General features: G+C 30.2%; 1 protein-coding gene and 2 non-coding genes across 3 annotated transcripts; 2 read left to right on the forward strand and 1 right to left on the reverse strand.

Moving 5' to 3' along the window:
* Positions 1 to 36,814: 36,814 nt before the first annotated feature.
* On the forward strand, positions 36,815 to 36,886 carry Trnah-gug (transfer RNA histidin (anticodon GUG)). The gene has a single exon. It is a non-coding gene; the product is annotated as a tRNA-His (tRNA).
* A 3,740-nt stretch (positions 36,887 to 40,626) lies between these two features.
* Positions 40,627 to 55,548, forward strand: LOC129975652 (aspartate dehydrogenase domain-containing protein-like). Its single transcript, XM_056088753.1, has 7 exons — positions 40,627 to 40,798; positions 41,958 to 42,178; positions 43,914 to 44,057; positions 44,897 to 45,002; positions 46,420 to 46,540; positions 52,817 to 52,971; positions 55,390 to 55,548. The coding sequence occupies exons 1-7, from the start codon at positions 40,726 to 40,728 to the stop codon at positions 55,425 to 55,427; spliced, it is 858 nt and encodes a 285-aa protein (XP_055944728.1). The 5' UTR covers positions 40,627 to 40,725; the 3' UTR covers positions 55,428 to 55,548.
* Positions 50,238 to 50,309, reverse strand: Trnah-gug (transfer RNA histidin (anticodon GUG)). The gene has a single exon. It is a non-coding gene; the product is annotated as a tRNA-His (tRNA).
* Positions 55,549 to 60,948: the final 5,400 nt, after the last annotated feature.

Consider the following 60,948-nt stretch of genomic DNA (forward strand, 5'->3'; position numbering starts at 1 on the left):
CAAATTATGTTGATGTTATCGTGAATATCATCTTATTCACGAAGGATTTAGGAGAAATTCAGCACACGGCTAGTATTCCCAGCAAAGCAGCTGGTCTTAAAAGGCGAATAATATTGAAGAAAGTTCAACCATTTAACTGTTTATTTCTTTGGCCTTTAACATTTTCCTCACTTAAATATTTTTTTAATCTTCCTTGCGTGCTAATACTTAGAAATATCCATTCCACACACGTTCCAATACAAAATTTGTTTATTTCAAGCTCCTCAGCCAATCGATATTTTTCCTCGGATATTTTAAAGAAATCATTTATATCATATACTAAATGTGTTCATTCCAAGAAAGTTATATGATTCCATTTACTTCAGCTACTGATCCATTTCCTAAAAAATAATCAAATAAAAATTGGATCCTATTCCTCGTTAAACAAAAATTCGGTTTTCTTAATGATCTCTGCCAGCATCAGACTCTAAAGTAGTTTTGTTGACACCTTCATAACGAGAACCAGGCCAAAATATTGTGATGGAAGGAGGTGCAGCAGCTCGCATAGTTTTTCTTCTTTTTTTTTCTTTTTTTAAAAAAGGTTATTTTAAATAACAGCGCGTGCTCATCGGGATGGAAATGTCGTGACATCATTTCGTTTCACCAATGACCCAATTCCTACAGAAGTCGACTCCCCTCCGGAGGAATTTGTTATTTTCTCGCGGGCACAGTTACTCCCACCTCCCTAATGATGATGATGATCTTATGTAAGCGGGTGAAAGTGAAGTGAAATAACTCGCCGGTTGCAAGGGATGAGAAATTTGACGAGATTTCCAGATCGTGCGGAAATCGAGATGGCAAGTCGTGATAGTGGACGATAAAGATGTCCTAATCATGTTACAATGGAATGGGATGGTTTTTGAGAAATCTTGTTTTTGAACTAACCTGATAGCCATCAAAAATGCGCGAATGAAATGTGGGAAGTCCGTTTTTCCTGCAGGGTCATTCCGAAGTTCAACACGAGTCGAAATATTTCTGATTTGCTGTGGAACAGACAAATTCGAAATGTTTTAAGCCTAAATGAGCAGGCTTAGAAAATGGTATTACCTTCCCAACTCTATTTATGATTAATTCATTAATGAATTTCCTGGAGGTATATTAAAATATAATTGATTACCATTAAAATTTCGTTACCGAGATATCAAGTGATGATAGCAGTCAATGAAGATCATGTTACAACAGAATGGGATAGTTTTGTTTTTGAAGTGACCTGATAGCCATCAAAAATATGTGAATGAAATGTGAGAAATTCTTTTTGCGTGATGCCACTCAGAAATTCAATAAGAGTCAAAAATTCCTGATTTTCTGTTTCGGGGCAAATTTGAAATGTTTTGAGCTACGTTGAGCAGGTTTAGAAAATTATAATATTTTGCGCAACTATTTTTATAATTAATTCATTAATGAATTTGTTTGAAGTATATCAAAATCAAATTGATTAACATAAAAATTTTGTTATCGTGATTCCAGGTCATGATAGTGGACTATAAAGATGTCTTAATCACATTAAAAAAATGATAGGATTTTTGAGAAATTTTGTTTTTGAAGATGACCTGATAGCCATCAAAAATGTGTGAATGAAATGTGGGAAGTCCTTCTTTCTAAAGGGTTACTCCGAAGTACAATACGAGTCGAAAAATTCCTAGTTTGCTGTGGACCAGGCAAATTCGAAATGTTTTAAGCTTAAATGAGCAGGCTTAGAAAATGGTATTATCTTCCAGATTCTATTTATTAATATTTCATTAATGAATTTGCTAGAGGTATATCAAAATTAAATTGATTAACATAAAAATGTCGTTATCGAGGTATCAGGTCATAATAGAAGTCAATGAAGACCGTGTTACAATGGAATGGGCGGATTTTTTGAGAAATCTTGTTTTCGAATCTTGATAGCCGTCAAAAGTATATGAATATAAATATGAGAAATTTTACAAAATTCAATAAAAGTCGAAAAATTCCTAATTTGCTGTGAACCAGGCAAATTCGCAATAATTTAAGCTTAAATGAGCAGGCTTAGAATATGATATTGTCTTCCCAACTGTGTTTATAATATTCTGTATAAATTTATTCATTTTAATGTTCTTTTAATCATACTTATTTTACATTTTCGTTTAGGCTTGACCCAATTCCTTATCTTTTTTAATTCAGCTTTTTTTGCTTTTAAGGCTATGTCATATCTGATTTCTTTCTCTTATTGGATTACTATTTGTTTCAAACCGATTTCATAGTTATATTTTTTTTATTTGAGTATTCATGAGAATTTGGGATAGAGAAAAATCAAATTGTATGGAGAAAAAATTTTTTAATGTTCCTATATATTTGCATCTAAAGTGTACTACAAATAATATATATATTTGTAATTTCATAAATGCTGTGCCAGTGTAAATGAGATTTTCTGCTATAACTTTCATTAGTTAAATAATCCACTGAGTGTAGGATTTTCTACTGTAAGTGTCGTTGGTTAACCTATCACAACTATATTCAATATTGTTAACAAAATAACAACAATCTACACAGGTGCATTTTTGAGATAACCAGGTGCATTTGAGATACATAGGTGCATTTGAGATTTTAACACTACCAAATATCATTGGCTAGATTTCACATGTTTCATTAGTTTCGTTTAATTATTAGAATATTTATAAAAATCGTATCATTGTACATAGACATTGTTAACATTGTACATAGATGTGAGCACTGGTCAATCTGGAATCAAAACAAATAATTTTCACAGAGATTAAAAAATAATTCCTTAACAAGTTAAAAATGTTATCGAAATATGAAACTGAGTTAAACGGTTTATTAAAAGAAAGACTTTCACTGCACCAAACAAAATAACTAATTCAGAATAAATATTTGAAATTTTGGTGACATTCCAACCCATAAATTTGTCTGTATGACCGTTATAATGAATGTGAACGCAGCAAATTATATAAATCAAATTTAATGAATGCTCTTCATACTGAAATCGTAGATGTAGATCTATATTAATGAACTGCTTAATGAAAACTGCTTTAATGAAAAAAAAAATCTAAAATACAAACTCAGTCCTTTTCATATTAAGAAGTTAAAGATAATTGAGCAATACAGTACAACTATGGTTTTAGAAGTGCAGAAGAAAAGAATCTAAAGATTTTTTCAGAACTCTACTAATAATAAAAGTGAATGAGTGTGGTTGTGTGTGTTGGAGCTCTACACGTCAGCCCGTTTGACTTACGGCTACCAAATTTCATTCATTTGACGATGGGGATGTACATATCATGTGATTTCTTCTTGTAATATTAATTAGAATTATAATGAATTAAAAATGAAGTTGAAAAACGTCATTTTGCCAAGATAATTTTTGAAATGTTATTTAAAAAAATAAATTTTATTGAATTTCACAAATTTTGAAAATTATCTTTTTAATTATATTTATTTAATGGCCGTGTAAATTTTCTCTAAATTTTGGCAATTTTATAAAAAAAAAAATTTGTGTTTAATTTCCAAGAATATATTAGATTGTTGACCTGGTTCAAACCGTTTTCGTTGTTTCATCAAATCTTTAATCGTTTGCTTTTATTTTACTGCTTCATGCTAAGGAAAAAGGATTCTGTTTAATAGCAATGAAATTTACAAGATAAAAAAGAAAATGAATTTATAGTACCACAAAAGTAAAGAAAGATGAATTGGATATTTACGTTTTAATAGCGCTATGCTGATTTATATTTAAAAGATTGATGTACACAATGAACTGTATACAGTACTACGTCTGCACTGTCAGATAATTTGATAGAATCATGAATCTGAAATAATATCTAAAGGATTTAACTGCGATGAAATATAACCAGTATCCCGGGCAAACCATCCGGTCCTTAATGGCGACTTGTTATTAATAAATTAGCCCTGACTTATACAAATTGTTCACTCTAATTTTGGTCCTAAGGCTAATTTTTTTTTAGTTGCTTAAAGTAGGCATATACTTCCAATTGGAAAAATGATCTAAATGAAATAAAGAATTATATCCCATGCTAAGTGAACCAATAAATGCACTTCTAAAAAAGATAAGATGTCTAAATTGTAGCACAATCCCTCGGTCTTATTAGTCATATAAAAAAAGCAATTTTAAAATCTTGATGCATTGGTTTTTTCAATAGAGAATGTTCTAATATTCTTCGACTAAAACTGACCGAGTTATAAAGCTTTGAACATCATTATTTTAGGTTATTGTAGATATTTCATTGATGCCCTGGTGATATATCTGTCAATCAATAGCAGCCGTTGTTCAAGAAACTGTCAAATTTAATTTAACAGTTTCTTGAATAACAGTTAAATTAAATGTGAATTAATATTTTACTATTAGAACAGGTAGACTCTTGTAATAATTTAGCCTTCATAATTTTTTCAAGGATAGATTTATTGACTCAAACTTAATAAAATAGAATTTTTCATGTCATTTAAAGAATTTTTCTAATTTGATGTTTACCTCTATATCTTATGGTTTTGAAATTAACTATTGGAATATAACCTTGTATTTATCTTTACGAAACAATACCTCATCAATGCCTCATTTGCATTGTGAACAAAAATATTTCTGATTTCTCTTGCTAGTTTCACACCATAGAATAGAGGTTTTAAAACGAAAAGTTCAAGAAAGAAGCGCATGTTTCGTCCGATCCGTAATGAAATATTTTTATCCAATTGCACCAAACTCATTTTAATCCATTTTAATTTTCTATGAATTCTTTTTTAGAGGTTTTTGAAAACTTGATCAAAAATTGGTTGCTTGACATACTTTTTAAACCGCAAAAATCGCTTCTGGTTTTTCTATTATTTTTTCACATTTTCTAACCACACATTTTGATTAATATGCGGATTTTCGTAATATTAAAAAATGGGTATTATTGCAGGTGCAATTCAACAAGTGTTATCTTGTTTTATTTTGATTCAGTTGAAATGTTTTGCGGATTTAAACTAGTTTTATCTTGAGAATTTCAAAGATTCTGACATTTTCAAGCATATTGAATTAATTATTCTGAACAAGGGTCCCAAAGAATTAGGTTTCTTCTCAAGAAAGCTTAAGAAGAACGATTAAACTAAAAAAAAAAAAAAACTAAAGCTCAAGAACTGAGAGATTTAATAAGCTATACGAACTAAAGTTTCCTCTAAAGAAGAACTCTATAAGAACTAAAATTTCCTCTAAAGAATCATACGGAAAGACTGCGCTTCCATTAGAAAAATCTCAGGATCCATTCCCGAAGTGTTAACATGAATTAATATTTTATTAAAGAAAATATTCTACCAAAAAAGTGTTAAAACGCATTATGGTTTCACTAAAGAAGCATTAAAAAGGCCTTAAGAAGAACTAAGGTTCTACTCCATACTATTAAGAGAAACTAAGGTTCCAGAAAATACGCCTCAAAGCAGATCCAAGTTTCCATAAAAGAATTGTTAAGAAAACCAAGATTCAGTTTGGAAAGTTATAAAAAAAATTAAAATTCTTCTAAAGAAAGATTAAGGTTTCACTAAAGAGTTATTAAAAAGAACTAAGTTTCCACTAAAGAATCATTAAGAGGAATTGACGTACCATTATAGAAGAAATCACATGGATTAAGGTTGCACATGATAATCATTACGAAGAATTAACCTTCTAGTAAATAAGCATCAAAAAGAACTAATTGCTCACTAGATAATTTTTAAGAATTAAGATTTAATCAAGAAAGGTTTAAGAAAATCTGAGATTCTTCTAATCTGAGATTCAGAAAAATGTTGTACTCAATTATAATCAAGAATTAAGGTTCCAGCAAATAAACGTCAAAAATAATTAAGTTTTATACTAGAGAATTGTTAAGAAGAACTAAGATTCAAACTTGAAAAGGTATACAAAAATCTGAGATTCTTCTAACTAAGAATTAAGAAATATTATGATATCACTAAAGAGTTATTAAGCAGAATTTAAATTTTCACTAAATATTCATTAAGAAGAACAAAGGTTCTAGCAAATAAGTATCAAAAGGAACTAAATTTCCATAACAAAATTGTTAAGAAGAACTGATATTCAACTTTGAAAGATATAAAAAAATCTGAGATTCTTCTAAATAAGAATTTAGAAATATTATAGTTTCACTAAAGAGTTATTATGTAGAACTAAGGTTCAACTTTGAAAGGTATAAAAAAATCTGAGATTCTTCTAAATAAGAATTTAAAAATATTATAGTTTCACTAAAGAGTTATTATCTAGAATTAAGGTTGGACTCCATTCTCATTAAGAAGAACTTAGGTTCTAGTAAATAAGCGTAAAAAAGAACTAAGTTTCCACTGAAGAATAATTAAAAGCTACGATTCTATTAAAGAAGTTTTAAATTTCTTTAAAGAAGAATTAAGAAGTGTTATAGTTTCTGCAAATAATTATTAAGAAGAACAAAGATTTCAGTAAAGAATCATTAAGAAAAACTGACATTTCTCTTAAGAAAGGTTTACGGAATCGTTAGAAAAACGAAGGTTACCGCGAAACATCGTTAGAACGAACTAAGCATCCGCTAAAGAATCGTTAAGAACTAAGGCTGTGCCATAAAAGTATTGAGAAAAATTGAGTTACAGAATTAAGGTTCCTCTAAAGTAGAATTAAAAATTCTGACATATAAGGGAACTGCGAAAAATTCATTAAGAAATTAAACAATAAATAATAAATATTAATTATTTCTAGTTTTTTTTTCTTTAAATTTCTTCGTTAATACCAAGATACTACTATAGATACCAAGAAAATACCAAGATTCCATAGTACTAATGATATATTTAGCATTGTTCTGGATTAAGATCCTTTCATGTATAATACTTTTAACGTAGAAGCTACTTGTTTACAAAATATTATAATGTACAAAATCCTTTTGTCGTGTAAAACCTTTATAATCGTTTGTCATCTGAATTTTTAGCTAAAATCGGAATAACAGTTGAATCAGACGATTTTTTAAAAATCACTGACAACTAATTTTCCCCATAATTTATTCATATTTATCATACTGTAAATGTTGTTCGCAAATGCTCGTGTTAGAAAGGTTATCACCATCTGAGCAATTGACTGAAGTTCAATTTTAATCATTGTCAAATTGCTACTTTAAGACCCAAAAAAATATTATCAAAAGGCTATTTAAATAAAAAAGAAAAAAATTGATAAAATAATTTAAAATGTAAAAGAGACAAAATTTTTGTTGTATTCTAATTAATTAAAAATTTAATTAATTTTTGCTCCTTGAAGAATTAACAGTATTTTTTCTCGTACCTTATTTAATAAATGCTCGAAATCTGTTTGAATTCGTCTCTGTTGTTTAAGATAAAATGTAGAATATTCAAACAAACTATAATGACTTTTATCTCTGATAATCTATACTTATAATAAAGCTCAATGTGTGTGTGTGTGTGTTGGCGATCTACAGGTCAGGTCATTTGACATACAGCTATCAAATTTGGTACATGTATACCTTAGAGGTCGGGAATGTGCACCTGGGGTCCCTTTTTTTGAAATTTTAATTAGAATTTTAATTATTAATTAAAAACTAACTTTCCCGCCAAAAAAATCTTCCATTTTCCCCACCGCCAACTTTTCCGCCAAAAAAATCTTCCATTTTCGCCACCGCCAAATGAGTAAGGCTTCCGGTTTATTTTTCTCCCAACAGTAATGAGGCTAGGGTTAGTATTTTTCGGCGGATTATTTCAAACGATTCTGTTTATTTTCTTAATGCTTGATGCATTTAAAATTAAACATTGTTAATTAATCGATCCTTCAGATTCATTCTGAAGTACTTTTGAATTAAAATAAAACAGAATAAAGGAAATTAAAAATTTCTAATCTGCATCGCGTTACTCCAACTGGCGTAGAAAAATTTACGCATTTGCATTACCATAACTGGCGTTGAAAATTCACGCATGCGCTTTGTGTTCTGAATTCCGCATTGTGTTGACGAATTATTATAACGGATGCGGATTGGATTTAAATTTTTTTTAGGTTCGTTGCATGCTTTTGTAATTAAAATGTATTTATGTTAGTTATATATTTTTTGTATATGCTTATAGTTTTAAGTGCATCGTTTTTTAAGTAGTTTTTTTAAAACCTGTTTTAAATCGTCTATTTTAAACGATTCGTTTCATTTTCTTAGTGTTTCATGCATTTAAAAGTAAACATTGTTAATGAATCGATCTGCTCATGATGAATCTAAGAAAATTTTGTTGACAAATTCTTGAGATAATACGTAAATTGAAAAAGATATTCTTTGGTGCCCATAAAGTTTAAACGCTGAGTGACTCTATTTTCATTAATCAGATTATAAAAAAATTCTTTGTTTCAGTAAAAAATATTATTATATTAATTGCAGATTAATTCTTTCCACTTTAATTTAAAACATAAATTCTACGGTGCTAACAGAAAATTAGAGAGATACATATTACGTTATGACTGAAGGCATTTATAATATTATGAGTGAATTATATGACTATCAAAATTTGAAGTTTTAAAATATTTTGATGAAGAAGCTATTAAAGTAGGAATTGCATAAAATATTTAAATATAAAAATTTTAACGAACATTAAGATTGGCGAACCGGTTGGTCGACAAATTCTTGAGATATTACATAAATTAAGAAAGATATTTTTTAGTTCCCATAAGGTTTAAATGCTCAGTGACTCTGTTTTCGTTAATCATGTTATTAAAAAAATTAACATTTATTGACGAACACGAACACACTGATATTCACCGTTACTCTGATTAGATGTTATAAAATCTGAATAGATAAACATAAACGTGTAAACAACTGTGCGCCGGTTTCTATGGCAACACAGCTGGAAAGGGAAAAGAAGTTTCCGAAGAAAATTCACGCATGCGCATTGTTCTGATTGTTGTCATGACAACCACTTTCAACAGATGATTTAAATTATTTTTAGGTTAGTTACATGCTTTTGTAAGTAAATTGTATTTATGTTAGTTATATATTTTTTGTATATGCTTATAGTTTTAAGTACATCGTGTTTTAAGTAGTTTTTTTAAACCTGTTTTCAATGATTTAAATTATTTTTAGGTTAGTTGCATGCTTTTGTAAGTAAATTGTATTTATGTTAGTTATATATTTTTTTGTATATGCTTATAGTTTTAAGTACATCGTTTTTTAAGTAGTTTTTTTAAACCTGTTTTAGACCGATTATTTTAAACGATTCATTTTATTTTCTTAGTGTTTAATGCATTTAAAATGAAACATTGTTCATTAATCGATCTGTTCATGATGAATCTGAGAACATTTTGTTGACAAATTCTTGAGATATTACATAAATTAAGAAAGATATTCTTTAGTGCCCATAAAGTTTAAACTCTCAGTGACTCTATTATCAGTAATCATATTATTAAAAAAATGCTTTGTTTCAGTAAAAAATATTATTATATTAATTGCAGATGAATCATTTACACTTTAATTTAAAGCATAAATTCTACGAGGGGTAACAGAAAATTAGAGAGATACATATCACGTTATGACTGAAGGCCTTTATAATATTATGAGTGAATTATATGACTATCAAAATTTGAAGTTTTAAAATATTTTGCTGAAGAATCTATTAAAGTTGGAATTGCATAAAATATTTAATTATTAAAATTTTAACGAACATTAAGATTGGCGAACCGCCTGGTCGCCAAAGGCGGCTAGTAATAAATAAAAATGAGCATTTCATGTGTTAGAATTCTACAGGCCACACCATTTAACCTGTTGCTACAAAATGTGGCACATATATATCTTAGAGGGTGGAAATGTGCATCTTGGAGATACTTTTTAAAAATTTCAATTAGATTTTTAATTTATTAAAAAGTGAGTAAATTTTTGGTAACTAAACCAAATTTTTAATTTAAAATTAAATAAAATTTTGTCGGTCTTTTCCTAACACTTCTGAAAATAATAGAGAAATTATTTTTACTGTGTCGTAAAATTCAAAAAATTATCTTTTCAATGATCCCATATTTTTTGCCATATAATTGTTCTTCGTCTTTAAATTAATTTTTAAAATAATTTAAAGTGTCTTTTATTAAAATATATTTCAGTGTTAAAGCGTAGCCTAGTCCCTTCACCTAGTTTATAATAATTTCGGCGCAGAAACAGGTGAACAGAAAATTGAAATACGCATCAACTAAAAACGACAGCTATTAATTAATAGCGGTTTAAACATTAAAAAAAAAAAGATGCTTAGTGTATACTCGGAATTTTTCTTGATAACCTTGAATGAAAAGAATGAAATGAAAATAACAGGGATATTAGAATGATAGAATAGAAATGATGGTGTCGTTTTGTAAAATTACCGTTTTTGCTGAGCACATGAATGATTTATGCACAGTCTTTTGATATGACTGCTAATGAGATGGAGTTGGTGACAGTCAATTAATTTTCATTTAATTATTAGGTTTTAACACACTCCTCCCTCTTTCTTGTTTAGTGAATAGGTTTTCAGATAATCACTTTTCGCATGAATTGAAAAGAAGTGGAATTCTAATTTTTTTATTATTATTTCAATTCTTTTCATTCATTACCAAGATTTTTTGCTATACTCCTCGACCCACGAAGTGTTCATGCCATAGGTTAAGAATTTCTATTCCATAGGATGAGATTTGTCACTCGCTGCACATAAAAGAATAAACACCAGGGGTGAATTTGTCTCTGAGTAGATTAGGCAGCTTCCAAGGGCCGTTGGTATGAAGGAGAGCTGCAAGCAGATCAATTTAAAATTTCATTTTCCTAGTTTCCAAATACAGGGTGATCAAGTAATAACAGGAGGAGTTCGGAGCCCTATAGCGTGTTATGCATTGGACGAAATATAACAAAATTTGGCCACTATATAAATTAAAGTATACGGTTTCGATTTATCAAGAAAAAAAATTAGTACCGAAAAATGCCGATAGGTGAAATCCTGGAGCTGCGATCGAAAACTTTATTATGTAATTTGCTTATACGGGTACTTTGTGACATGACATCGAAGAAAAGAGGAAAGTTTGCGGGAATTTATGTCATTTTGCAAGAATTCGCCCGTCGATTGCACCTTATTAGTCAAGCTGTTTTGGTCAGCAGCGGGATGAAAATGCCACTGCTATTCTTCGTGAATACCGGCAGTTAAAACAGTTACGTAGAGGACCGATGACCATATCTAAATTACGAAGAATAGTTGGAAGATTTGAAACAACAGGAATTCTTGGTGTGCAACCAGGCCGAGGACTTAAAGTTATCAAGTAGGAACAAGTTGAAGAAGTTGCACCCGCCGTTATGTATCAGGCGATAGCTAATAAGCAGTACATGTTCAATATCACGACAAACAGATACTCCGTTCTCGACGATGCAGAAAATATTGTGTAAAATCCTGAAATTTTATTAGCATAAGATAACACCCATTAACTGATGACACTGATTTGAATCTTGGCAATTTCTGGTTGTGAGGCGCTTCTGGTTCACTTGAAAGGCGTTATGTATCAAGGACATGTTCCTGACATTCCTACTTTAAAAGATCAAATAACGTTACATGTCAGACTGCTACAATGCCGATATGCTGCGAGCCACCATCGGAAACCTCATGTACCACATGCTATTATTGGAACATCAAGTTGCTGGTTACTTTGAGCCAAATTTGCAAATTTCTATAATAAACATTTTTCATTAGTATTTGATGTGTTGGTTTTTACTGTTTGCATTGGCAGTTATGTATTATTTTTCCACGTATAAACGCTTGCAGCGCCAAGATTTCTTCTATCGGAATTTTTTGGTATTATTTTTTTTTTCTTGATAAATCAAAACCGCATACTTTAATGTGTATGGTGGCTAAATTTTGTTATATTTCGTCCATTACATAACACGCTACAGGGCTCCGAATACCTCCTGTTATTTCTTGATCACCCTGTAAATTAATTGATAAAAAATGCAAGTTTTATGAATCTCTACTAATAATAAAGATAAATGTAGATGAGTTTTCTTGGAGTATGATATGGAGAGTATGGAGATACTCTACAGAACAGACTATTTGATCCGGAATTATCACACTTGGCACATATTTATTTTGGAGGACGAAAATTTCCACTTAGAAGCTATTTTTAAAAATATTCAATTAGAATTTCATTAAGTAAAAATGAAGCTAAATTCTGAAATTTCCGCAAATATTATTGCACAAAAATAAATTTTATGTTGTTCTAATAATTAAAAAAAAATTCTTTTTAATTATACTAATTTAATGTCCGTGGAATTTTTTTCTGAGTTTTATCAATTCTTCAGAGTTTCCCCCCCCCCTAATTTCCAGTAACTGCTTAGATTGTTGCCCTGAAATTCAAACTGTTTTCATTGTTTCATCAAAATGTTTAATCGTGTGGTAATCTTCCATTTTTGAATTTTTCGCCGCAAGAGCCAACTCTGGCTTAATTGCGCCATACATATGTTTAAAAATAAAGTGAATGAATACTGTGGAAGAAGTCTATTTAATATCGGTGGAAACTTTCATGCTCGCAATGAACAAAGAATATGTAAGATTATTAAAATAACAGGATCCTAAATAAGCGTAACAATATGATATTTAAAACATATTAAATGCTCCAAATATTCCCTGGTGGACTACCTGGAAGTAACTCATTGTAAAATATTAAGATAATATGTCAAATATAACTCATCAGGTTTCTTTTCTGTTTCATTATGTTCGATTTGTTATTACTGTATTTATAAACATCGAAGATCTACTTAAATGTAATTAAATACAAATACAAATGCCATTTATTATGTGAGTTATAGTGAACTAATAAATGAATAACTAGCGGAAATGGTCTTCCCAAAACTTTCTCGCATACTCTCTCTAATAAAGATATTATCCCCAGCAATGCAAGGCAGAAAAAGTTTTTCATGGCATTGGCGTATTATAATTACGAAATATTGATCTTTGGCGTGAATTTAACATTTTTACTGAATCTATCTTGTGGTACTTAGCGAGTTTTTTGAAGATTAATCGTCGGTATGGCATTAATAGTATCCGAAAATGAAATTTGTGCTTTAGATGCATTTACCCTAACCAAATGAAACCAAAATTTGACACAGAATTGCAATTATAAGTCACAAAACCACATACGAAATTATATATATTTAAGTCATTGTGTTTTTGAGTTAACATGTTTTCGAGTTCCTGAAAGGACAGATTGACAAAGGCTCAAGTCTCGTGTAAGAGTCAACTCAAGATTTGATAGGTGTCTATACTAGAGATTTTAACTCTATGTATCTCGTGTAGGAATCAACTCAAAATTTGATAGGTGTCTATACTAGAGATTTTAACTCTATGTACTTTCACTATCTAGCTCTCTTTTTTCGTTGTTATGATGCTCTTATATCGAACAGTCAGGCAGACAGACTTCCTGTAAATGGAAGATTAAAATTTGATAGAAATTTACAAATTTAGAAATTTAGTGTAAAGATCATATATCAAACTTCATTCGTCCAGCTCAAAACGTTTTTGAGTTATATTTATCACACACAAATTGACAGAATACCAAAAAATATATTATTCGAACTCAGGGGGAACGGGGAATCAATTTTTTTATTTATTTATTTATTTTGATGACTACAATATTTTCTCTATATTTCGTATACAAGAAAGTATAAAATTTGCATTTTCGCAAAACGACTGGAAAAAATTAAAATGAATCATTAATGTATTGATTAAGGTGACAATGGGTTAAAATTTATAATCAGTTCTGTCAGTTTATTGGAAAACGGGTGCTGTCATTTTCACTCTAATGCCACAAAATAAAATCGTCACTGATTAACAGTTAAACTGAATTAAGATGCATAAAAGAATATAGGAAAAACAGCCCATCTTTTAAAAACTTCCTAATATTTGGAAACCAGAATTCCTTTTAGCAAAGCAAATGGCTTATACATAACGGATTTTCAACGCTTAAATCGGTCAAGCATATTCGACGAAGGACTACTCTGAAAGAATTGAATTCAGACAATGGGTAACTTAAATTGTTTTCACACCTTTATAAAAGGCTTATAAAGATGACAAAAAAAAAGTGCCACCTGTTGCGGTCGGCAGTAACATTATTGATTCCGTGACACACGGAAGGGGAGATGCAAAACTAAAATTTGGTCACGTCTGGTGGATATTACAATGCGAATTTTGAGGTCGAATGGCAGATAAAAAGTGCACCACCACACGCTTCCGAAAGTTGACGTTTGTAGGGTAGACTCTTTATTGTGCTCGGATATTTTACTGTCGCACGCAACTTTAAAAGTGTTTTGGATATGACAACGGAGAGTTGAAAACAAATACTTTGACTTCTGATACTGAATCGCAGATATTGAATGTTTATGAAGATTTATGGTGCGTTTAACCTGAACCGATCAAACACAGAAAAAGGTGGGAGCGAAATGATATGGGGCTGACTCTGAACTTCTGGAGCAAAACATAAATATGAATATATAGCTGTGTCAACTCGATAACGAATAGTCATGCTAAACTTAATAAACACTTTTTGATTCTTTCCTTTATGACAGATGCTAAATTTTCTGTATATCTGCATTATTAAGGTTAGTGACTTGTTTTGAAAAAATCTTATAAAATGCTTTTATTTTTAAATATTTGCATTAAATTTTTTTTAAAAACACTTATGAAAAAAAGATGTGTCAATAAAAAGATCAAAATGTTTTTAAAATTATAAAAAATGCGGCTTTTTTTTTTATCTAAAAACAAAGGAGTATAAAGCAAAACCCTTCGAGTTAAGAATTTATCAACTGTTCAAACTTTTGCAGATAAGAAATATATTACCTAGTTCTTTAACTAGAAAATAAGCTACATTTCTATACAACTTTTTATATTGGGGTTCAACTGATAAATAAAATGAAATTTTCACTTTCTTTTCACATTATAAAGCATTATAATAATTGTAAAATCTTTTGAAATAAATAGATCGCTTATTCTGTATTTTAAAATTCACGAAGCACCTTAAAAAATTACTGTACAAAGTTTGAATAAAAAATGTGCATCAGATGTTTTTATGAGGTTTTTATTTTGCAAGAAGATTTTATCAAAATTAAAAATTTCAGAAAATAACATTTAAAGATGTGTATAAAGAAGTAAAATATAAGTTATAAAATACAAAAAAAAAATCACTTGGGAATAAACTCTGAAGAAAAATTCAGACGATTTTATGAGAAAAGCCATGTAGAAATTAATATTATTAAATAAAAAATATTTACATTTTCACAAAAAAATGGACGTATCTTCTCACTTTAATTGATCAGTACTTAATATCTAATCAATTTGATGATTTATTATTTTCCCATGTACGAAGTGCACGAAGAAAAGTATTATAATCGTCAAAAAATTCGAAACCGATACTTTACGAATCTCCACATTTCAGAACTGTCTGAATCTTAAAAACACCTATTTTGGAATTATATCTGTTTCGTTGTCTGTGAACACAATAATTCATTAATGCTTGGACTTATAATTAGAGCTCTGAGCGGATGAAAGTTGGTGGACTTAACATCTAATTTGTATATTTCTATCAAATTTTCAATACGATCTATTCAAAGGACTCTTTCCGGTTATCCGAGTGCAATTGAACATGATGACTACAAAATGTAAAGAGCTAAGTATATTAATTTCTTACTCAGATTTGGCATTAATCGGTTTAAAAATTAGAAAAAAAAATCAGAATAAGGAGTTAACAATCTGTATACTTTTGTATGTAAGTCAACCATCTAACTCTCCGCCCCGCCACGAAGGCACACGGATTTAAACCATAAAAACTGAATGACCGGACCGCCGCAACAGCAACATTGGCGGGAACTGTGGTTGAGTCCTAAGGACCGTCACCGGCCACGGTACAACCCTCCCCGAGGAAGTACGTCCCGTCATCGATGGGAGGAGTCAGATCCCCCACCTATTAGTGTACCCTCCAGGGTGGTGAGATCCAACCACCATGCCGGAAGCATCTCATCCTCAATTCGAGGTGCCCCCCGGGGGGTTACTTTTGTATGTATGTAAATGCGATGATTTAACAACTTAAATGAAATTTGGTTCACATTTTTCCCATTGGTAGTGTAATTTCTTATCGAATTTTGAATGCAATTAATTTGAAAACAAATGACTTAAATAGTTGAAATCTGGCATGTGATGTTATGAATATAATTATTGTTTTATATCAAATCGGGGTTTCAATCGGTCAGAAAAAAGGCTTCATAATACATATTCGACCTACGGGTATTCATACATAGCCGCACACTAAGGATTAATCTCAAAAGCTCGCAAGCTAGAATTAGTAAAAATGCTAATTCGTTAACTATTGTTCGTTAATGCTAATTCGTTAACTATTGTTCGTTAATGATAATTCATTAACTATTGTTCGTTAATGCTAATTCGTTAACTATTGTTCTTTAATGATAATTCGTTAACTATTGTTCGTTAATGATAATTCGTTAACTATTGTTCGTTAATGATAATTCGTTAACTGTTGTTCGTTAATGTCATGCAAGGCATTCACTGTCTTAACCAAGATCAATAATTTAATGCAGTGGTGCAGAGAGAGTATGCAATAGAGTTTCGAGGGGACCGTTCCTTAGTTAAGAGAACTGGGACACACTCGACAAGGAAGCTTTGAGTTTTGATTTGTAAATAAAAGATGACTTTGTTGCAGTTAAATATTACATTTTATGTAAAGTTTAACATACATAAAAACAAGTAATATATATATAGAATTTTAAGTCAATTCCTACTTAGGTCAACAACAAAAAATTATTTTAGTTACTTTTTTATTAAATAATTACAATTAATATAAATGTGTATATACATATGACAGAATTACAATATTAAGTGGAAAAATAGAGCTTGGCGACCATTTGGCGAAAGGTTGACAGATTTGGCGACTTAGCTACCAAATAGAAATTACTGGACAAATTTAATTAATTAATTAATATTTGAAAAAAACTGTATTATCAAGTGTCATCCACTACAAGTTTAATAAAATGTATTTGAACTTGAGTGGATGAATAAAAAGTATTTTATTACGATTGAAAATTTGAGCAAGATATATATAGGGAGAGTATGAGCTAATTGTAGAAATTGAATGAAGCTGCTTCCTCTAGAAAAAGACATAAAAATATTTGTTTCTTACAATATTTTTTCCTAATAGCTAATCGAATATACACTCATGTCCAAAATTAAGGTCACAAAAATGTTTTTCAAAGTAATTCTAAATGGCTACCAATAAAATTTAAACAAATTATATTTTACATATTGTGAAGGACCACTAACACGATATTAACCTTTGTCGTGGGAAAAAAATGTTGTTTAGCATTAGTTTTTGGGGAACTACTGAAATTACGCCGTTTAGGCATCTGGGATTTTTGCCTGTATTTTCGTGAATATTGCATTAAAACAGAACATTTAACCTATTTCCAGTGAGAATGAGTTCTCATAATCGTTTAGACGATGTCTTGAGATGGGGAACCGTTGGCAGACTTGAAGCTTGGCAGTCTCAAGCGGAAGTGGCTCGATGGTTACAAGTGGCACCGAAAGTGTATCCAGGTTGTGGAATCAATTTTAAACAAGTGGTACTGTAACCAGGAAGGCCGGCCAAGGCCGTCACAGAGCAACGACGCCTGCACAGGATCGCTATTTGGCATTAAGCGCACGGCGGCATAGGCCGACAACGGCTCCTTAACTTACTCGTGACCTTGCTGCTGCGTCTGGAATAAGAATTTCCAGACAAAAAGTATACAGACGTCTATCAGAGAGTGCTCTTTATGCCCGACGACCAGTTGAGTGCGTCCCTTTGACTGCATCCAACAGAAATGCCCGGCTGTTGTGGTGCCTAACATATCAGTTTTGGGCGCATCAAGAATGGGGGCGTGTTCTTTTCAGTGATGAGTCGAGATTTACCACACAGAGCTACACTCGTCGAATCTTCATCTGGAGAGAGCGAGGAGCTCACTATTATCCCTCCTACGTAAAAGAAATCGACAGATTTGGTGGCAGAGGAATCCTTATCTGGGGTGGCATAATGTTGGGCAGTCATACACCACTGCACGTCTTCGATGCGGGTACTGTCAATGCACATCGCTATAGGAATGAGATCCTTGAAGCCTATGTGAGGTTGTTCCGGGATGCTTTTGGCCCAGATTTCATGTTGATGGATGAAAAAGCGCTCCACATAGAGCCCAGATCGTTGATGATTTTCTTGAGGAAGAGGATATTCGACGTATGGACTGGTCCTCGAGGACTCCAGATCACAATCCTATTGAACATGTTTGAGATGGTCACGGAAGACCCATTGCACAACATAACCCCCCTTCTAATACCCTCCAAGAGATAAAAGCCGGGCTTTGGGAAGAATGGTCTTTGTTGCCCCAATCATTTATTGAAACCCTCATAGACAGTACGAAAGCTCGTTGTGATGCCTATATAGCAGTGCACGGTGGTCACACTCCATATTAGATAGGCTTTCCCCGAGATAAATGTTTTATCTCTGATTCATAATGTAACACTTTTTGATATACCCTGTTTCTTAACTCCGAATTAAAATATTTTCCATGTTGTTATGTGCCTATGTTCTTTCTTCTATTATAGTGTACCTCTGTGCCAAATTTCGTGGCAACACAGTGAATAGTTTTTCATTTTTCGCAGATTTTATGTTTGTGACCTTAATTTTGGACATGAGTGTATGTTATTATACAATAATCATCAAGTTCACGATCTCAAATCAGTATATTAAGAAAAATAATTCTGAACAAACTCAATCCAAATTTAGCGTAATATCAGAGTGAAGGCTCAATAATGATAGTGAACTTATTACTTATTTTCATCTTAGTACACTAAGTTTTTAATTTAGAAAAACAACTAAATATTATTCAATTTGAAAAATCTTTAAAAAGTTATATCTTTCACAATAAATTCAACGTTAAGGATATAAAACTGTGTAGAAATAAAAAAATGTTATAAATATTGTAGTATAAAATTTCATATATTTGTAGTAAAAATAATTTTATCTTTGAGTGCCAAAATTTGAACAAGGGTATGTTTTGAGAGTAAAACAAATATTAATAATAATAAAATCTTTCTTTAAAAGAAGTTTCTTTTAACCATATTTTCAAAAGTTAATTTACGGGGTTTTAGCTGTTTAAGCCTTTATGCATTTTTCGTTTCCATATTCAGTGGAATATCCCCTGCTTTTGATATCTTGTACACAAAGTGTAGAGAAAGTATTGTAATCGTCAACAAAGCTCGAGAATAAGATAAATCTCCATGTTTTAGACCAACCGCAGTTCGAAAATCATATTTTTGGCAATGTGCCTCTCTGTGAAAACGATAATCAAAAATCATGAGTCAGGCAGATGAAATTTGGTATATAAATTTTAGACCAAATTTGTAGATTTCCGTCAAATTTTGAACAAAAAACATTATGATGAAGTCTCTATGTCTGGCTGCTTACGTGCAAGTCAACTCACTAATGGAAAGTGTACAGATCTAGATAGATAAAATTTGGTATGCAGATTTAGCATCTGAACTGCATTTCCGTATCAAAATTTGAACGAGCTCCTACAAAGAATTGGCCGTCTATAAGCCTATACTTTTTCATGCATGTAATAACGATAATTTAAAGACTTAAACTTATTCATGAGTTTACATAAAACGTAATTTAAAAGCTTTTAAACTTTATTCTTGAATTTAACTTACTAAACTTAACAACTGACGTAAGTGAAATTTGATTCACTGTTTCAGCATCTAAAGTGTTGATTTTTATCAAATTTTCAACCAAATTCATCAAAGTCCGTTTGTTGGTCTATGCATTCGCTTGCATGTAAACATAATAACTGAAATACAGAATTGTGTAAATGAATGAAATTTATTATGTGATCTTGTGACTACAATTGTAGTTCCATGTTAAATTTTAATTCCATTTGGTCGGAAAACCTATACGTATTTTATAGTTCTGTTAATTAGTGAAATATCCCCTGTTTATTGAGACCAAAATTATTTTTTCAGAATATAATTCGTCCCTATTCCCTTAAAATAGGAAATCTTTTATAAAAATATACTCAAATACAAGTTTAATTAAAGATCTTTCTTATATAATATTTTGATGCAAAAATTACTTTTGCATAAAATTTTATAAAACACAGCACCCTTTTTCAAGATATTGTCTCGAAATAAAAGGGAAATTTAAAAAATATTTATAGAGTATTAGAAAATTTTAATGTTATCCAACAACAACAAAAAAAAAATATCTAGAAATTTTCTTATTTCAAAATTATCTGCATTAAATTTTCTAAAAAATTAATAACGACTAAAACCAGTGGACTTGATCACCTCAAAACTTTATCATACACTCTCTAATAAACCTGTAATGCCAGAGAACTCCTGGCAATAACTACGAAACATTAACTTTCGAATTTAACATTTTTACTCAATCTATCGTGTAGTCCTTGGCGATTAATTCCAGGCACGCATTAATAGTATCCAAAAGTCGAATTTGCGTTTGACACGTTTTTCAATCGATTGGAACAAAAAAAAATTGACACAAAACTGTAATTATAGTTGAAAAATGCCATATCAAATTTGATACATTTAAGTCATTGCGTTTTTGGATTATCATATTTATATGCTTCTGAGCCGGCGTCCTGGCATAGGGGTAGCGCGTCTTCCCCGTGATCTGGGCCTCCCGGGTTCGAGTCCCGGTTTGGGCATGGTTGTTCTTCTGTTGTTCTATCTGTGAGATGTGTGAATGTGCCCTCCTGTAAAAAGGGGTTGTGCAAGCGAATGAATGATGCATGAGTGGCAAAGTCGTACTCTTGGCCCTAGTTGGCGCTGCTATAAAAAAAAATAAGAGACGTTCCCCCTCAGGCTTAAATCGCTGTCTTCGTAACAGCGGGCTTGTCAGTGGCAAGTGCCATAAGAAACAAACAAACAAACAAATATGTTTCTGAAAGTACAGACCGATAGATGGTCAATTCCTGGTTGGAATTGGCTCAAAATTCAACAGGTGACTACAATATAGATGTTAAATCTATTTACCGAATCCTGTCTACCTAGATCTCTTCGTTTTATAGTTAACTTATATTCGAACAGCCGGACAGACGGACTTCCTGTGAACAGATTTTACACAAAATTTGATATAAATCTATAAATTTGGTGTAAAGATAGTGTACCCTAGTGGTGTAAGGATAGTGTACTGTAGTGTTGAAAAGATAGTGTACCGTAGTGGTGTAAAATAGAGTAGCGTAGTGGTGTAAGGATAGTGTACTGTAGTGGTGTAAAGATAGTGTACCGTAGTGGTGTAAAATAGAGTAGCGTAGTGGTGTAAGGATAGTGTACTGTAGTGGTGTAAAGATAGTGTACCGTAGTGGTGTAAAATAGAGTAGCGTAGTGGTGTAAGGATAGTGTACTGTAGTGGTGTAAAGATAGTGTACCGTAGTGGTGTAAAGATAGTATACTGTAGTGACTTAAAGATAGTGTACCGTAGTGATGAAAAGATAGCGTACTGTAGTGGTGTAAAGATAGTGTACTGTAGTGGTGAAAAGATAGTACTCTGTAGTGGTGAAAAGATAGTGTACTGTAGTGGTGTAAAGATAGTGTACCGTAGTGGTGAAAAGATAGTGTACCGTAGTGGTGAAAAGATAGTGTACCGTAGTGGTGTAAAGATAGTGTATTCCAATCGTCTAGCTCAAAGCTTTTATTGAGTTATCTTTGTCAGATAAACATACGGACATTTTCAAAAAATGTGTTTTCATACTCAAAAAAATCTAAAACATGGAGATTTCAAAATCTCGCGTTCGAATTTGTTGACATTTGCTATACATTCTCTATACTACTTATACGAGGAAATAAAAAGTTCACCAAAATGAAATTCGTATTGTTGAATTTAATTTAAAGATGATGTTGATTCTTTTTAAAAGAATTTCCATCCAAAAGTTTTATGGGAAAAAAAGGTAAAATAGCTCATTTCTCCTGATCTGAAGCCTGCTGTCATCGAACATCTGTTTCAGTTGCTCGCAAGAGCTTTACTTTTACTTGCTTCCATTTGAACGAATGACTTATGCCTGCTTTTAGGCATTAGCAAACCCACTTCTTTAAAAGAAATGAAAAGTTGAAAAAAGCTATTAAAATAAAAAATAAGTTTAAAAAATAGTGGTAGAGTACTTCAAAACTAACATTAATTTTAATCGTTTAATTTTTTTTTTTTCAAATTAGTAACAATTGAAAGAAATATTGTGCAGAAAGGAAATTGGTGAAATTGAAATGGTAAAATTTTGAATTTTAAAACAGTTTTAGAATATTTATTCTGAAATAATTTCTCATGAAGTTACTGTGGAAAATGAGCGAAATTTTATTAATTTCTAATTAATTGAAAATCTAATTAATTTTTGAAATTTGAAAAGTTGACATTATTATGTTTTTTGCCTTGAATAATAAATGCGGAAAATTTCATTGAATTCGATTCAGTTATTTAGGAAGAGATGTGGAATATATATATATATATAAAGAGACAGATCTGAATATAGTCACAATGATTTTTATTTGTATTAAGGTAATAATATGTTCTATATTAAATTCTGTAAAATGGGTGTTCTGCATTCATCTCTTTTTATATGACGATTCTTTGTTTTACATAATTCGAAATACCATGGCGTGGCATTTATTAGGAAACACAGGCGTGTTATATGAGTTAACTGGTTTTATTTTTCTTCAAAGACTATTACAAAATAAATAAAAACAGATTCAGTAATGACAAAAGAAAAGACCACAAAATACTGACTTGAAATATATGAATATTATATTTTCTGAATTCAAATCATTCACGGAGAAAGATGATGTTACATTTCATTTGCTATGAAGCTTGAAATCGGTCTGTTCAGTTGTCGGAATAAAACTACAAAATTATAAAGACAAATAACTACAAAAAAATAAAGACAAATAAAATTTCGTACATAAATTTAGCTTCTAAAATGTAAATACCTGTCGAATGTGGAACAAATCCGTCAAAGGACCGACTATCTATTTGACAGCACTTTCTCATACATGTAAATGCGATTTCTCGAAAACACATTAACTTAAATAAAAGAAATTTGGTACATTATTTTGTGACAACAATTGCAGTTTTGTTGAAACTTTGGCTTCAATTGGTCGAAATAAATGGCTTTCAAAATATATATTGTTACGAAATTTCCGGGGTTCGTTTGGATAGTGGAAGTTATATGGTGTGAAGAACGCTCAATCACCAGGCGGCAGTAGAAAATAAACCAACGACGTTTATTTACACGAAGACACACAGGACAGCACAAAGACGACAACTATATACAGCACAGAAGACGATTATCTTCAGCCGAGACGTGCAGCAACAACAGCATACACAGCAGCATATAACAAGGCTCTACTGCAGACAGTAGCGCACAGCTTAGTTCAGCACTAGCTTCACTCCGTCGCTGCTCCGCTAATCTCTGGAAGGCCAGTTCTTTATCGTCGATTCTGACTACTCTCCCTAACAGCTGCGGCCGCCTCCTTTTATAGGTCTCAGGAGGCGGGGCTAGAAGCCTCTCAACCAATCAGGAACATTCGAGGCGTATCTCGGTTCCTACTGGACGGTACGGGAAAATTCTCGATGTTTCGGGTATAATCTATTTTGTCGCTAAAGTCGCCAAATTTGTCGCAAGGTCGCCAAATGGTCGCCAAGTTTGTCGCCAAGCTCTGGAACCTCCGACGCGACACCGGACTCCGTCCAATACAGATGACTGTAAAACATTCTTTCCGATGGTGGAACCAACTATGCTGGGAAGCAGCATTACAGATTCTTAACAATATTATGTTTTCTTGTGCTTGTTTACTGCATTGTAGCGATTAATCGCCAAAGATGGCACTCTGATAAGCTCTTTTATAACTATTGTTCACCAATTACGTACTATTAATGATACACAAGTATATTTATTAGAAGATATGCGAGAAAGTTTCGGGAAGACCATTACCGCTGGTATATATCTTTTCGCTCTTCTTTAAAAAATCTAGTCCCCCCCCCCCTCAATTCTAAAGAATTCTGAATTGAAATTTAATGTGGAACAAATCCGTCAAAAAGTTAACTGTCTATCAGTCTGTGCTTTCTCGTCCATGTAAATTCTATGGCTCAAAAGCGCAATGATTTAAATCAATTAAATCCTTATAACAAGTGTATTCATTCTATTGTGTATTCATGTGTAACATTGCTTTATAACAAGTGTAGTTTTGTGTGAAATTTTGGCTTCAATCTGTCAAAAAAAAAAATATTCAAAATGCATATTACTCTTTCTGGTACTTATTTATTAACTACATTGTAACGATTAATCGCCAAAAATCGCACTCTAATCCATTAATATTACACAAGTATATTTGTTAAAGAGTAAGCAAGAAAGACCACTACCCATAGTTTAATTTTTCTCCCTTCTTTAAAAAATGTAATCCTCCTCGATTCTAATGAATTCTAAATTGAAATTTAGAATATCTGGTCATTCTGGTATTCTCTTCATGATAATCCAGTAATGTCATAAAATTCCCTAATGAATAAAATATTTCTCTCGAACATTCTATTGCCCGCCAACGTTCTTGATTTGCATAGAATCGCTCTTCAAAAAGACTTCGGAGAGCCCGGAGCACGAACGTTTCGACCTCAAGATTATTGCACTTTATTTTGAATTTCGATTCGGAATAACCGACCGGTTGACCTTATTAGCTTCACTTCACAAATGCAAAACTTTCCTTCGACCTTCAGTCGTCTGAATATTTACAGAAAAGAAATTGATTTGAAAAACCACATCCGGCAACTGAAACATGTTGGCCCGATTCAGATTGAGGGAATGATGCCACTCGATGAAAATTAAATGCAACTTTCTCTCAAAATAAGTGCTGCTTGGAATATTCCATAACCAGTTCCAAGTATTGTTAACTAAGGTAGAAATTTGGATTTGTTTTCGCTTTAGTTATTATCGTTTCGAAGCCGAATTCAACGAATATTTATAAATTATTTGCCAAAGTTGAAGTTAACTAATAGATTGTAGTTATGATGGAGTGGTAAAAATATGTTCTAAAATCTATTCTAAATATTTAAAATCTAGAGAAAAAAATTTGACCAAATACAAAAAATGTCTATGGGGAATATTTTTAAGATTATTCACGATTAAAGGAAATTTTTATTTGGAACTTAAAGGATTCTGTAACAAGATTTTGAATTATTTATTTAAAACTTCAAAACATAACTTTTGAACCTTTCTTTGTTTAGAATCACATTTTTGGTATTATCATTTATTATGCGAGCACTATATCTCAAAAAATCATGTTCTGAACCTTATTTTGTTCAAAAACACATTTTTGGAATTCTTTGTGATACGAATTGGATTTGCAATTCAAAAGGCGTATAAGAATCTTATCTTTGTGATACAAATATGATGTGCAACTCAAAAGGCGTGTTAAGAACTTTATTTTGGTCAAAAACACAATGTTATAATTCAATCTTTGTTGATGTGGATAGTTTATCTCAAAGTTACTATGTGTTACATAAATGGATTATTACCAAAATCAAGAATTTGCATCAGATTTGGATCGCTTGCGAAATTCAGATAAACACATAAACACTTGTTTGACTTTTCATCTTCCACCAAAAGCACACTATACAAAATAGAGAACTACAGTGGCTCAAAAAATTGAGAGCACACGTTACTTTTACTTGATAAATCCGACTTTCAATATAAATAACACATTACCGGGAAGTGCAAACATGTTTTTATTTTTACACATAACAAATGGTTTAATTTAGAGTAAAAATAAAGAAAAATCAACGAAAAATTTCAGAAGCATTTTAAATAAACATACGCAGAATTTTGCCTCAAAAAATTGAGAATACACCAATGAAATTCTTATAATAATCTCGCATAGAAAGAACGTGTCAGTATTTAGTTGCATGTCTTTTGGCTTTTATAATGGTCTCTAAACGTAGTGGTACCGATTCAACCGATTTTTGGTGGTATCTGAAGATATTTACCCCATTCTACTTGCACCACTTGTTTTAAATGGGTTTTGTTTCTAATTTTGGGCTTTTGGACCACTGCTTCGAGCGTGGCTCACAGATATTCAATGGCATTGATGTTTAGGTACTATGGTCGTGTGTGTAACTGCTGTTTACAATGAAAAAGATACCATATTTTGACGTTACGTGCATTCTTTTTGGGGTCGTTGCCCTACTGGAAAATGAAATTTCCCAAATGTTTAGCACTTTCCTTTAGATTACTGCGAAGTATATCCAAGTAACCCTATCGTTTATAATGCCATCTATAAAAATTAAATTTCCTACCACGGATGAAGCCATGAAAACTCAAATCATGACGGAGTCACCATCATGTTTAACTGTAGTATGTAAATTTTTTGGATCCAAAGCAGTATTAGGCTTTCTCCATACAGAACGATGACTGTCAATGCTAAAAATGTTGAGTTTTCTTTCATTACTAAAGATAGCTTTCTTCCAAGGGTTATTGGTCTTCAATTGATGAGTTTTTGCAAACTTCAAATACTTTTTCTGAATTTGCAAGCTGATGAACGGTTTCTCTCTAACAATGCGACTTTTATATCCAGTTTGTCTAATGACATTTCGCACAGTTTCAGCACTTACACTTCTGCCTATGATTTGAAATATTTCTGCAACAAGTTGAATTATCCATATGGTCGCAGTAATCTAAAGAAAAGTGTTAAAAATTTGGGTTTAGATGCAAATCGCATTTTACAGTAGGACAACGACCCCAAACAGAATGCACGTAACGTCAAAATATGGTGTCTTTTTCATTTTAAACAGCAGTTACACACACGACCATAGTACCTAAACATCAATGCCATTGAATATTCATGGGCCATACTCGATAAAGTGATTCAAAAACCCAAAATTAGAAACAAACCCAATTAAAACAAGTATTGCCAGAAGAATGGGATAAAATATCTTCAAATACCACCAAAAATGGGTCGAATCGGTACCATGACGTTTAGGGGCCTTTATAAGAGCCAAAAGACATGCAACTTAACAGACACTTTGTTTCTATGCGTGGTATTGCAAAACTTTCATTGGTGTATTCTCAATTTTTTGAGGCAAAATTCTGCTTATGTTTATTTAAAATGCTTCTAAAACTTTTCAATTTAGAAGTTTTTTCTTGATTTTTCTTTATTTTTACTCTAAATTAAACCATTTGTTATGTGTAAAAATAAAAACATGTTTGCACTTCCCGGTAATGTGTTATTTATATTGAAAGTCGGATTTACCAAGTAAAAATAAGGTGTACTCTCAATTTTTTGAGCCACTGTATATTTGTAAGAAAAAAAAAAAATATTAACGCTTGTATTGCCAGTCTCCTCAAAGAAAAAAAAAATCTTGTCTACATTTAAAAAGATAAATCAATATCGTTTGCTCTTTCTTGAAACGCACTATTTTAGAATTATTTTTATTCTTTTTGTATTTTTTTATTATCAAAGTGGATGATATCTCCCATTTCAGGAATGTTCTATTCTCTTACTAATTCTGTTAAGAAATTATAGAATGTTTGAAATGCTTGTTGATTATGTATAATTTTAGGCTAATTTTTTAAGTGTAAAGTTTGAATTATGGCATCTTTGAATGATTTAATTTCTGCTTATTAGCTGGAAAAATGCAAGTATACTTTTGATGACTAAGGAATTAAACCTTCTTATTTGTTTTTATTGGCAATGAATTCAGAGTGTATTCACACTTATAATAATATTATTAGAATTTCAAATTTTATTATGTTTACACAATTGTAAATAGAACAAGGAGGAAAGTAAAGAGTTACAAAGAAGGCCAGAAAGGTAACGGAATATTAGGAATCTCGATATTGTGCTCCACAAAATGTTAAGAACCAAGAAGGCAGGGACAGATTTTTCAAATACGGAATGTAGGCAGCTGCCTGAGGGATCCCAGAACTTGAAAATTTTATTTTTTGTTGCAATGTTTTCATGATTAGTTAATTTTGTGGTTTCTTTTAGTTTTAAAAAACTGTATACTGGAATTTATTCCAATTAAAAGTATGGTTCAAGTTTCTGGATATTTTCTTGCAATTTTTTTGTTTTTTTTTTTGTCGTTCACAAAATTGTTTGAAAATATGTTTTCAACATTTTTGCGTTCGGCTGACTAATTCAGAAGTCAACAGTTCAGGTAATTCTTTCTATTAAGATATTTAAATTGTGTTAAATTAATTTATTATTTTCGTACCATTTTTAAAAATTACTTTAAGATTCAAATAACTTTAATCATAAGATAATAATAAAAAAATCGTTTGAAGAAGTCCCGCAATTAAATGTTTTTTTCCTTCAGATTTTAGTAATATTTTTTTACTAAAAACACCTTATATAGATATTGAATAAAAGTATATGATAATGAAACGGGATTAATGTTTTAAAAAATCGTATAAAACACATAATTTTTTTTTTTTTTTTTGCATTAAATAGTTTGAAAACACACACACATGAATCAAAAGTATATCAGTAGAAAGCAAAAATGTTTTGAAAATTAGAGTAAATATGAGAGCACTTTTTTTTAGAAAGAGATATAAATCAAAAACCTCCTAATGTTATCACATGTCTTGTGCAAAATTTTACATTGACTTTAAAAAATATTATTTAGTAGATTCTGAATTAAGAAATAAGACATATTTCTGTTCTGTCTTTGAATAGTATGATTCGATCAATATTTCACATGAAATTTTCTTCACATTATGAAGCTTAAAACACCTGCAAAATCTTTTTAAATGAGTATATTGCTTATTTTGTAGATGAGGAATTACGTAACATTATTAAGAAAATATTATACCAGATGTGAATATTTATTGGATTTTAGCTTGAAAAGATTTTCTTGTAAAAAATTTTTTCTACTATTTCTAATTTCTATTATTTATAATTTTTACTATTTATAATTTCTACATTTAAAATTGTAAATATAGCAATAAATATAAGAATCAATGCAATTTTTCCAGAAAAACGAAAGCAGAAACAAAAATGTAAAGCATATATTTATTTATAAAGAAAATTCTGAACATATTAAGAATTCTGGCACCTTAAAATAAACAAAAAAATATTTGATTCTGGAGTGAATGATGGGTCACAAAAGTATGGGTTTTAATTTGATGGATAGGTCATAAGATAAGGTTTTAATTTGATACTACAAGAGAAACAGAAACTCAATCGCAATTATTTCTTCCTTTTGAAAAATTAATTTAGTAATTATTCTCCAATAAGAAATTATTATGAAATTCCATCTTTAATTTAAAAAAATATTCTATCTTAAAAATAACAATGCTGCAAATCGAATGGAACACTAACTAGATAATTTTGTTTTAGAGAATGTTGGCTTTCGGAAACAGAACAAGTGGTGCAAATTGGAATTATTAAAAAGATAATATTTAAATAGATCATAAATAATTTTGTTTGGACATTAGCTCCAACTTTATTTCTGGAAAGGGTCTAACTTAAATAATAGTGGTTAATTCACATTGGATAGCTTTACTTTCTCTACTATAAAGTATATATAAGGAGAGGAAGCATTGTAATTGTCAGAAAATTTGACCTCGAGATTTTGAACGAATCTTCTCGCTTCAGTCGCACATGAATCAGAAAAGAACATTGTGTGTGTGTGTGTGTGTGTGTGTGTGTGTGTGTGTGTGTGTGTGTGTGTGTGTGTGTGTGTGTGTGTGTGTGTGTGTGTGTGTGTGTGTGTGTCTATTCATTACTGATGATGGTATGCGGTATAATTGGTAAATGGTCTTTACACCAAATTTATAAATTTCTATCAAATTTGAACGAAATCTATTCGGAGGAAGTCTGTTCTGTCCACTATTCGATGTACACACTAACTTGAAAATGTTAAGAGCTACAAGGAAAGGACGTTTGTCGCTCTGTATTCTCTCAAGCACGTTAAACGAAATAACTCGATATCGCAATGACTTAAATTAATGAAATTTGGCATACTGCCTTGTAATAACAATTGCAGTTTATGTCATACTAGCCGCCTTTGGCGACTAGCTGGTTCGCCAATCTTTATATTCGTTAAAATTTTAATAATTAAATATTTTACGCAATTCCAACTTTAATAGATTCTTCATCAAAATATTTTAAAGCTTCAAATTTTGGTAGTCATATAATTCACTCATAATATTATAAAGTCCTTCAGCCGTAACGTAATATATCTCTCTCTAATTTTCTGTTAGTTCCAGTAGAATTTATGCTTTAAGTTAAAGTGGAAATGATTAAAATTCAATTCATATCAGAACATTTTTTTTTTCTAAAACGAAGCAATTTTTTTTTAATATGAGTACTGAAAACAGAGTCGCTGAGTATTTAAATCTTATGGGCACTGAAGTATATTTTTTCTTAATTTATGTAATATCTCAAGAAGTTTTCAACAAAATTTTCTCAGATTCATCATGAACAGATCAATTAAATAATAATGTTTAGTTTTAAATGCATCAAACACTAAGAAAATAAACAGAATCATTTGAAATAATCTGACGAAAACATGTTAAGCCTTCAAAACCAAGTCCGTATCCGTTGAAAATAGTTGTCAACAATCAGAACACAATGCGCATGCGTGAATTTCCAACGCCAATTATGGTAACGTAAATGCGTGAATTTTTCTACGCCAGTTGGGGTAACGCTATGCAGATTTGAAATTTTAATTTCCTTTATTCTGTTTTGTTTTAATTCAAAAGTACTTCAGAATGAATCTGAAAGATCGATTAATTAACAATGTTTAGTTTTAAATGCATCAGATATTAATAAAATAGACAGAATCGTTTGAAATAATAGGTCGAAAAATTGTTAAACCTGACCTCTTTAGCGTGGGAAAAAAACTGAAGTCTTACTCATTTGGCGGGAAAGTTAGTTTTTAATTAATAATTAAAATTCTAATTAAAAATTCAAAAAAGGGACCCCAGGTGCACATTTTCGATTTCCAAGGTATGTTTGTGCCAAATTTGGTAGCTGTATGTCAAATGACCTGGCCTGTAGAGCGCTAACACACACACACACACATTGAGCTTTATTATTAGTATAGATATAGATATAGATTTTAATTTCAAGCGGTTTTAAAAAAAGGCTCAAAAACAGATATTGGATTTACATATATTTCTGTATTAACCTACACCATTGATTAACCACTAAAAATCGCTCACAAAATTCAGTAAAAAAGTTAAAGATCAATATGTTGCCACTACTGTTCGCCAATGCCACGAATTGATTCAAATCCTTAATCAATATTCACAATTTTATGCTAGGGCAAGAGGATAGCACGTTTATTATATAGTATATAAAAAAATATCGGAAATACCATTTCCGCTGATTTTTGAAAAAAATTTCTTCATTGATACCAATGAAAAATAATAGTCAATAGTCAATATTAGTGAATGGAGGGCAACACAACTATAGTTCTTAAAAAAACACACACACACTTTTTGAAAATAAATTTTTGAGTGAAAGATTCATAACACTCCACCTGGATTTTGAAAATTTTGAAATTTTTTTCTTCATTAATACCAGTAGAGAAATAATCAATCAGCAATCAATATTAGAGAGGGGAAGATAACACAAGCGTAGTTCTTTTTTAAAAACTTCTAAAATAAATTTCAGACTAAAGTATTCTTCCACTATCACTAGAATTTTCAAAAACGGGAAGTCTTGGATATTTTGGCAGGATTTAATCCAAATTGACTCGTTCTTTTTTTGCATGACCTCGATTTCTCATTCGAAGTGAACCGGCGGAACGAGATTGTTCGCTATCGATGATGGCTTAACCGAGGGTCAGAGGTCCAGCCAGAGGTCAACCGCGGTGGGAAGGATTTCTTGCTCTCTCTCTCGCGGATTATACTTCTAAAATGGAACATCAGCTTCGAAAATTCAACGCGGAATGGGGCAATAATATTAATCGCTTTGTGTTGAAAAATGAAACGGAGTAGAAAAACTGGCGACTATTTTATAAGAGCGTGCTGCCAATTTTTTCCGATTATCAATATTCTGACTGATAATGTATAAAAGTAGGCATATTATCACCAAATTGCATCGTATGATATCTATAATGAAAAAATCGTGCAAAACACGCAATCGTAGATCGTCGGAGTTAAAGTCACTAAATTTAGCACATAGTTAATTCTTAGATAGTAGGTGCTTGGCAAGAAATTTTTTGAAAATTATTGATAAACAACCAATATTTTAAAATTAATAAAAATAATTATTAAATTATCAATTTTAATGGAGTTTTTTTTCAATGTATCTGGAGTATATTATAGCACAAAAGTAATTTTAAATTTCAAATAATAAACTTTTTGGTAATAATAATTTTATTTCTGCATAATTTTTTTCTCTAATTTTAATAAATTTTTAAGAATATTTTTAAATTTATTTTACAGTACTTTTCATAGTTTTTAGTTTCTAAGTGTATAATTACGCGCTTTGACACGATTTTTTTTCCCCTGAACGTTGTTAGTGCTATATGAGAAAAAGTTAAATTTAAAAATAAAATGAATATAAAGTTATCAAGTTTCAAACTTTATTTTTCTACTGTATCTCTAATTAAAAGTTCGACTTTCCATTTATCGATTATTTCCATTTTCGACTTTCCGCTTTTTCATTTTTTTTCTGTAATAATTTACCAACCTATTCACCAAAGGTTAGATAATTTAAGCACACGTATTTAAATCATATCCGAATTAAATTATCTTGTATATGTTTGAGTACTAATTCTATGTTTATATAAAGAAATCATATAAAATATGTTTCACATAATTTAAAATCTACAAACTGCGCTGGAAACCCGGCGGTAAAGTCTTGTCTTCGAAAGTAGAGGATCTTAAGCTCGGAACTTAATTCCACCGAAGAACTGTCGCGTTAGTTAGTCGAGTGTCTAGAAGCCGAATGTTCTTTCTACCGTTGGTATGGCGCGGAAGTTTGGAAAGAGGAGGCTGGCTCAATTATCGTCCTCATTATCTGACTATGGATCAGAATGACTCAATTTGTCCTAAATAGCAAATTGGTCCGAAATGGTACATGAAAAATCAACTGCAAGTTTTTATTAAATTTCAATTTTAATGCTTAGAATTTATTCCACAAAATTTTAATAGAATGCAGTTTTGTATCAGTAGAAATTATACTAGGATTTCTAATAAAATAAAGCTACAAATATGGAATTTTTGTCACCTTTTCTATTGCATGCATTTATATTGGATGAGATATGTATATGAAACTCAAGTGCGCATCAAATATGACATACTTTCCATAACTGAGGAACATTTTATTTACAAATAAAATACAATGTTATTATAAAAGTGAATTTAGAAATTTGAACCCTAACTGCTATTTTTTCTCATAACTTACTGTTATAAGTTAAAATATATCATTCAATTTTGTGCCATATTTTTTCAATTGCATAACTCTTCATTTATTTTTAATAGAAATCATGTATGAAAAATGATGAGACGGATTTATGTATTTTTTTTTTTTTTTTATCAAAATGAACAAATATGAGAAGGTTGTATTACAGATGCTCTACCCTTCCAAAATAATGTACCTCTTTAGTATATCTTTCCTTCACCTACCTTGCTCCTTTTTTTTTTTTTTTTTTTTTCGCCAAACCATTTAAATTTTCTATTCATAAAGCATGAAAATTTTGATGTATTTCAACGGATCTCGTGATTTTGGCCTTGGTTTGATAACGAGGTCAACATCCGATCATGCAGTCCCTCTTCAAACTTTCATACCAGCCCCAAAGAACTATATATGACGAAGCATTTATGAAATCAAATTTTGAACCTAAAACCATCCATTTCCAAATCTAGAACTGTCATAAAATGACCAAAACTTATTTTAAAATATGGATCAATATTCAGTCTGGATTCAGGTATCGTAGCAACTAAATTAGTTAATAATTTACGCCTTATATTGTATACAATTAAATGTAATCGTAAGAGTATTCCAAATTAAGTTGAATTAGAAAGGTTTTAAAAAAGAACGTGTTTAATAAAATTCGTCAAAATATAGAATAGAATTGAAAAAAGGATGAAGATAAAAAAATTCATCTTCATTAGAATTTATAAGTGTATTTACATACAACTATTCACATATATTAGCCTAAACTAAATATACAATTGCCGAAAACACACTATACCATAAATTGTACTTTCTCGTATACGTAGTACAAAGAAAATATAGTAATTATCAAAAAGTTCAAGCTCCAGATTTTGACGAATCCCCACGTTTTAGATCTCCCTGAGTTAGAAAAACACATTTTTGAAAAATGTCCGTTTCTCTGTGACAAGTATAACTCAAAGACACGGTGAGCTAGATTGATGAAATTTGGTATACGGGCTTTACGCCAAATCTGCAAATTTCTGTGAAATTTCGAGTAACATCTATTCAATGCAGAGGAAGTCCATTTGTCCGGCTATTCTATTTTAAGTTAACATAATTATCTAGATAGATAAAACCCGATACACAAACTTAATATTTATAGTATAGACACCTGCCAAAATTTGAGCCAAAATTATCAATAGGTTGACAGTCTGTCGGTCGGTACTTTCAAAAATATGTAAACGCGGTAATTCAAAAACACAATGATTTAAATGTATCAAATTAAGTATGAGATTTTGGGACTGCAAGTTCAGTTTTGTCTCAAATCTTTGTTTCAATCGATGGAAGCCGCGGTGGCCTGGTGGTAAGGTCTCGGCTTCGGAATCGGAGGGTTTCAGGTTCGTGTCCAGATTCCACCGAAGAACCGTCGTGTAAGGGGGTTAGTTGCACGTTAAATTCGTCATGACCAAACGTCCTCCCGCTGGTGTGGCGTGGTGTGGAGAGGGGGGTGCCAGCTCAGGTGTCGTCCTCGTCATCTGACCGCGGTTCAAAATTACGAGGTCCGTCCCAAAATAGCCCTGGTGTTTCTTTAAACGGGACGTTAATATAACTAAACTAAACTAAACTAAACTTGTTTCAATCGATTGAGAAAAACGTGTCTAAAACACAAATTCGACTTTTGGATACTATTAACCGCATGCCAGGAATACATCGCCAAAAAACTCACCAATGACGAGACGACAGATTCAGTAAAATGCACAATTCAAGCCAAAAGTTAATATTTAGTAACTATTATATATCAGTATCATGCAAGACTTTCTTTGGCATGACAAGTTTATTAAAGCGTATGCGAGAACGTTTTGGGCAGACTACTCCCGCTGGTTACATATTTATTTATTTTGGCATACAGACATTTCATATGCATTTATCATTGTTTCGATCTGAAATTTAACAGCAAACATACTGCAAAAAACTGCAAACACATTTTATAGCGTTAGTTTGCGCAAGAACATGTTACGCCATAAAACAAGGTAACATAATGAAAAAGATACACTGTTGTTTGTATCGCGTTCGAGTAAATAATGTCCCTCTTAGGAACGGATGAATCATCGCAATTAAATTTAATCAGCGGCGTCAGTTATCACCGTAAAATGCTAATATGATTTTGGAATGATGTAAGTGCTTTGAAGCGACTGCTCTTAAACCTGTCTGACATCCATCAAGTTATTTTTCAAGCTAAAAAAAACAGACAATTTGTGATTTACAGATAAACTCCGAATACTCGCTTCTATGATGCATCCAACGCCAACTGGAATTCTGAAGATGCTGAAAACTGGAGCCGGCACTTAAATGTTTATTAAATTCTGTATTTCTTATTTTAAATTTGCTTCTGATTAAATGTAATCTTAATATAAATCAGAGGGAGTGGTCTCCGGAATACTTTCTCGCATATTCTCTAATAAAGGTGTTATACCATAGAAAGCCTTACATAGCATTGGAGTGCAATAGTTACGAAATTAGAGTGCAATAGTTTTGGTGCGAATTTAGCATTTCTACTGAATCTATCGAGTCAATCTTGACAAGTTATTTGACGATTTATCCCTGGTGTGCGTTTAATGCTGTCCAAAATAGAATTAGTGTTTTAGACACGGTTTCTCCAACCAATTTAAATAAAAATTTGACATAAAGCTACACTTGTAGCCACAAAATTCCATACCAAATTTGATATATATATGCGTTATACTCGCGTTTACATGCTTCTGAAAGTACAGATCGACAGACAGTCAATCTCTTGTTGAATTTGGCTCAAAATTTGATAGGTGTCTAGACTATAGGTGCAATTCTGTGTATCGAATAATATCTGTCTAACTCTCTTCATTTTGTAGTTATTGTGCTGAATTATATTCGAACAGCCGGACACCCTGAATTCCTATGAGTGGATTCGGCTGAAAATTTTATAGAAATCTGCAAGTTTAGTATATAGGATGTGTACCAAATTTCATCTGTCTAAAGCAAGGCTTTTTTTTTAGTTACCTTTGTTATACACAGACAATCGGATATTTTTCAAAACCTTTATTCCACTGATGACGTTGAATCATCAGTGAAATCAAGACTCTAATCCGCGATCAACTTATTCTACAAATGAGACATTATTACTAATCTATTTCAGCCCACAACTTTCTCAAGAATTTGACTTTATTGTACTCTGTAATGAGAAATATCATAACTCTTTCACCAGATTGGGAAAGAGGCAGTGAACGGAGAAGTGATATTACGAAGAGTTGTTTATCTGAAGCTAGGCTCCCGTCACGCTCGCTTGCCACGCCTCTGTCGCGAGTCCAAAAGTAGATCAGATTTCTTTCTTGAGATGAAACTGATCCTTTTTACACCATTCGTCCTTGAAGCCGTGATCGTATAGTGGTTAGTACATTGCGTTGTGGCCGCAATAACCCAGGTTCGAATCCTGGTCACGGCAATTGCGTTTTTTTTTTTTCGCTCCCCACAATTTATACCGCTATCAACCCCAGTGGTTTTTATTTTAATTGATTTTATTTCAGTCAATTCGAGAAGTTTTTATTTACGTTTATCATTTTATTTGGAACTAACGGCAGTGGTCTCCCCGAAACTTTCTTGCACACTCTATAATAAATTTGTCATGCCAGAAAACGCCTGACATGGCACTGGTAACCAATAGTAACGAAACATTAACTTATCACGTGAATTTAGTATTTTTACTGAATTTATCGTTTTATCCTTTGCGAGTTATTTGACGATTAATCTCTGGCATGCGTTATGGCGCAGTATAGCCAAATATGGCTCTTGCGCCAGTAAAACACACAAAACCAAAACCTGGCATGCTTTAATAGTATCCAAAAACCAAAATTGATTCCTTTTTTTCAATCCATTGAAACAAAAATAACGCCAAACTGCACTTGCAATCACAAATTCCTTTGCCAAATGCCCTTGTTGGATATGGCTCAAAATTTGACAGGTGTCTACACTGTATATGTTAAATCTGTGTACCTAATCTTATCTATCTAGCTCTCTTCATTTTGTAGATATCGTTTTAATGTATATTCGAACATCGGACTTCTTCTGAACAGAGTTTATTCAAAATCTGGTAGAAATCTGAGGTGAAAAATGTGCTGTAATGAACATATTACAACCGATTAGCTGAAATCGCTTTTGTCTTATCTTTGTCACCAATAGACATTTTCATAAAATGTGTTTTCGAACTTAAGGAAGTCAGATTCGTCAAAATCTCGATTTAGAATTTTTTGACGCTTACTATACTTCGTATTTGAGAAAGTAAGAATTTCGGAGAAAAGTTTTGCAATATTAGAAAAAGAAATTATTTTTTTAAAAATGAATCATTAAATAGTGCTTATTAAAAAGAAATTCAGTTTTAAATAGTTTACTTTTCCATCATTTGTAATAAAATCTTTTGAAACAAGACTATTTTTTCTTATTTTTTATCGTTGTGGCTGCTGAATATTTTGGAGAATTTTACGGAAGAGATGCCTTTAAATAACCTTACGCAGCTTGAGATTTTCCTTGATGTTTCAAAATTCTTTTCAGTAAATAGAAGCAAATATTAAATTTTTTATAATATCTATCTCCTCGATTGCTACTCCACTGTTGAGGCAGAGTATTTATCATTCAGCTGAAAAAATCTATGCAGATTCACTTTTTGGTTTTCATTCTATTAAGAAATACAAATTTTAAATTGAATCCTAAATTTAGTTCACTGAAATTTTATAACAAGAAAGATCCTTTCTTTAATAGTATATCCTTTTTTTTTTTACTGGTAATATAGTAAGAAAAGCATGCTTAAAATTTTCGGTTTATGTATAGTTTTTTTTAATTCTTTTTTTGTATCATATTAGTGTTTAAATAATGATCGGAACTAGATTTATAATAGCTGATGTGAAAGAATTCCTTTTGCACTTCCTAGTAGTTGATTGTTAAAGGAATCCTAATAATTTTGCTCTTCTGATAGTTAGCACTAGGGTTACGTTAAATGGTTGAAAGTAAATTGACTCTTTCTTCCTGTTGATAAAAATATTTCATTGATTAGAAGATATATAATAAACTGTTTTATATTTATTCCAAATTAATAATAATATAACTAGGCTTTGTTCTTTACTCAACTACATAGCTTATCTCAAGGATCGATTAGCTATTATAGCTATATTCTTTGCCTATTTCCAGCCAATATTTAAAACAGATACTATTCTTCAACGAAGCAGCGGATATTTCGTTTTTGTTTTGTATATCAAAATAATTTTAGTTCTAATTTCAAGGACAAAATATTGTTACATAATACTTAGATCAAATATTTCCTATGTTTAATGTCTTATGTTGTTGTGAATTCACTTAGCTTAAAGTGAATGAGATGTGTGCGCACGTTAAATTTATTTTGAATCAAAATTTTATACTTTAGCGCGGTATGGAATTTTGAGCCGCTCATGTTTGTCTTCATTCTTTGAAGACGGTTCGAAAATGCCCTTTTAGCACAAAATGTCCAACAACATTGATGCGATATTCTTACGATATATTCCGACATTCAATCAAAATTTTAATAAATGGTGTATATATATATATATATATATATATATATATATATATATATATATATATATATATATATATATATATATATATATATTGCATATCATTTTCTGCTAAAAGGGCAAGAAACACAAACAAGCATTTCATTTGTTTATTTTGTTTTTTGTTTTTTTAACCCGCTTACCAATTGGATTGGATGTAAAGGCCCATATTGGATTGGTCAGGATCATTCCAAGAATGTAACCTTAAAATGATACGCCAATCTGATAAACCAAATAATTCGTTTTTTTAAAAATTCATTTGATAGTTTAGTGTGTATATCAAAAGTATTATCTTTGTCCCGTCGGGCTTCATTCATGACCTGCTTTTTTGTAATTAGAAGGTTGAAATAAATCTAAATAAAGCAAATGTACCTCCTAAGGTTCGGAGTGAGAGAAAAAAACGGCAGAGAAATAATAATTTATAGCTTTTTCTTAAGCTGGCTTTCTTAACTTCAAAATAAATTATCCAACTTAAAAAATAATCAAAATTTGCAGTTTTCGCAATTATATTTATAATTATTATCAATAAAATATAACCTTCGCTTTATTCAAAGAAAAAAGATGATAATGTCAAAGGGTATCAAAATAATCTACAAATTGTACACGATTCAAGTGTTGTACTTGTTCCTACTCTGACCTAAATTTTTAGATGACCTAGAAAACTAAAACTTGTTGCCGAAAAAAACAGAATAGTACAGATGAAAGGGTAAAAAGCCGGATTTTACTTTTAATTAACTTCTGCCTTTTTAAAGTTTTCTTTAAAGACTAATAGATGGCAGCAGTGCTATAATTTAAACTTCTGGAAATACCAAGAGACATTACAATGTCTGTATAGTTCAAAATTTAATTCCTTTTAAATGAAAAATATAATAATAATAAAGTAAATATGAATATTCATTTTATTATTATTATATTTATAGTTGAAACTAACACCCTTCAAACTTTGAATTATTCGTTTCAAAAGCAAATCAATTTCATGTGAAGTGAAACCGATTTTCTTTCATAGTTACCAAATGAAATGAAATACTGTCACACAGTGGACAATTTTTGAAAAATTCTAATTTGTTGACCAATAACAGCTTATATTGCTATGTGTCCTATTATTCAATCAATAAAGTCAAGTCAATATAATGCACATCCATTCATAACGAATATTTGTTTTCTGTAAATCTCACTTCGAATTTTTTACAAAATTTGTACAGCAGAGACAAGGATTATAAATTCGAATTCTGTATTTTTATAATTCGATTTTGGAATCTACGTTTCATTCAGTGTTTGAATAATTGCTGTATTATCTTTAAAGATTTCTTAATTTTTATATTACTTTCTTTTGAAGACATAAAACTTTTAATTAACAAGTCTCTCTTAATTAAGTTTTAAAATTGAAAGCATTGATGAATTTCCTTTAAAAAAATTTATGCAATAATTTATTTCTGTGTTTCTTTCTCTATTACAAAAACGTCTCAGCCAGTGGAAAATGATTGGCTATTTATTTTCTTCAAAGACTGGTAAAGTCTTATAAAAGAGATAAGATAACAAGTTATTTTCAAGTTGTATTTCATCCGTCTTCACTGTTATCAGTTGTTGCTACAGTGGGTTAAAAAAGATGGAAGATAAGATTGAAAATACTTCGAAAAATAAACATTCAAAGAAACTTCTTCTTTTGAAGAATACTAAGAACCAATGAAAATTTCTATTAATTATGCAGGAAAGTGCTGGGAAGAATTTATTTCACAATAAAAGGAGAGTTGGAATTCTAGGATATGGCAATTTAGGTAAGGTAATAATAAAGTAATTAAATATTGTGCATTGATTGAATTATTTTGATGCCTTTACATGAATGCCTTTTCTGTACAATGAAAATAAATTTATTTGAATATATCAGTACATTACGAGGATAATTATTGCCTTGAATATTAATTTCTCTCCCCTCTCACTTCCCCTTCTTCCAAAAAAAAAAAAAAAAAAAAAAGGAAATTACCTTATCAATCATTTATTTGTAAAGTGTACTTTAATATTGATACCTTGGAGATTCTATGCTTTCCTCGTCTTTTATGCTACCCTTCCAAAATATATTTAGGTGGATGAAATTATAAAAACACATACATAATAATATATAGTCAGTTTCATTACTAAAATGCCCTTATTAATTGTGCACTAATTTTATAAGCTAAAAATATCCATTTCCCAATTTGAATATTTTTTACTATTATTTTATATAAGCATCTATGTTTATTTATAATCTTTTATATGAAGTTTACCTATTTAAACATTTTTCATTTTGCTTATATTTGCATGCTTTACTTTATATTTTTATAAACTACATTAGAATCATTATCATAGGAAATAACCGAAGCTTTTATTCATAATTATTTTCAATTTCTTTGTTTTGTAGTGAAGATGTCTTTTCTTTATTTTTTTTCATAAATTGTTTTATATCAATCTAGTTAATGATAATAAATCCATAAAATGTTATAAAAACAATATATTGAAGAGGGATTTTGTTTTCATTGGAATTGAAAAAAACTATTGATTAGATCTTTATTTAGATTGCCAATATCTTTATTAAGAAAGAATCTACACAGTTTTGCTTCCTCATTTAAGTATAGTAGATATTTTGATGATATTTAAAAATCATTCTTATTTAAAAATGTTACTATAATTTTTTTAAAATTTTAACAAGGGAGTTATATATCATGTTTTTAAGATCCTTTGTTATCAACTTGCTTAAAATAAAATTTGAATCATATTGGCACAGTGAAGTTATTTTTTTAAATGATATTTTTACATTTTTAAAAAATATTTAAAATATGTTCCAGATTTACTTATATCTGTTTATAGGAAAACTATAATTGACATGTTTATTTATTTGTAGTGATTATGATTTAGGCAGTATTTTTAGATTTGTAAATGCATATTTTATTTTATTTATAGGAAGATTCCTAGCTAAAAAAATTAGTGAAAGCAGTAACTTTGAAATAGCTTTCATATGGAACAGAACGAAAGCTGCCCTGAAAGAAAGTGTGGATTCCTATCTTATATTAGAGAGCATTGATGATTTTCAGAGTAGAACACCTGATATAGTTGTAGAAGTGGCTCACCCATCTGTAACTAAAAATTATGGAAACCGTATTTTGCAATACTGTGATTATATGGTATGCATCCTTTTAATTAATAATCAGAAAATTAATTTTTGATCTGTATGTAGAAATTTATGAATGAATGTGTTTACTATTTGTTTTATTTTCTATTTAATTAATTTTTTTTCTATGAATTTTTTAAAGTTTTATTTATTTTATAATATTGTATTTTATTAATATATTTGCTTTGAACTTAGTTTAGATTTTTGAGCCAAATAAGCCTGCTGACTAATTATAACATCAGCACTTATATCTAAGGAGACCATAGCTGTGATGAAATGTCAAAATTCACTATTAGTACTTTGTTATAATAACATTTTCTATGATATAGATATTTATTTTTATTGTTATAAACTTTATGCAATTTTTCCTACTACAGTTACATATAAAACATTTATAAGTAAAGCGTTTGTTTCTTTTATTAAAATACACGTAATTGTTTATTATATAAATGACTTTATTTGATAAAAAAAGTGATGACATAAATATATCACTTTAAGTAAAAATCAAAATGATTAAAACTTAGAGGAAAAAGTTTGGTTATTGACCGTTAAATTTCAAATTTTAATAAATTAACTATGCATTATGAAAAGAAAACTTGTATTGGCCATAGTGGATTTGAATTTTAAAAATTTATTTTGAATTTTTTTTTTCATTCATATTTTTTTATGTTCTGTTTTTAGTTCTGTTTCACTGCTGCATTATATGTATACTTTATGCTGCATTGCATTGTAAAGTTTTGTTTAATGATATGTAATGTTTTCATTAAGTATATGTATATTTAAAGACAAAATATTTCATAAAAATAAACCAATCAAGTTAATTTAATTCAAAACTATTAATTTTGTTATTATTAATTATTGTTAATTTTTTTGATAGAGCAACTTCATAACCTAATACTAACAACCTCCATAAATACAGGATAGTATCGTTGACAAAATGATTGATGCCCTATATTTTAAAGGGGGCTCAATATGGAGCATTACAACTGTATGGGTTACTTTATAAATTTGTGTGAAAAAGATGCATTTATAGGAAAAATTCTTAATTATCATTAATTTTTTGAAAAATGGAATAAAAAAATCTTTGTATATTAAAGAGCTTGAGATCTACTAAATATAACAACCTTTTTGTATAATTTGGACAATTTTGTGTAGTCAACTTTTCTTAAAGTTATCTATATGTTTAATGCCCTGCATTTATTTTCAAAATTAAAATCTTATTTGAAATATTCTATAGGACAGGAAAGTTTGTGTAATTCCAATGCTCGTAACCATATATTATTTAATCTGATCATTCATTTTTGAAGAAGTAATAGATACTTTTGCTAAATGGATAAAATATTGCTAATTTACAAAAAATGTTTTTAAAAATGTTCTTGCATATAAAAATTAAATAAATATTGAATTATTTCTAATTTTATAAGATCTTTTTAAATCAGTTAAGAGTATCATAAAAAAAGCATTATGAAGATTGAAATATATTTATAAGAAATGATGGTAATGAACTTAATTTTCTAAGGACATTAACCTAAAGCATTTGTTGGGGACTCCATACTAGATGAATTGAGGTCACATGCTTTTGTTTCAATTATTAGATAAAAAATCAATTAATATGTTGAGTACCTTTAAAATTCTGAAAAATATTTTTAAAATTTTTACTTTTAATTTATATTAAAAATTAATTATATTATTAAGTATTATTAATTTTTTTGGAATATTTAAGAGTGTTTTTTCTGTAAATGTTTTAGATTGGCTCACCAACTGCATTGAGTGACGAATACCTTCTAGAAGAATTAAAAACAGCTGCTAAAGTAAATGGCTTGTATGTACCAAGTGGAGCTTTGTGGGGTGGTGAAGATATTAGAAAGATGTCCGATTTTGGAATACTTCAAGTATGTTTACAATACTTTAAAGTTCGAACATTTTAATTATGAATAGCTTTTTATACATATAAGTATGTATGCATTGTACTCTGTGCTCTTATTTGAAAAAGTACACCTATATATATATGTATATAATATTAAGCAAAATTGAAAAAGAAATTGTGTATAGCAATCAAAATATTTTCTCTAAATGAAAAACTTCTATGCACTGGAATCCCCCTTTTCATGATGAAATCTTAGAAGATAATGAATGATATATCAAGAATAATTTGCACTTGAGGCATAATATGGCTTTTTTTTTTCCTTCATTTATTTTATGGGATTAGCAAATGTCAGTGAGATGTACAAGTGCCAGAAGATAACAAAATTTTTTCAACCCCTGAAAATATTTTTCTTTAAAAAGTGATGTAAGCACTTTATAGTTTTAAATGCACAGTACCTACCAAGATTAGTGCCTAAGACATCTATTTCTTCTTGGGTTCTTTCTATGCAAGAAAATTATTATAATGTCTCCAAAAAATCTGATTTTTTTTTTTTTTTTTTGCTTGAAAATATTTTTTTAAATATTTATTCATTCATTACAAAAGAAACAAAATTTATTAATCAATACTTTTCTGAACATAGATACAGTTCAAGGGTGTGCTAAAACTTTTCTGAATAATTTTCATACATGATAAACTGAAAAAAAAAAAGTGAATGAATTATAGAAATTACTAATTGAATTGAGGTCAAAAATGCAATTGTTTCATTTATTTTTTTTATAAATAACATATGGATGTTTTGTTTAAATTCTACTGAAATAAATAAACAAATAAATAAATATTTGATTTAATTTTTGAGTTTTGCAGTCTCTTACTATCACTATGAAAAAACATCCTAAAAGTTTGAAATTAGAAGGATATTTGAAGGATAAAAATTCTGAAGTTAAGGATGAAGCTGTTGTTTTATATCGAGGTATGATAGTAAATTCAGTTTACTAAATGTATTTTTTAAAATGTATTTTTGTGCTATATTTCCTACATTCCTTGTATTTCTGTCTGCAAGCAATATATGCCTTTGTAATAAAACAATTGTCTTATATAATAAAAAAAAATTATTTAAAATATTCTTTTATTGACTTATGCATAAATGAGATTTTAAAATAAATTATGCATCTTGTTCAAATAAAAATTATATTGTGATTAATCTATTATAAATTATCCTAAATAATTTTTTAAAGCATATTTGTGGTTTTTGTAGCATATTTGTAGTAAACCATTTGTATAACATATGGTCTTGTTAAAATAGTATTTTGTGGAAAGTACATAACTTGTTTTATTGTACTTTAAAACTTTTTAGATTTCCTTACTCTTTTAGCATTCAGTTATATGAGATTTATTTATATCTGCTTGAAGTTAATGAAATAGCAGTGAAAAATAAACGTTTAAAAAAATAGATTTACATGAAATATTTTATTTCCCAGAAATTTTATTTTAGATATGAAATCTTTTTTTAAATTTTCATTTAAATCAAAATTATTCAATATCATTTCATATTCAAATATAATTAATAAGTTTGATTTTTTCATATTCCTTTTTATTTTGTAGAAATTAATACATTCTAACAAAATATATATCAATTTAGTTCAAATTGTCTTATCAGGAAAATTTTTTTTAGATCCAATGGATCTCATTCAAATATTGATCTCTTAACCTTCTTTTTCTTTAACTATTTTTTGTAAATAGTATCATGTGGCTATTTTTGTAACAAAGGTAACTATACCTACTATTTTTTTATTATTTTATTTTACATCAATTTCTTCCATAAAAGTAAGCAAGTGATGTGAATGAAATAACTGCTATCTTTGGGTTAATATTTTTTTGTATACTTTCCGTCTTAGAATTTATATTTTCTTTACATATTTTTTATTTATTTATTTATTCCAATTTGATCTTTTCACTGTCAACTCTATTTATCTATTAAATATTCTTTTTATCTGAATGATAAAAAAGATTAGTTTAGAATGGGGAATGTTATGTTCTAGATATAATTGTTGTTACTTTATTAATTTGAAATAGTTTTCCTTAGTTTATGCATCATATAATTTTTTTAAAAAAAATTGATCATACTTGTTTTAGTTCATTGTTAACATTTTCTCAACTTTGTATAATTTATTATTATTATAATATATAAATTCTTCTAAATAATTTCAAAATAAAATTTGTTCAGTTTGAATTTTTGAAAAAAATTTATTTTATTCTAAGAATGCACAGATCATCAAAATGTTTAATAATATGAAGTAAAATTGAAAAACATATTGATTTACTAATTAATAATTTCCTTGTCTTTTTATCATTATTTTATTCATTTAAGTTAGATTTAATTTTTTAAGGTTCTGTTCAGGATATTTGTGCATTTGCTCCACATAATACAAATACTATGGCAGCAGCTGCCATAGCTGCTCCAAATTTGGGATTCAAAGGTGTTGAATGTTGCTTAGTGTCTGACCCCAAGTAAGATTTTTTTCTTCTTTTTTTTGCATTTAAAAATTGTATGTGTAAGCATTTCGCATATCCAAATATTGTATCATCATACTTGTTATTGCATCATGTGTCACCTTTTACTTGAGAAAGGAGGTGCAACTAAGGATTATGATTTCTTAGATTAAATTAATGTAATTTACAGAAAAGTGATTACAAATATAAATATGTGAAGAAGTATCCTTATGTTATTCAAAACTCAATCACAGCAGAACACGAATTATGGCACGAATCTCGGATATTACAGATAATGCAATATCTCAGGTAGCTTAAACAAATTTGCAACTAAACTCCAGGGCAGTTATTTTCAATTTATAGTTCAGTGAAGAGAGTGATCAGTCCTTCTGAAAAATTTCTCCATACTCAAGAACCAAAATTCGTAAGACTTCAAGACCTCGCCTTTCTGGTTGGATAACATTCTGCCGACAAATGCAGTCACCAAACCAAAATCATTGCAACACTATGGATGAACTCTGTTGTTATTTCTTTTAAAAATTGAATTGAATATTCTAATTAAATTTTAATTTTTCAAATTAAGGCCGGTTTATGGCTGAAAGAATTTATATTTCCATGTGAGCCATGCACAGGAATTCCACCAACAGGAACTTCTTGTTTAAATTATGTTTTGCTACTGTGTATTAGTATTTTTGTGTAAAATAAAGCGATGTTGACCTTCACTGAGCCTAGTGGTCTTTTCATCATACAACGCACTTACTGGAATTTTAGATTTTTCTATAACAATATTTTATTAATAGACAAGAGGGGAAAATACTACTCGATTTTTTCTTGAACTTAAAAAGTGTAAGCCAACAGTTTCTTACACGACTATGTGTCTTCAGTTATTTTCTGATATTCTTTTGTTAAATATTTATTATGATTATAGTAATCTATGAATATTGTATCTCTTAGTAAAAAAACTTATGCATTAAAAATTACAATGACATAATATACTGCTTTCATAAGTTAAATAATCTCAGTGATATCCATAAAATATTTCATTTCATTTGAATATTTTTACAAAAACAAGACTAGGAATAAAATAATAATGAAATCATAATTTTTATTTGCAGTTTACCACACCTTGTCTATATACTAGACGGCCCTCCCCCCTTTTAGGTCCATCTTGACTTGAAACCAAGTTACTTAATTTATAATACATGTTCTACTAATGGTTCATTAAATTATTCATTTTTGTTGTAAAATTTTTACTTTTTCGTATGCGAAGTATGCAAAGAAAAAATATTGTGGGCGTCGAAAAATTCGAACTCGTTTTGGTGGATTTTCATATTTTAGATTTCCTTGTGTCCGAAAAACCGATTTTTAGAATTAGGATTGTCTGCCGGGGAATCGATTACTTAAAAACGCATTGAACTAAATAAATGAAATTTGTCATACGTTTTTTTACGCCAAATTTGTAGATTTATGCCAAATTTTGAACGAAATCTATTCACATGAAGTCTGTCCATCCGGCTGTCCGAATATAAGTGAACACAATCCTGGTCTACTTTTTATATATGTAAACACTTTAACACAAAAGGACTTAAATAAACGAAATTCGGCGTATGATCTTGTGACGAAAAATGTAATTCTATATCAAATTTTGGTTTATTTCGGCTGGAAATAAAGGTGTTCAAAATTCACATTTTGCTTTTTTTTAGCTGAATCAAAACGATTAATCACCAATATCACGCACTATTGGGGCCTATCTATTTATCGTTCACCAACGGCATGCGACTAATAATATACAAGTATATTTATTAGGGATTATATGAGAATGTTTCGCGGAAAACCACTTTCGCTGATTACGCAAAAGACTTAACTGAATATAGAAAACATCGCTCTTTTTAATATTTTATTTTAATGTTTATTATAGTCTTTGTATTTTCTGTAGGCGATTCAAGGTTACATTTTCTACCGCGTTACTGATACCAGACAACCAATAACGAGGTAGAAAATGTGACCTTGAACCGCCTACAGAAAATACACAGACTATAATCAGGTACATAATTATATTTGCATTTTTAACACACACATATACACACTTAAATTTGCTGCTAAGTTAATAGCCTGATTATGTATGTAATATTTGGTAAATTTATATTCATTATGTTGTAAAAGCTTAAATAATAATTGCTGTAGAATATTTAATAGAATTTTCTTTGTTTTATAATGTTTTTTTTTTATGTTTATGATGGTCAAAAAGTTCTGTTCTTTGATTACAAGTATTTCAAGAATGGTACACTGATTTTTTTAAATCGAAAAAGGCATTTCTGATGTGTATAAAATTTTTGATTCTTATTTAATCAATAGATAATTTGAAAAATTCGAAAACTTCTGTATTAGACTGTTTCTTAGAAGAACACATTCATGATGCTGCAGAAAAACAGGGTTAAAATTCATATTTATATAAGATGAGAATTTAAATTTTAAATCACCATTGATGAAAATAACTGTACTTCTAGCATAGAAACTGAATAAATCAAGTGTTTGGGACAATGATTATAAAAGGAAATGATTGAATAACTAAAATTAATTCATTCCATAAAGTTGGGATACATTAAAAATGTGATTATTAGATAAATACCGGATCATCTTTATTTAGAGCATAAACAGAGTTTTTACAGAATATATGTTCGTTTATTGTGTTCAATTTTCTTAGTATGATTAGTAAAAAGATTTTCAAAAGTATCATTTTATTACGTTTTTGATTTTTCATCGATGAAGTTCTTTCTTTCTTTTTCTTCTTCGTATTTATAAAGGCTTAAACATAATTATTTCCTTTTACACGTAGTATAGAAAACGTATGATAATCGTCATAAATTTCGAACTAGAATTTTTGACGAATCTTCACGTTTTAGACCCCCCCCCCCCGAGTTCGTAAAACACATTATTGGGAACTATCCATCCGTCTGTCTGTCTATGACTGAGCTAGACGGTTAAAATTTGGTAATAGTCTTTACACTACATTTGCAAATTTCTGTCAAATTTTGAGTAAACTCTGTTCAGAAGAAGTCCATCTGTCTGGATGTTCGAATATAAATTAATATGATAACTACAAAACGAAGCGAGCTAGATAAGTAAAATTCGGTATACAGATTTAACATATATATATATATATATATATATATATATATATATATATATATATATATATATACTGTAGACGCCTGTAAAATTTTAACCAAATCCAACTACGGGTTGACTGTCTGTCAGTCTGTATTTTCAGAAGCATGTAAACACGATGATTCACAAATGCAATACTTAAATACATAAAATTTAGTATGGGATTTTGTGATTGGAAGTGCAGTTTTTTTTTTTTTTTTAACGAATCTGCTTCGATTTTTGGATGCTATTAACTCATACCAGGGCTTAATCGCCAAAAAGCTCGCCAAGGATGACACGATAGATTCAGTACAAATGCTAAATCCATGCAAAATGTCAATGTTTCTTAACTATTGTGTGACAATACCATGTAAGGCGTTCTCTGGCGTGACAAGTTTATTAGAGAGTATGCGAGAAAATTTTCGGAAGACCAGTCCCGCTGGTTTTAATTTAGGTCTATAAACGGAAAGAAAAACTTCTCGTATTTGCTCAACCAAAATTGAGGAAAATAAAAACACGGGGGTTGACAGCGGAATAAATTGTGGAGAGAAAAAAAAAAATCTTCAGTTGCCGTGCCCAGGATTCGAACCTGGGTTATTGCGGCCACAACGCAATGTACTAACCACTATACGATCACGGCTTCAAGGATGAATGGTGTAAAAAGGATCAGTTTCATCTCAAGAAAGCAACCTGATCTACTTTTGGATTCGCGACAGAGGTGTGGCAATCAAGCGTGAAGGGAGCCTAGCTCCAGATAAACAACGCTTCTCCGTTCATTGCTCTTTTCTAATTTGACGTAAGAGTTACTTGTGACATTTATTATTGCAGAGTACAATAACAACAATTTCTTAAGAAAGTTGTGGGCTGAAATGGCTGAGCAATAATGTCCCGCCTTTAGAATAGGTTAATCGCATATTAGAGTCTTGATTCCACTGATGACGTTGAGTCATCAGTGGAATAGCGGTTTTGAAAAATATCCGTTTATCTGTCTATAACAAAGATAACTCCAAAACGATTTGATCTAGATGGATGAAATTTGGTATGAGGTCTTTATACCGAACTTGTAGATTTCTATAAAATTTTCAGCAAAATCCGCTAAGAGGAACTCGGTTTTGTCAGGCTATTTTAATATAATACGTGAATATATATTCAGCACAATAACTACATTACGAATAGAGTTAGATAGATAATATTCCATACACATAATTGACATCTATAGTGTAGACATTTATAAAATTTTGAGCCGAATCCAACAATAGATTGACCGTCTGTAATTGTAGAAACAAACAAACGAAATGGGATAATTCAAAGGCGCAGTGACTTAAATATATGAAATTTGGTATGGTATTTTGCGACTACAAATGTACTTTTGTGTCAAATTTTTATTTTAGTGAGGTTGAGAAGCACGCATCTAAAACAAAAATTCGATTTTCGGATACTATTAACCTTATATCAGGAAGTAATCGCCATACTCACCTAGGATCACACTATAAATTCAATAAAAAGGACTAATTCACAGCAGTACTTAGTATTTCGTAACTATTGTACGACAGTATCATACAATATTTTCTGTGGGATTGCACCTTTATTAAAGAATATGCGAGAAACTTTTGAGAAGACCACTCTCATTGATTTTTCCAGAAAATACATTAATTTTTTGTGTTCTGTTTTCTTAGTATTTATGAAATAAATATTTAAAATAAGATTTTCAAAATTCCAATTTTACAGTCTCTTCTTAAATGTTAATTTTTGTGAATTATAGGCTTGAGGGTTATTTTCTGAATTAAAATATTTTTTTTTAAATACTAGCCGCCTTTGGCGACCAGCCGCGTCGCCAATTTTAATGCACGTTAAAATTTTAATAATTAAATAATTTATGGAACATCCGTTTTAATTGTTTCTTCATTAAAGTATTTTAAAACTTCAAATTTTAATAGTCATATAATTCACTTATAATAATATTATAAAGGCCTTCAGCCATAACGTAATGTGTATCTCTCTAATTTTCTGTTACTCGCCCTAGAATTTATGCTTTAAATTAAAGTCGAAATGATTAAAATGCAATAAATATAATAATAATAATAATAATAATAATAATATATATATATATATATATATATATATATATATATATATATATTTTACTGAAACGAAGCATTTCTTTTAAATATGAGTACTGAAAACATAGTCGCTATTTAAACCTTATGAGCACTAAAGAATATTTTTCTTAATTTATATAATATCTCAAGAAGTTTTCAACAAAATTTTCTCAGATTCATCATGAACAGATCGATCTGTCGAACATATATTAAGCCTTCAAAAACCAAACTTAAGCTAAAATTTTCCATTGAAAATAGCTGTCAACAATCAGAACACAATGCGCATGCGTGAATTTTCAACGCCAGTTGGGGTAACGCAAATTCGTGAATTTTCTACTCCAGTTGGGGTAATGCTATGCAGATTAGAAATTTTTAATTTCCTTTATTCTGTTTTACTTTAATTCAAAAGTACTTCAGAATGAATCTGAAAGATCGATTCATTAACAATGTTTGATTTTAAATGCATCAAACATTAAGAAAATAAACAGAATCCTTTGAAATAATCTGCCAAAAATTTTTAAGCCTATCCTCTTTAGCGTGGAAAAAAAACTGAAGCCTTACTCATTTGGCGTTGGAAAATGAAAAGATTTTTTTTGGCGGAAAAGTTAGTTTTTAATTAATAATTAATTTCTAATTAAAAATTAAAAAAAGGGTACCCCAGGTGCACATTCCCGACCACCAAGGTATGTATGTGCCAAATTTGGTAGCTGTAGGTCGAACGGTCTGACCTGTAGAGCGCCAACACACACACACACACACACATTGAGCTTTATATAAGTATAGAGAATTTTAATTACTTGCTGGATTTGCATGTATTCAAAATATGCTTTTCTTGAGAATAATGATTTTGCATATCATTATTTTCAAGAGAAACACAGTGAAAGAAAAATTGCTGGCAAATGAAAAATGCATTCTGTTGCTTGAATCATTAAAATGATTTGAATAAGATAGTATAAACTAGTACATCTTTATTAAATTATAATCATTGCGTTATGAAATTTTTGAAATTGATTATATTGTTTTAATCATTAGTTTTCATTTTTCCTAGTTTGATGGATTATCATATAGTTGAAATCGAAGGTTACGGTGTCCCTCAAGCAGACGGATCGCGCTTTCATGTTCACACAGTTAGAAGAAATCCTGCCAAAATCGGCGAAGTGACAGGATTTGCTACGGCGGGTGCATTTTTTGGTAGCTTGAAAAGTAAGATTAATTGCATATACTATTGGATGTATAAACATGACTTAGTTCTTTTTTTTATGTTTAAAAAAACCACTTGTTTGTTACAAAAATTAAAGGTCGATTTATTTCAATTATTTCTCCTCAGAAACCACAACTTGTTCATCTTTCGAGATTTAAGCGAATTCCGTGAAGAAGAAAAAAATCTTGTTGAAAAAGTTTCACGCAAATCCTAAATATTGACTTGGTGCAATCCAATTATCAAATCAATATTTGAGATCTATGTGGGATTTGACCCTGTCCAAGAAAAGGGTACTTTACATGGAATGAAACAAACAGTAGTCTGAAGGAGCAGCATCTGGTGAATACATCCCAGCGAAGGGATTTAAAAGTTCCTTTCACTGAACTGGCAACATGCGGCGAACATAGTTGTAATGGAAAACTGTCGTCGTGTCTTTCACCATATTATGGATGCTTCTACTTCAATGTTTCGTTCAAACTGATCAACTGTTGCTTGTATCATTCACCATTCATGATTTCATCACCAAATGCTTCCAGATCTGTATCTTGGTGTTTTTTTTGTTTTTTTTTTGGTGATTTATCATGCTCTTTGACATGTGAATTGAAATCATCATTTTAAAATCACCGAAAACATTCGTTGCAAGTTGTATTCGTTGAGTCGTATTCATTATAATTGAGCAACATTAACCGATATGTTTCTGCTTCAATATTGATTGCTATGAAAAAATGTAACTTAACTTCCCACAGATGCTGTTTGTTTGACTTAAACTTCAATACGTTTTCTTAGCTAATGTATATATTTCTTAAATATTAATCAGAGGTCACATTCTAAATTTTAAAGATTGCTGTGAAACTTTTTTAATAAAATTTTCCTGATTTATTTGCAAGCAAGTATTATTACTAAATCAGCTATTAAAATTATGGAGAAAAAAACATCTATATACACCCAGTGTATAGATGTTTTTTCTCGCAAATGTCTATGTATTTCTAAATATTTTTTTCTCTTTCATTAATCTGTATGTATAAAACGCTAATGTGTATGGCACAGAAATCGTTATTACTTATTGTCGAATGGCAACAGTCAAATGTAAACAAACCATCATACAAATTTCAGACTGCTTCGTTGAACGTTTTTACTGCTGCATTGAATTCAATGCTTCACTTAGCTAATTAATGGAGTAGCAAAATCTTTTCTCTGAGATAGATGATCTGTTACGTTACTGGATGTTCTGAGTTTTGACACCATTTGCATGTTTCATATACACAATGTAATTAAAGTAATTGCACGGCCATTAAACTAATACTGCGTTCATTTCCGTCACAATTTCATGTTTAAATATATATTTCGTGAAGGAATCATGAATATTAAGCTATACATAAGATATGTAATTGAAAATAAACTGAAAAAATATTTCCAGTGGACCAGTTGACCGTCAAAGGCGGTTAGTATACAATACATGGTAAATCAGTCTTTCTTCAGAAATAGTTTAGTTTCTATTTTATGGCTATTTGAAATTAACCTTGAACAAAAGGCGAGATGATAAAGACGAAACTTTAGCAAGTGCCTCCTTTTCAAAATTTTATTCTTCATTAAGTGGATAAATTTTGTCTTTGGCAAGTTTAGTTTGTAATGGGCCCTTATACGCAAAGGATAATAGATGGGTCTTGAATTCATGGCTCTTCAGTCCGATGGGTAAGACTATTACAAGGTTCAAGAAAATAAAATTGACGAAATCTGAGGTCCAAAATTGGAATAGGATCTCGACCTTGTAAGCATTCAGTCCCAAAAGAGATTACCAAAACATAAATGTTCGATTTCTCCGTAGAGTTCCATTGCATTCTAAGACACGGAAGAAACTTTTGATCTCCACGGGTTTGCACTTGGCATTTATATATTACAGATCATTCGTGGAATTGAGTCTGGAATCTATGATCCTCTGATCACAAAGGCAAGACTTGAAAGTGGTCAATGGCTCTGGTTGCTAGAAGGAAAGATAGAAGCAGCATCTGAAGGATCAGAGTGAAAATATAGGATGTTCAGTGCTTGGGGGTATATTTCCGTATGGTAAGGGTTTGATAGATTGAAGATTTCTAATGTATGTTGATAGAAAAGATTTATAAACAGATAATAAATGCTATAAAAAATTTCTTTATTTTTTGATTTTTTTTTTTTTTTTTTGTTAATAATTTCGGTTCCCCAATAATTTTTAGATTCAAAATTCTTATTTTTAAAAAAATTTCAGAATATGAAAGCATGCGGGAAACATTAGTTTTTATGTCATTCTTTATTCACAGTATGATCTCTAATACAGTTATATATATGTTCTTTGTAAATTGGTGTTCTGTTTTCTTACAAATCTATTGAAATTGATTGTCAAAATTTTGGAATTTTCAAGTTATTTTATTTATTTATTTTTGCAGATGCCGTAGCTAAAGGACCAGGAATACATTTGTGTTAAAAAACATAATTTGGAGATTTTTAAAGCTTACATTGTAGAAAAACTATTAAACATATTGTAAGATTTTTGATTAAACAATTATTTTGTGAATAAAATTAATATTTTCTGTGTTTTAAAATTATTCTAATTTACTTTTTTTTCTCGATATATTGTTTATCTGCAAAAAATGTCAAGTATTGTATTTGGGTTATTATTTTAATTGCTTAGCTACTGGAATCAAAGTATTATTGCTTAGATTACTGAAGAAAGAAATGGAGGGGAAAAAATGCATTTTTAGTGCTTACTTTTTGTTTTACTAAATCCAAAGTTAAACTCAAATCTACAGTTATTGTATTAAGTTTACATATTAATTTTTTATAGTTAGTCACCCACCGGGGGATGATTAATTATAAAAAAATCCGTACTAAAATAGGAATGAGAGGCTGCTAGTATGGTAATTGGCTCTCGCCTCCTTAATGAATAAAATAACGGAATGGAATTTACGACTTCTTCGATGGCAGGACGTACCTCTTTCAGGAGGAGTTGTATTTGCCTATTAGAACTCCATCATATTTTCTACCAAAGTACTGTCGCCAGATGATGATCATTTAATATGCGACACAGCATGGCGAGGGCGGTTATTTAGCAGTTATATAGATAGTTGAATTATGGTGTTACCATGTACCTATAAACGATTAACCTTTTGTCAGATTGGAATAGATCTACAATTCTGATGATAAAAGCATAATCTAAACTCATCCGTCTAGCAGTTTGCGTTTTTGAACTATTACTTTTTATATCCAAACGGACGGACAGACAAACAGTTTCTTTTGCGGAATATTGCCTAAAATGTGTAAAAATCACAAACCAAATTTCATCTTCTCATTTTACCTGATTCAACTTGACAAAACCAGGTTGAATCAGGTTCGTCAGTTGACATGACTCATTATCATAAAAAAAAATCACATTATGGTTTGGGTACATGAAGTCCATGAATGATTGCAAGTGATCAGCTAACATAATTATTTCCAATTAGTGACCAGTTTAGTTGGACCGTCCATGCAAAAACCGCCCACCACCATTATGAAACACCACCAGCTTGCATAGTGCCTTGTTGATAACTTAAGTCCATGGTTTTGTGGAGTATGCGCCACACTCGAACCCTACTATCAGCTCTTATTAATTGAAATCATGACACACCTGACCGATGACCGAGCCGCAGTTTTTCAATCATCTAGGGTCCTGCCGATATGATCACAACCCCAAGAGAGGTGATGTCGTACTGTTAGTAAAGGTACTCAAGTAGTTATTCTGCTGCCATAGCCCACTAAAGCCAAATTTTGCCTAACGGACGTGCCCATCATACGTTCCATATTAATTCCTGCTTTTATTTCACGCAGTGTTGCTTGTCTGTTAACGCTGACAATTGTCGCTGGTCTCGATCATTAAGTGCAGACGGTCGGCCACTGCATTGCCCAAGATGGGAGGTTATACCTGAAATTAAGAATTCTCGGAATATTCTTGACATTGTGGATTTCGGAATGTTGCATTTCCTGAAATGGAATGTCTCATTCGTTTAGCAACAACTACCATTCCGCGCTCAAAGTCTGTTAATTATCGTCATGCGGTAAAATCACGTCAGAAATCTTTTTACATGAATCCTTTGAATGCAAATGAAAGCCCTGCCAGTGCATTGCCTATTTATACATTTTGTACGCGATACTACTGCTATATATATATATTTACATATTGCTATCTCATGCCTTTTGTGAGCTCAAGGTATAGTTTTAAGATCAAATTGTTGATTTCTATCAAAACTTGGACGAAATTCATCGAAAGAAAATATGTCTATACGTCTGTATGTGAGCACGAGAGTTCAAAAACGCGATGAACTATAGGAGTGAAATTTGGTGTGCAGCTTTATTTTTAAACTTAGTGTATGGTGTTATTTATAAAATTTTAAATCTATGACGCATCATAAATCTGTGTTACAAAATACAAAACTCTGTTTTCATAATTAAATTACAGAAATCTTCATATTGTGTCACTACTCACGGATGTATAAGTTGAGGTACATAAAGGTTTACCAACTACTGTGACCTTCGAAGGCTTGCAACCTCCCTCAAATCTACCCACGCTATAAGTTCAAAGCATGTGGATGAGGAAAATAGAATAGGAAATGCTAGCTTATTTAAGTATGCGAAAAAATCCAGAAAAGGCCGCTTCCGCTTGCTCTGTAAAATAGTACCAAATTATAAAGATAAATTAATATTATTCGAACAATCATTTTGTCAATACCCCCCACCCCCACATTGTTTTATTTATCTCTCAATCTCTTCCCTCGCAAATATGTTTTAATCACTTTTAATTACGTTCTTTTTAGAAAATTCCATTAGATAACTCTTTGGAGAACAAAGATACGTTAGATACCTTATCAGCAGTATTAGATAATAATCATAAAACGATTTTCCTTTTGTAATGAACTTTGAAATCCAAACATAACCTTTTGACAGGAACAAAAGGCTTAACGAGTCTATCTTTGTGTGGGTTTATCATTTATGATAGCCTCAGATATGACGCAATATTTTAAAGAATAATCTTTTTCTCGCGCGACATCGTTTTGACTGTAAAAAAAAAAGTTTCGCGATCCTGCAACTGGAAAATATCTATAAGCAGGCATAATATATATGAATTGCAAAGTGCAGGATGACAAAATGAAGAAAAATTCACAACTTTCTACTAGACTAAATATTTATCCTTCACTGCATAATGCATCAATTTTAATACATAATTTATTTTTCTTGTTAATAATGAATAGAATTTTTTTAGTGTATGTGGGATTGTTAAAATAGAACTTTAGAATCGAAAGCAAAATTTTTAGAATTGAATAAATAATTTTTGTTGGAATTTTTTTTTTTAATTCTGTTTTGATTTCTTTATTATTTGTTTTTGTTCTACGCAAACTTCCCAAATCTCTCTTTTTTTTTAAATTCTGTTTTGATTTTTTTATTATTTGTTTTTGTTCTACGCAAACTTCCAAAATCTTTTTTCTTTTAATTTAAAATATCATGCATTGAAAGGTTAAACGTAAAGCTATTTAATTTAGCATGCTATTATCTCTTAGTTAGTTATTCTTAGCACAGTAAGAAAGTTTTTAATTTTCATTGGAATTTCAATTAAAAAGTTAATCGATATCTTACAATTTTTTTTTACCTTAAATACTTCGAGGCATATCATTGCGCAGAATCCATTTTTATATATTTTAATTTTTTTAAATAAGCTTTTTAGTGATACCAATTTTTTTCTTTAACTTAATTAAATTTTTAAAAATATTTTACAACAGCTTTTTCTTTACTTTAGTGATTGGATTTATATGCAGTGTGTGTTGTCAAAATATTAAATACATTTTTGTGTGTATATACATTACCGTTGTCATGTAATTAAGATTTAATTTTAAAATAAAATATTGATAGATTACTAAGACCTAAAGCATTATAGAGCAACGATGTTACAGATTGGAATGTCCTTAAATTCCTGGAATTATTATCTATATAAATATTTCTCTTATGGGCTTCCAAGAAAACACATTATTTAATTATAGGATTTGGCAACATTGCAGGCGTGATCATATGATTTCCGTTTCAAAGCGTAAACAAACGCGATCTTCATCTTGATTGTTTACTGTTATTACTTAATCTCTTGTCCCGCGAATTTACTTAACTTTGTAATTAAGTGACACATCCTAGTTATTATTATTTTAATTCCTAGAATACTATAAATATTATCATTATAATTCCTAGAATACTATAAAGAGCATTTGGGTTGAATCCTAGTTTAATGTTTCCCAAGTTTGTCACCACTATGGTAACCCAAAAAGAAGCAAGTGGAATAATTTTTCTAGTAACCCTAATACTGTATAGTTAAAAAAAATCGCTTGTTGAGCCGTACTTCTACTACAGCAATTTTGTAAGAAACGGAAACTGAATATAATCCACAAATAAGCATAAATGAAATATTTTAATTAAATTATGTTTTAAAATTGAAAGTATTATTACTGCTAATAAAGCATTCAGTGATATTTTTAAAGTTAAATATGAATAGATAATATTTATCCTTTTGCAATTCTTTTCGAATTATGTTATTCTAATTAAAATCGTCTGTTTACGAATTTTTCAGAACAGAAAATAAAAAATAAATAAAACTAAAAAGTTCTCCTCGAGCTTTTTGAATCGTTTGCTTTTATTTCACAATTTTTTTTATTTCAATATTATCTTACCATTTTAACCAAATTCTTTGCAATTTGTTATTCTTTTCTTTGATTTCCCTTGATTATTCGATAACTTCGTAACGTCTGATGATTGAGATAATAAGAAATATGATCACAAATATTACGAGGACTATTGTATTTATGAATTCGACATCTACATTTCGAAATATATATGACGCCGACAGAACGACATTTGCATCACTAAAAAGTTCCGCTGTTTTTTATTGAAATTGTTCCCTGCTCAAATGAAGAATTATTTGAACCGAGTAAGTGTATTTATTCCTTCAAATTTCTTCCTAATATAAGCACAGTCTCTAGCAGCGAAGCTACAATATTAGGAACGGATGCTTTCATTTTTCCTTGTGCTATTTTTATTATTCTCAGAACTTTTAAGTTTAATGAGCTAGCGAAGCTGCTAGCAAAACTGTAGGATGTTTTTTATTTTTTTTTTAAGTTAAAAAATTGAAATTCTTTCCAGTGCCTTCTTCAGATGCCAAAGGCATCGTATGTTCGAATTTTATTGTTTAAAATAGCCAATTGCATCTTATTATTTAAAGTAACAATTGTTTGCTTTTATTGTTTATTTCGAATTTTATTATTTAAAGTAGACGATTGTTTAATTTTATTATTTAAGGTAACAAAGATCGCCGCAACCGGTTTGCAAAAGCTTGTTATCTCAGAATTCAAAGAAGATGCAGCGACTGTGGTCCCATAAAGTTTCAAAAAGGAGTGTTCTTACATAAAGCAATCGCGATCAATAAATCTAATAATTTTAATAAAAATGGCGGGTAATTAACTGCAGCTGTTTCACAATATTATTAATATGGTCAGCCATCTTGATTGGTGATCCCTTGGTGAAATAAAAGTCATATTAAACTAGGATTTTACTGACATTTGATATATTGAAACGCTTCTAATGGATTTTTGGATTTTCAATTATTTAATATTTTCACTTAATTGCAGATTTAAAATAAAAAATTTAGCGATTCGATGCGTGTTTCAGACTCCTCATTGTATGCGAAAGGGCAAAACATGAATTTCAGTCGTGCTGTTAAATATTATCAAAATAATGAAAGAAGACGAAGTAAATGGGGAAATCAATCAATAAAAGAAAATTTTGAAGTGTTTAAAAAGGAGTATATTGTTTCAAGACGCTCAGAAGTTTTGTATACTATATGTGGACAGCCAGAGCGTTAATGTCGGAAAAAACTATCTTGGAAAAATGGCAAAAAATTGTGAGTTTTGTAGTGCCGATTTTTGGAAAAATGAAAAATT

The sequence above is a fragment of the Argiope bruennichi genome, chromosome 7 (assembly GCF_947563725.1).
Source record: "Argiope bruennichi chromosome 7, qqArgBrue1.1, whole genome shotgun sequence".
Lineage (NCBI taxonomy): Eukaryota > Metazoa > Arthropoda > Arachnida > Araneae > Araneidae > Argiope > Argiope bruennichi.

Excerpts from the sequence above, each read along its gene's own strand:
- LOC129975652 (XM_056088753.1), top strand. The coding sequence starts at position 40,726 with ATGCAGGAAAGTGCTGGGAAGAATTTATTTCACAATAAAAGGAGAGTT. Across the intron at positions 42,179-43,913 it reads TGCAATACTGTGATTATATG|ATTGGCTCACCAACTGCATT; the intron begins GTATGCATCCTT and ends TAAATGTTTTAG. Across the intron at positions 52,972-55,389 it reads ATTTTTTGGTAGCTTGAAAA|ATGCCGTAGCTAAAGGACCA; the intron begins GTAAGATTAATT and ends TTATTTTTGCAG.